This window comes from Phyllobates terribilis, unplaced genomic scaffold (assembly GCF_046119375.1).
Source record: "Phyllobates terribilis strain yellow unplaced genomic scaffold, ASM4611937v1 Scaffold_5__5_contigs__length_657084704, whole genome shotgun sequence".
Lineage (NCBI taxonomy): Eukaryota > Metazoa > Chordata > Amphibia > Anura > Dendrobatidae > Phyllobates > Phyllobates terribilis.
Window position 1 is genome coordinate 132,006,426 of NW_027362765.1, and position 72,089 is coordinate 132,078,514.

The window sequence follows — 72,089 nt, forward strand, 5'->3', positions numbered from 1 at the left end:
CCAGCTTTTGACTGATGTGGTCATTTCGGAGATGGAGGCTAAAGAGGAGGAGGAGGCTAAGGAGGATGAGGTGCAGGAGCTGTAGACTGTGGGGGCAACCCTGATTGACCTAAGACCTACAATCCTTGGCGTCGGGAGGACGTGTTCCGTCCCAAGGTCCGACTGGGTCCCGGCTTCCACTATGTTAACCCAGTGTGCCGTCAGCGAGATGTACCATCCCTGTCCACAAGCACTTGTCCACGTGTCCGTGGTTAGGTGGACTTTCCCGGTAACTGCGTTGTTGAGGGCATGGCTAATGTTTTGGGACACCTGTTTGTGGAATGCGGGGAGAAATAGTGGCGGCTGGGGACAGAATACCGATGGACGGCAGCAGCCATCAGGTTGCGGAATGCTTCCGTCTCCACGAGCCTAAAAGGCAACATTCCAAGCGCAAGCAGTCGTGAAATGTGGGAATTTAGCAGTGTGGCCTGTGGGGTGTTGGCTGCGTATTTGCACTTGCTTTCCAAGGACTGGGGTATGGACAACAGAACGCTGCACTGGGACAAAGACGTGGACGTGTTTCCTGATGCTGCTACTTGAGAGTGTGCAGCGACAGGTGCAGGGCAGGAGGCATCTTTGCATGCACCATGAACAGGGGATTGGCTTGCATGCACAACAACGGAAGAAGCAGTGGTGCCACCCGCAGACACTGTTCCTGGACCCTGGGGTTTGGCCCACAAAGTCGGGTGCTTTGCTGCCATGTGGCTGATCATGCTGGTGGTGGTCAGGCTGGTCGTTTTGCCACCCCTGCTGATGCTGGCCTGGCAGGTGGTGCAAATGGCCTTTTTGGGGTTATCGGCAGAGTCTTTAAAAAACAACCAGACTCGGGAAGACCTAACAGTTGTACTGGCAACTTCCTTCGTGTTGGTGTTACAGGGAACGGTTGCCTGCCTACTGTCTGCGGCCACCACACTGCTTCTTCCTGCCTGTTGGGATGCTCTGCCTCCCTCCCCCTGTGTGCTGCTGTCCTCGCTCTGCATGTCCTCCTGCCAGGTTGGGTCAGTTACTATATCATCCACCACCTCGTCTTCCACTTCCGCACCCTGGTGAAAAGTGAACAGCTCTTCGGAGTGTCCAAGTGTGGGATCAGTTATCTCCGGGCACTCGGCATGGTGGGAGGAAGGAGGATCAGGGTGAGGAATATGCAGTGCAGAATCACGGCTACTGAGACTTGACCGTGTGGAAGACAGGGTGGTGGTGGTGGCTAAGTGACTGGAAGCATTATCTGCTATCCAACCAATAACCTTTGCACACTGCTCTGTGTTCAATAGTGGTGTTCTGCGGTCCCCTATTAATTGGGACAGGAAGGTCGAGCGAGAAGATGTGGGTGTTTGTTGTGGCAAAATTTCAGCTTGCCCGTGGCCTCGGCCTCTGCATGCACCATCACCATCATGTCCAGTTCCCCATCCCTTGCCACGTACCTTGCCCATTTTAAATGGAGGACAATATTTTCCACGCTCACTACAAATGCCTAAATTTGGAGTGAAGTTATATGTAATCCGTGTGACGGAGAAACCACAGTTTTCAATACCTGGCCTGTAAGTAACTATTTTGAACAGCAAACCGGTGTCAAAAACTTTGCTGACACAGTGAAAAAATTTGAATGGAGGCCAGAAATGGCAGTATTTTCAGCGCAATTATATGTGATCCGTGTGACGGACAAACCACAGTTTTAAATAGCTGGATTGTTAGCGCTGTAACATGGAAAGGACCTCGCTATATTCTGCAGTGCCAACAAGCAAATGGCGCAGAAAAACGGTGTTCTCTGGATTGCCTTTTAAGCAAATAATGAGGATTAAGATCCCAAAAAAGTATTCCTGGCCCCTGAGACCTGGGCCTTTGTCTAGAAATGTCTAACAGCAGCAGAAGGCAGAACTGGAATGGAGCCTCTTGTGCTATATGCACTGCAGTCTGCTATATACACTGACTCACTGCCTGCCTATATACACTGCTTGCCTGATATCTCTGCAGATGGATTATTCCCCAGAAGTACTGTTTGTTGAGATGGATATGTGTAATGTACTTGTTTTCTCCCTACACTACCTAATACACAACCAAATTTCTCCATAGCTCAGCAGCACCTCTCCCTACACTGCCTGATTCCGTGGTAGACTGACGAGCATGGCGGCGCAAGGTCTGATATAGACCTGATGAAGCTGTGCGGCCAGCCAATCACTGTAATGCCACAACCAACATGGCTGCGTCATTACAGTGAGTGGCAGGCAATCTCTGTATATTGATTGGCGCTCTAAAGAGCGCCAAACATGCAGGGAGGGGACCCGAGCATATGCCCGAGCATCTCGCAAGTACTCGGTGCGCGCCGAGCATCTCAAGCACTGAGATGCTCGGGCGAGTACCGAGTACTTGTGAGTATGCTCGCTCATCACTAATAACCAGTCATAGCTAGCATTATTAATTTCCAGGTCATATCATGGCTACAATTAATGATGAGACCAGTAAGTAGAAGGATTTTTTTTATATAAAATATATCCAATAACCTATACTTTCTTCAAACTAATGTTTTTATCTCAATAATAAAATACTATGCTTCCTCTAGTGGTGGCTGCAGGCAGCTAGAATTTTATCATTTAACATACTATATATGCCATGGGAGAAAACAAAGCTTTTATCACCATTAGGCCATTTTTCGGTTATTAATCACTAAAGAATTGTGGACCCGAAAAAGACACCTTGTCACTTTGTGATCTGTCAGACATAATTTTCAGCAGTATCAGCTGAAGAGGGCACCAAAACATTATCAACTGTGTTTTGGTGCCCACCCAATGGGGATAATGAAAAAAATGATGCTCAACAGGGTACTAGATGCTATAGTATATAGTTAATTATTAGCTTTTTTAAATGTGGTTTATGTCAGGATTTGAACTCACAACCTATAGTACGACAGTCTGGAGCGTTAGCTATGAGGTATGGGCTGCAATGTTAAGTATAGAAGAATTTTTTTCTGTCCAAAGACCTAAATGGTATTCTTCTTCTTTACAGGCATATTGTACTGGTAAATAAAGATACATCTCTGTCTACCAATATATCTGTATTTTAGGGGTAAAATAAGAGTCAAAAGATTTTTTGCTAAAATATAATCAAAAATAATTATGATAATCACATTTTGAATACACATTTCGAAATACCGTAAGTGTCGCAAGCCAGTAAATAGCATGGACATATTTCAGACCCTGTAATTTTAACAACCTGTATAATATAGTGAACAGTATATATATGATGATTATTAAATACTAAATAGTGTAAAAAATGGCATGATTGTTTTTTTCCCATTACATCTATATATTACATACATAAAAATGTTAATATAATTGTAACTGTTATCTACGTGCTCCACAAAATGTCACGTAATAAAATTACAGCCAGCATTGCAAAAAAGCAAGACCTCATATACTGAAGCTTACAGTAGAAAAAAAAACAGTATGACTATGAATGAATTTAAAAAAAGTTGTCTTGTCATCTGAACAAGTGCATCAGAAAAATGTCACTGTGTATATGCATGTGTTACATATATATGCCGATCTAATGTATGCTTGTGTGCATGTTTCTACTATGTATAAATACAGTATATGCATGTGTAATGTATACATGTACGTGTATGATATATATACGTATTTTATTATATTGAACTTGATAATGAATATGCATGTAAATGTGAGTGTGTTTATATGGGTGGGACCTGACGAATTGGGAGTAGGCACAGACACAAGTTCTGCACAGCGGCACTTCACTTGCAGCAAAGTGAAGAGCAATCCCATATTAATGCCTAAAGATATATAAAGGGAGGTCATAAAACCTTCTTTACATTTAATGTATAGCTTTAATGAGATCCTTTTATCCTTTTAAATGTCTCTAATTATCAATCTATCTACACATACTGTACATACAAACACTATGCAAAAGTAGTACTCTGCAATTAAAGGGGTTGACTCACTTCAGGATATCTTGTTTCCAAGGCACAGTTTGCTATACAGTATATATAAAAGAAAAAAAATCAAACTATGCTTTACTCACTATCCAGAGCTGAGTGTCTGCCGCTGCTCATGGTGTCTGGTACTGGCTGTAGTTCTGACGTTGCATCTACAGCGCTACAGTCAATCAGTGAGCTCAGCATTTCTGCCCTTGTAGATGTAACACCACTGCTATGCTGTCAATGTGAAATCAGTGCAGCAGACATTAATGGACACTTTGAACAGAATTAGAGAAGCAGCACTGGATTTGGGAACAGGTTTTTTTTTTATAACAAACCTTAAGAAACAGTTAAAGCACCACTCCAACGTTTTTTTTTTAAGTTTAGTGTTGGAGTGGTGCCACTAACGTAAGGTCCCTGACCCTAGTATTATACTTACCAACCACTGCCTTCAGCTGTTCCCGACGACGCTCTGGTCCCAATCCACCATTATATGACTACAACTACTGACTGACCGTAAATCAGAGGTAATGGTCGTTCTGGCTCTCATAGACTGACATTGAGTTGTGACTTCTGCATCACCAAGCAAACACTGGAGCAATCCGGCAGGTCACAAACTGCTGGAGACTAAAAGGAGCAACGCCAATAACAGATAAAGATGGCGCTTGAGTATATTACTAGGGGCAGGCAACCTAGATTAGTGGCACCACTCCAGTGGAAAAAAAAAATCTGGAGTGGAGCTTTAACATTTATTTTTTATTAGAAAATGTATAAACTGTCCACCAGCGACAAGGAGATCTCGCATTAGGTGGACCCTAACACCACTGACTCTCCTTTTCTACACTGCTCAAAAAAATAAAGGGAACAGTCAAATGACACATCCTAGATCTGAATGAATGAAATATTCTCACTGAATCCTTTGTTCTGTACAAAGTTGAATGTGCTGACAACAAAATCACACAAAAATCATCAATAGAAATCAAATTTATTAACCAATGGAGGCCTGGATTTGGAGTCACCCCCAAAATTAAAGTGGAAAAACACACTACAGGCTGATCCAACTTTGATGTAAATGTCCTTAAAACAAGTCAAAATGAGGCTCAGTATTGTGTGTGGCCTCCACGTGCCTGTATGACCTCCCTACAATGCCTGGGCATGCTCCTGATGAGGTTGTGGATGGTCTCCTGTGGGATATCCTCCCAGACCTGGACTAAAGCATCCGCCAACTCCTGGACAGTCTGTGGTGCAACGAGACGTTGGTGGATGGAGCACGACATGATATCCCAGATGTGCTCAATCGGATTCAGGTCTGAGGAACGGGCGGGCCAGTCCATAGCTTCAATGCCTTCATCTTGCAGGAACAGCTGACACACTCCAGCCACATGAGGTCTGGCATTGTCCTGCATTATGAGGAACCCAGGGCCAACCGCACCAGCATATGGTCTCACAAGGGGTCTGAGGATCTCATCTCGGTACCTAATGGCAGTCAGGAGGCTACCTATGGCGAGCACATGGAGGGCTGTGCAGCCCTACAAAGAAATGCCACCCCACACCATTACTGACCCACTGCCAAATCGGTCATGCAGGCAGCAGATCGCTCTCCGTGGCGTCTCCAGACTCTTGTCACGTTTGTCACATGTGCTCTGTGTGAACCTGCTTTCATCTGTGAAGAGCAAAGGGTGCCAGTGGTGACTTTGCCAATCCTGGTGTTCTGTGGCAAATACCAAGCATCCTGCACGGTGTTGGGCTGTGAGCACAACCCCCATCTGTGGACATCAGGCCCTCATACCACCCTCATGGAGTCATTTTCTAACTGTTTATGCAGACACATGCACATTTGTGGCTTGATGAAGGTCATTTTGCAGGGCTCTGGCAGTGCTCCTCCTGTTCCTCCTTGCACAAAGGCAGAGGTAGCGGTCCTGATGCTGGGTTGTTGCCCTCTTACAGCCCCCTCCACGTCTCCTGGTGTACTGGTTTGTCTCCTGGTAGCGCCTCCAGCCTCTGGACACTACGCTGACAGACACAGCAATCCTTCTTGTCACAGCTTGCATTGATGTGCCATCCTGGATGAGCTGCACTACCTGAGCAACTTCTGTGGGTTGTAGAGTCTGTCTCATGCTACCACGAGTGTGAAAGCACAACCAACAATCAAAAGTGACCAAAACATCAGCCAGAAAGCATTGGTACTGAGATGTGGTCTGTGGTCCCCACCTGCAGTACCACTCCTTTATTGAGTGTGTCTTGATAATTGCCAATAATTTCCATCTATTGTCTATTCCGTTTGCACAACAGCATGTGAAATTGATTGTCAATCAGTGTTGCTTCCTAAGTAAACAGTTTGATTTCACAGAAGTTTGATTTACTTGGAGTTATATTCTGTTGTTTAAGTGTTCCCTTTATTTTTTTGAGCAGTGTATATGACGCGCCCCTGGGCCTGTGTCGCGCTGCGTTGCGCACGCGGGAGCTTACCCGGAGCCGGATCTCTTGAGGGTTGTAGTCTCGTGGCGGTGATCCGGTCCGTGCCCAGGGAGTCAGACTAAGTGGCGCTGGATTAGCGGTAGATGTTGTACGACTACGCCACCCGTTGAATGCAGCTAAGGAGCTGCTGCTGCAGGGCAGACCGCTGAGGCCGGTGGTAGGATTGTGCAGCGTGATAGTATCACCCCCAACGGGAGGGGTATGGCCTCAGGGCAGCCGACGTGGATGATGGGGGTAGCAGGAACCACTCGGAGACGGTACGGTGTAGTTCAGGGTCTTTACTGGTGACAAAGATAGACCCTCCCGGAGTACTGGCTAGCGATTGGGGCCTGGTCAGTCCTTGAGCAGATGGGATCTCCCCTGGCCAGGCGGAGTTGTAGGCCTCCCAAACTAACTGTACTCTTCTGGCTACCTTGCTAGAGGCGGGTATAAGTAGCCCACGTCCCTGAGTGTACCGTGTGGTGCTCACCCGTATGGCCGGTGACTCGGGGCCTTCTAGTAGCTTCCGCTCCACGACGGCGGTGCTGGTCCCATGCGTGTGACCGTGCCTTCGGGTTTCTTGGCCAGAGGACCTGGAATCCCCTGCCTGACGGATTCTGCTGCTGGGTAGGAGTTAGTCCCCACAGCCTCGGACTCCGGGTCCGGTAAGAAATCTTCTCAGTCAGGGCGAGCTCTGCAGCTGCCAGCCCCTGACTCCTTGTAACACTGCTCCCACAGAGCTCCTGTTGTTTCTTCCCATAGCTGCTTCTCTTCTCTGTCTCTACTTCTGGCATGGCCCAGGAGCTGGGCCCAGCCGGAGCCACAGCTCCCTGTCAGCCCTCCTAGCTGAACTCTCCCTCTGAACTCCCTAACCCTGCCTCAGCCCCAGGTTTATATAGGGGAAGTTCTTCCCCTCCCAGGACTGGGCAGGAGGTGTGGCATGCATAGGATTCCTGACCAAGAGACCTCCCACCTGCTCTCAGACATAACATTGCTGTTACTGTGGAAACCAGACCCCTGGGGTGCCACATTCCCCCCTAGTGAAATTTACTACTCCGGGACTAAACATATTTTTAGAAAAACATAACAAGGTATAAACAATAATAATACAATAAGAAAAACACATAAAGATGGTTACGGCGTGTCCGCAACCAGGTGCAGTTTTTGAAGAAAAGCAAGGTGTCCATTTCACCAAAACAGGGAGACGTAACCAGGTAGGGGTCTGTCCTGCCCCGAGTCCTTAACAGTCTTTAGTCCATTCCTAGGTTACGCTCCAACCATGTACAAGGATTCCCGGTAAATCCACCAAAGACTCCCATAAATTACTAGAAACACATAATTATTTACAGGATATGGCCGCTCTCAGTCCTCGGCCAGTGGGGATAAGGAATGGCTGCTCACAGTCCTCAGCCTGGTTTAAGATAGGGGCACATGGGGAACAATTCACTAATCCCAACGGGGACCATATTTTAATTAGCAGCAGTCCTTGTACCCTTACGGGTAACTATTTACAGCTCTTTATTCACGCTACTTCCCTTCAGTAGCTATGTCCTCTTTGTGCTCCCTCCTGAGGGTAGTCCTCAGACCCGTCCGGGTCCTCTTGGCTTTCCTCGTATTGGTAGTACTGCAGCTCCTCCTCGGTTAGCTGGGTTAGTATCTCTGCGACAGTCCTCCTCCCAGGTGGCCAGGACTTTACCTCCCTTTGGGCTGCCCCGGTTAATTGGGCCACCAGGATGCTCACTTTTTGCTCCTCTGTGAGGGGGTACACCTGGAAGAGGCTATCCAGCTTTTCTCTAAAGTCATGCAGGGTATGTGACTCCCCTGAGTACTGGGGTAGCCAGGCTGCCCCCGGGATATAGGGCATGGTGAAAGGCATGACCGCAACAGCGGTGGCGCTGGCGGGGGTTGAAGCGGTGAAGCTCTCCTCCGTATCCGACATCCTTCTCCCCCCTAGTGGACCGTGGCCTACCTTGCGATGATCCTCTTCCGTAGGCCGCGGCTCCGCAGTGGATCGTCAGGGTTGAGGACCTTCCGTCGCGCTCCTGTGACGTCGGCGTCTGCTGGGCTCCTTCCAGGACCTTACGCAACGTCCGGACGTGAGGCGGGGCTTCAGTCCTCGCGCGCTTTCAGAGTCCACGCCCCTCTTCTTCCCGCGCGGCGTCTTCAAGATGGCGTCCAACGGCGGGAAAACTCCACGGATGGCGGGAAGAAGGCCGAAGATGGCGCCGGATGGCGGGAAAACTCCACCGATGGCGGGAAGGAAGCGGAAGATGGCGCCGGATGGCGGGAATCTTCACCACAGGTAAGTTTGAACAGTCTTTTTCAGGCACGCAGTACCCGGTGGTTGCGGGCACGAAATCCTGCCGACTACGCCAAAAGTTGACGCGCCCCTGGGCCTGTGTCGCGCTGCGTTGCGCACGCGGGAGCTTACCCGGAGCCGGATCTCTTGAGGGTTGTAGTCTCGTGGCGGTGATCCGGTCCGTGCCCAGGGAGTCAGACTAAGTGGCGCTGGATTAGCGGTAGATGTTGTACGACTACGCCACCCGTTGAATGCAGCTAAGGAGCTGCTGCTTCAGGGCAGACCGCTGAGGCCGGTGGTAGGATTGTGCAGCGTGATAGTATCACCCCCAACGGGAGGGGTATGGCCTCAGGGCAGCCGACGTGGATGATGGGGGTAGCAGGAACCACTCGGAGACGGTACGGTGTAGTTCAGGGTCTTTACTGGTGACAAAGATAGACCCTCCCGGAGTACTGGCTAGCGATTGGGGCCTGGTCAGTCCTTGAGCAGATGGGATCTCCCCTGGCCAGGCGGAGTTGTAGGCCTCCCAAACTAACTGTACTCTTCTGGCTACCTTGCTAGAGGCGGGTATAAGTAGCCCACGTCCCTGAGTGTACCGTGTGGTGCTCACCCGTATGGCCGGTGACTCGGGGCCTTCTAGTAGCTTCCGCTCCACGACAGCGGTGCTGGTCCCATGCGTGTGACCGTGCCTTCGGGTTTCTTGGCCAGAGGACCTGGAATCCCCTGCCTGACGGATTCTGCTGCTGGGTAGGAGTTAGTCCCCACAGCCTCGGACTCCGGGTCCGGTAAGAAATCTTCTCAGTCAGGGCGAGCTCTGCAGCTGCCAGCCCCTGACTCCTTGTAACACTGCTCCCACAGAGCTCCTGTTGTTTCTTCCCATAGCTGCTTCTCTTCTCTGTCTCTACTTCTGGCATGGCCCAGGAGCTGGGCCCAGCCGGAGCCACAGCTCCCTGTCAGCCCTCCTAGCTGAACTCTCCCTCTGAACTCCCTAACCCTGCCTCAGCCCCAGGTTTATATAGGGGAAGTTCTTCCCCTCCCAGGACTGGGCAGAAGGTGTGGCATGCATAGGATTCCTGACCAAGAGACCTCCCACCTGCTCTCAGACATAACATTGCTGTTACTGTGGAAACCAGACCCCTGGGGTGCCACATATATGTTTGACCAGACCTCAAAAATACTGAGGAAGAGATAGAATCCAGCTTAACTCTAATTAAAATCCGTTTGCAGAAGATGGGTGGATGATGGTGATTGAATATTCTTTTTCTTTACCACCAGTAATTCCACCTTTCTACCTCCTTCATCACCATAAGTTATCGTGCCAACTCTCCCAATATGACAATATAACTAGCAAATCACACAAAATATCTACTTACACCCCCCCAATTATTCGCCTCCTTCCATTCTGAAGAATAGTGTCGAGAAAGTGTAAAGTGGCAAGGGGCGGTAGCTAAGGGCAAGGCATTTGTCTCCAGTGTCCCAGCACGTTATATGAAAGTAGAGGTCCTGGCTGGGTGTGTGAACTTGTGCTTTCAGGGCATTACGCCCATGCAAGCCGCATGCAACCGATGTTGCTGGTTTGCCAGGACCAGATTTTTCACAGCTCAATGAGGGAGGCCACCATTCAAAAATAAACTTGTTACTGAACTTCAACATGATAAGGGTTATATATAGAGATGGGCGAACCCGAACAGTAAAGTTTGGGGTCCGTACCGAACATCTACTGTTTGGGCACGGACCCCGAACATGGACTTCACCAGGAAATCCGTGTTACTGTTCAGGTTTAACACCCCGAACACCGGGTGTTCCTCGCTCTGTCATCTGCTTGACAGCGCAAGAAACCCCGGCGGCTCTGATCGGTGGTAAGATTAATACCACCAGTCAGAGCACTGCGGTTCCTACGCTGTCATCTTTCAGCTGATATTTTTAGCCTTGAAGGGGGCCAGCATCAAAGGCCCCTTCCTTGGCTATTAATATCAGTTCACTGCTGTCTGCCTAGGCTTTTCTGGTTAGATTTTATAGGGGGACCATACGTCAATTTTTTTCTGGGGTCCCCCTGTAACCTAGCCAGTAAACGCTAAGCAAACAGCTGTGGGCTGTTATTAATAGCCAGGGAACATTTTTTCATCTGACAGCGTGGGAACCGCAGCGCTCTGACCGGTGGTATTAATCTTACCATCGATCAGAGGCAATGTTTGCCACGCTGTCATGCAGATGACAGAGTGGCAAACACCAAATGTTCATGTGAATGGGGGTCCATGTTCGGGTACTGTTCTGGTACCTGAACCCGAAAATTTAATAAACTGTTCGGCGTTCGGCTGAACCCGCTGATGTTAGAACCCTTCTGTTAGTTTTTTTCTATTTTTTGGTCACGTGACCTGCTGTCTATTTATTCCAGCTCCGCCCTTCTGGCTTTGCTGGACTTCAGTGTTACTTTGACTCTTAATCTAGCCAGGTGCTTTGTACCTATCTCTGTAGTTTGCTTGGTCCTTGGACCTCTAAGTATTTTTGTCTGTTTGTCTTTTTGCTCTGCTACAATTTCTGCTAGGAGGTGTCCAATTTTGTCCCAGTCCTTAGTACTTTTAGGGACCCCTCCCTTATATCTATAGGTCTGCGTTCAGACTAGCTGAGGACGTAGGCGAGTCTGTTCACAAGGAACAGGTTGCCAGCTGCATCGTAGGGAATCAGCTTAGTCCTATTATAGGGACAGTTTTCCTATCTTTCCTTAGTTCTTGTAGCAGATCATAACAGTAAGTCCAGCCCAAAATCAAAAGAAAAAAAAAATCCTAAGGAATGAGATCCGGAGATCAGCATGGTGTCTGTTCAGGAATTGGCTCAACGCCTGCAGGGATTGTCTCTTGAGGTGGCCGAGCTCCAGCAACACGTGAGTAGCTGTCCTGGAGCGCATTTTGTTGAACCGAAGGTAGGACTGCCTGATTTTTTTTATGGTAAACAACAAGATTTTTTTTCCTTTAAAAATGCTTGTTTATTATATTTTCGTTTGACACCCAGGTCCTCTGGGAATGAATCACAGCGCATTGGGTTTATCATGTCACTTTTGCGCAAGGATCCACAGGGATGGGCCTTTTCTCTCCAACCTAATGATCCGTGTTTTAGATCAGTGGAAGATTTTTTTTCTGCTATGGGGTTGTTGTATGACGATCCTGATCGAGTCTCTTCTGCTGAGACACAACTGAGACATTTAAAGCAGGGGTCAGGTGATGTTGAAAATTATTGTACACACTTCAGAAGGTGGGCTTCTGAAGTGAGATGGAATGATTCGGCGTTAAAATGTTTGTTTCTTGCTGGTCTAAGTGGAAGGGTTACGGATCTGCTGATTGCTTTCCCTGCACCTGGAAACTTGCAAGAAGCCATGCAATTAGCTATACGGGTGGACAGGAGACTGCGTGCCAGGGTTAATGAGGAGAAAACTCCTGCTGTGGCAGCTACTAGTCATCAGAGGGTCTGCTCGGACGACAGAGAACCGATGGAGATTGGGGAGATGCCACTCCGCTCTCAGGAAAAAGACCGCAGGTTTTCCAAGGGATTGTGTTTTTACTGTGGTAAATCTGACCATTTTGTGAAGAACTGTGAGCTTCTGTTAAACAAGTTACTCCCGTATTGCTTGTTTAAACTCTAAGGGAGTATTTCTTTCAGGGAGTACCTCATTGCAGGAGGAGTTGATTGAATTTCAGGTTTTTGTGGATTGTGGTTCTACACTGAATGTGATTGATAAGGGATTTTTGGAAAAACTTAAATTGGAACCTAAACCTTTGTCATCTCCTATTTCTGTGGTTGCTGTTGATAACACTCCTTTGAAATGTGTTACTCACAAGGTTTTTGAATTTCCCCTCACTATTAATGGTATTCACCAAGAGAATTTGGATTTAGTGGTATTAAATAATTTACCTTCTCCAGTAGTGTTAGGTTTGCCTTGGTTAAAACTGCACAATTCTTTACTGGACTGGTCTACTAATGAGATTAAATATTGGAGTCCTAAGTGTTATGATAAATGTTGTAACGGTCGCATTGCTGCTGTGGAAAGAGGGGAATTACCTGTACCTATTCAGGATTTTTGGAAGGTTTTTTCAGAGGAGGAGTCGCAAATTCTACCTCCTCATAGGGACTATGATTGCACCATTGAGTTTGTTCCTGGAGCTACTCTTCCCAAGAGTCGCTTATTTAATCTTACTATCCCTGAAAGAAAAGCCTTGGAAGAATACATATAGACGAGCTTGGCTGCTGGTCACATTAGACCTTCTAAGTCACCTGTGGCTGTTGGATTTTTTTTTGTAAAAAAAAAAAGACGGCGGTTTACGACCATGTCTGGACTTTCGCGATTCCTACCCACTGCCGTTAATTCCTGACTTGTTTAACCAGTTAGTGGGGGCCAAGTGGTTCTCTAAAATTGATCTCCAGGGGGGAAACAATTTGTTGCGAATGAAGGAGGGTGATGAATGGAAGACTGCTTTTAACACTCCGGTGGGTCATTTTGAGAATCTGGTTATGCCTTTTGGTCTTACCAATGCACCAGCGATTTTTCAGAACTTTATTAATGACATCCTGAGATCTTTGATTGGTAAGAATGTGGTGATGTATTTGGATGACATTTTGATTTATTCGCCAGATCTGGAGTCTCATTGGCAGAGCGTACGTGAGGTATTGCAGTTATTAAGTGACAATTCACTTTTTGCTAAGCTGGAGAAATGCGAGTTCGCTGTGCAGAGAATTAGTTTTTTGGGCTACATTATCTCCAGCGAGGGCTTTGAGATGGACCTGGTGAAGGTTCAGGCTGTGCAGGAATAGCCTAGGCCTATTGGTTTAAAATCGATACAGAGATTTTTGGGTTTCGCCAATTATTACAGAAAATTCATTAAGAATTTTTCTATAATTGTTAAGACGCTGACCGATCTCACCAGGAAAGGTGCGAATACGGTCCAGTGGACTACTGAGGCCATTGAAGCTTTTGTGTATATCAAGGAGAGGTTCAGTTCTGCCCCCATCCTTATGCAGCCTGATGAGACCAAGCCTTTTTTGGTCGAGGTTGATGCTTCTTCGGTGGGAGTCGGTGCGGTTTTGTCTCAGGAGAACAAGGATGGGGTTCATCCCTGTGCTTTTTTTTGAAAAAATTTTCTGAAACCGAACTTAATTACGATGTTGGTAATCGGGAATTGCTGGCTATCAAACTCGCATTTGAACATTGGCGTCATTTCTTGGAAGGTGCTAAATTTCCCATTCAGGTTTTCACTGATCATAAGAATCTGATCTATCTAGATGCTGCCAAGCGCTTGAATGCCTGTCAGGCTAGGTGGGCACTTTTTTTTTCGCGGTTTAATTTCTCTGTTACTTACATCCCGGGTACTAAGAATGTTAATGCTGATGCTTTATCTCGCAGCTTTTCTCCCATGGTTGGTACCGAGGAGGAGGAGAGCATTTTACAGGAAGGAGTTTGTGATAGCAGCATTGGACTCCGTTTTGGAAGATGGGATTCTGAAAGCCCAGGAGGATGCCCCATCTAACACTCCCCATGGGAGGTTGTTTGTACCTAGAACCTTTAGGAGAGAGTTGTTTGTGGAGTATCATGAGTCTCGGTTGGCAGGTCATCCAGGAATTTCTGAGACTAAGAGACTGGTAAGTGTGCTAGATCAAAGGCTTCACATGCTTCTGCTGTGGGGTTGCTTTGCCCTCTGGAGGTTCCTAGTGCACCTTGGACGCATCTTGCAATGGATTTTATTACTGACCTTCCTGTGTCCGAGGGTTTCACTGTCATCTGGGTGGTCGTGGTCCGTTTAAGCAAGATGTGTCACTTGGTTCCTTTCATTAAACTACCCTGCGCTAAGACACTCGCTAAGGCTTTTGTCAAGGAAATTTTCAGACTCCATGGCGTTCTGATAGGGGACCTCAGTTTGTGGCTCGTTTTTGGCGTGCCTTTTGTGACAGGTTGGGAGTCCATTTGTCATTTTCATCTGGGTATCATCCTGAGTCTAATGGACAGACAGAAAGAAAGAACCAGGATGTAGAACAGTTTTTGCGTTGTTTTGTGGCAGACAATCAAGAGGGGTGGTCTGAGTTTCTGCCACTTGCTGAATTTGCTCTTAACAACCATACATCCTCTTCTGCTGGGTGTTCTCCGTTTTTTTGTTGTACTGGGAGACATCCGTCGTTTGGTTTGTTCTCCAAATTGGTGTCGGCTGTGCCGGAGGAGGAGAATTTTTCTGGTGATTTGGAGAGAGTTTGGACTGATGTACGTTGTAACTAGTGTTGAGCCACCCCCGTAGTGTTCGAGTTCGGTTCGGTTCGTCGAACACCCGTGTGTTCGCCGAACTGTTCGTCGAACTGTTCGTCGAACACCTTCGAACACCGTTAAAACCAATGGCAGGCAAACAAAAACACATAGAAACACATAGAAAACACCTTCAAAGGTGTCCAAAAGCTGACAAACTGCTCAGAAGACACAACTAACACATGGAAAAGTGACAAGTACATATAGTCATGCGAAAAGAAAAGAGGTGGAGGAGTAAAAGGAGGGGGAGACACAGATATAGGCATGTCATGCCCTTCTAAAATCCAAAAAGTGAGAAGCCGAGACGGCCAGTCCGCTCCTGCCCGTGCCACCTCCGTGTCGCCGGGTTTGTGCCAGAGCCGCGGTGAACCCTGACGGCCAGCCCCCCTCTCCCAATACTGGTGCCTGTCCGCTGGTGGGTCGAGAGAGCCCCCCTGTGGTGGAGGCAGCTCTAAGCTTTTTAATTTAAATTGTCCCTCTAATTTGAATGAATACACTTTAAATCCATTTACAAGGATCTATTGGAGGGCAAGTCTCATGCCAGCAGCCGCGTAATTCCAGCTCCAGTAGCGTCCACTAAAGCTGCTGCAGTTAAAAAGCTTTTATAAGGATCGAGCTCGGCTGTCCACCGCAAGGCATCCTAGTGCCAGTCCCAGCCCCTATGCCTTGGGGTGCCTCCTGATGCTCTTCACTAAGTATCCCGTGGTCCCGAAGCATTTCCTTTGAAAAAATTAAGTGTCCAAACTACAGGTGGTGTAGCTTGCTTAACAGCCGGGATAATCCGCTGACTAGCAGACACTGCTACTAGGCACAAAGTATTTCCTGGGCTAGATGCAGTTAAAAATTTGTAAGTAGATACTCTCGTTGGATGCTGAGAAAGCATTCCATAGAGTCTCCTGGCACGCCATATATGATTCTCTTAAAAAGCTTGGGGTAGGGGTCTAGGGGACCCTTTTATAGCCAAAATCACGGCCCTGTATCACAATACGTCACCTAGGCTGAAGATAAATGGAACTGTAGCACCGAGGGCTCGGTTGCTACAGACGTATTGCACCTCACCCAGAGGTGTGATATCTCACTCTCAGATAAGGATGGAGTGTGGATCAGGACCCGACACCTGCATGCATTACACCACATTGCCGTGGGGCAGGGCGACCAATATGCCCCTGAGATGGGCACGACAGTCCCTGTCCCTGGCTGGAGTGGGGGGAGGGAACACTGAGGAAGGGGAACCCTGCAGTGCAGGAGCAGGGAGGAAGCATTTCCTGGGTGCATTGAGAAGGGAGTATAAAAGGTGGGCACCATCTTAGTTCAGTGCAGAGAAGTCTGAGCAGAAGTGGCAGGGAGCAGGGGCTCTGCATGAGCTCTGCTCCGGAGGCGGGCCTAGTAACAGAGGCCCAGGCCTGCAAGAGGGAGAAGGAAGGAAGAGGAGCGGAGAAGGCTCCAGGAACGAGGAATGAAGGGATCCCAGGGGTGCGGACGGGCGAGTCGCCACCGCACGCCCGAATCCACCTGCGTGGAGGGGTCAGGCCAAAGGGGGAGACCGGTCCCCGAACTAGTGGAGGCAGGAAACGACCCTCAGCTAGAAACCGGAGGCTCTGACATTTTATGTGGCGCAGCCCCTTGCTCCACCCGCTAGGAAGGCACCACATAGGGTCAGGGAAACTGGCGCCAAGTTTACCAAGAGGAGGCCCGAGGCAGCCGGACAGAAGTGTTGGTAAGAAAGGCCAGACAAAGGACACACAAAGGGGGTCCTGTGAAGCGCTCCAAAGTTATCTGGGAGTTGTCTGAGCCCCTCACCTGGTGAGCACAGTACGACGTGGGCAGCCGTTACCTGCAGACGTGGTCTGGATAATAAGAACTGTGAGTAAAGGCCCTGAACTGCATCACTGACTCCGTGTCGTTACTGCTGCTGCCCTGCACCATCACCCCCATCCTCCGCATACACTGCCCTGAGGCTATACTCCTCCCGTGGGGAGTTATGCTACGCTCTGCTGCACCCACAACACCAGCCTTAGCGGTCTGCCCTGTAGCTGCGGTTCACTCTGACCGCAATCCACGGGTGGCGTAGTCGGACATTTAAACATCAAAACCACATAAATAGTTCCGCCACTGGTTTGACCGCCCTGAGCCACGGAACCGGATCGCCGCCACGAAGACTACAACCACCAGCATCCACCAAAAAGGGTCCGGCTCCGGGTGTCCCAAGGCCCAGGGGGTGCGTCAGAACATTTTCATCACCTTTCACAATCACCAATGGGACAAGGCAGGGATGTCCTCTGTCCCCTCTCTTATACATCCTAGTGACGGAGCACCTGCTCTCATCAATTCGCCATAACCCCAATATTAGGTGGATTGAGGTGGGAGGCACCGAGTACAAGTGCTCTCCATTTGCTGATGATGTCCTAGTATATATCACTCAATCACATATATCCATCCCTGCTGTTATGGCTGAAATAGATCACTTTGTTACATGGTAAAATTTTAAAATCAATGCAGCGAAGTCTGAGGCCCTCGATGTCTCCCTCCCTAAATCCATATAGGATTCCATCCAGTCCAACTTTCCCTTTGCCTGGCCCTCACAGGGTATCAAATACTTAGGAATTCCTATTCATAGAGACCTCTCCCATCTATGTTATCTTAATTTTGGGCCCTTTATTGAACAATTCCATACAGACCACGGTTGGCAAGTTGGAACTGTGAGATTCACTACGTGCACCACTGGTATTTTGTGGAAAAGCACATGTAAGATTCTGCAACAGTCTCTGCTGATACTCCTGCATGCGTGCATCCCTTTCTATGGCAGGAATAATTTCTGCAAATTTACTTTTGTACCGGGGATCTAACAGTGTGGCAACCCAGTAGTCAGGATTATTTCTAATTCTCACAATTTGAGGGTCATGTTGCAGGTAGTGCAGCAAGAAGGCACTCATGTGTGTTGCGCATCCAGGAGCACCAAGTCCCTGTTGTGTTGGTGGCGAGGTAACAATCATGCTTCCTTCCTCTGTCCTCTCCCCCCAACCTCGCACAACAGAAATGTGATCAAGGTCTCCCTCATCTGATGAGTCTTCCATCAGTTCGTCCTCCACTTCTTCCTGGGCTCCTGCACCTTCCTCACTAGTTTGGCTGCTACCATGCGCCCTGGTAAAATCATCTCCCCCACCCTCACATGCCTGCCGCCCTGGTGCTGCCGACCGTCTGGACCTTGCAGATGTTAGCCCTTCCGCATACAACTCCTCCTCCTCTACTTCCTCCACCTCCTCTTGTGCCACCACCTGACTCCGAATTCTGTTTAACATGTGCTCCAGCATGTAAATCACCGGAATAGTCATGCTGATAATGGCATCGTCAGCACTAAACATCTTCGTCGCCATTTCAAAACTGTGCAGAAGGGTGCATAGGTCCCTGATCTGAGACCACTCCTCCAGCGTGATTTGCCCCACCTCTGAATCTCGTTGGCCCAGGCTATACGTCAGAACGTATTGCACCAGGGCTTGTCGGTGCTGCCACAGTCGCTGCAACATGTGCAGAGTTGAATTCCACCGGGTAGGCACATCGCATTTTAGCCGGTGAAGTGGCAGGCCCAACGACTTCTGTAGAGATGTAAGTCGCTGAGCTGCGGGATGCGAACGGCGGAAGTGAGCACACAGCGACCGTGCCCTCTGCAGAAGGCCATCTAGTCTGGGATAGTGGGCTAAAAATTGCTGGACAACCAGGTTCAACACGTGAGCCATACAAGGCACGTGTGTGACATTGCCCCGGCGAAGGGCCGCACCCAGGTTTGCAGCATTGTCGCACACGGCCTTCCCTGGTTTCAGGTCCAGTGGAGACAACCATTCATGAAATTGGTTCTCCAGAGCTGACCACAACTCCTCAGCTGTGTGACTCACATTTCCCAGACATTTCAATGTAAAAACCGCCTGATGACGTTGAGCCCTACTGCCAGCATAGTAAGGAGGTGTGCAGGATCCCTTCTGCGCAGTTAGAAAGCTTGTGGCATGACCAGACAGGCTTTGGGTGCAGGTGGAAGACCGAGAGGAGGTTGAGGAGGCAGAAGCAGTGGAGGAAAAATGACATAAAGAGGATTGACGCACAACTCGTGGGGACGGCAAGACTTGGACAGCAGCCCCTTGTCCTGCTGTCACCATAGTTACCCAGTGCCCAGTCAGCGACATGTAACGCCCCTGTCCATGCCTACTCGTCCAAGTGTCTGTGGTGAAATGCACCCTGTCACACACAGAGTTTCTCAAAGAAGCGGTGATGTTGTGTGCGACATGCTGGTGGAGCGCAGGCACACCTTTCTTTGAGAAGTAGTGCCGACTGGGCATCTGGTACTGGGGCACTGCGACGGACATAAGGTCTCGAAAATCCTCTGTGTCCACCAGGCGGAAAGGCAGCATTTCTGTAGCCAAGAGCTTGCAGATGGTGAAATTCAACCTCTTAGCTTTCTCATGGCTAGGAGGAAATGGTCTTTTACTTGTCCACATCTGAGGGACCGAGGGCTGGCTATTGTGCTTAGACGGGGTTGATAAGGGTGTCCCCGGCAAACTGCCGGTCTGTGAGGAAGATGCAGGCGGACATGTTAGGTTGCCTTGATCCAAAGGTGGTGCTATCGATGTCGGACAGCGCTCAAGACCAGCTGGTGTTACCACCTCCAAAGAAAATGATGACCTGCCAATCACGCTGGCTGTTGCGGGTAAAGAGGTGGCAGGTCTGCGCCCCAAAACAGGTGTGACTGCTGTCCCCCCAGTCACAGAGGATGAAGAGGCCGCGGATGCACAAGATATGGCAGACGGTGGTTGGCCCGGCCGGCTAGACCGCATTGTAGCACACTGAGCTTCCCACTGCAACTTATGCTTCATGTCCATGTGCCGGTTCATGCATGAAGTACTCAAACTATGTATTTTTTGGCCTCTACTTAGCTTTTGCTGACAAATGTTACAGATAACACGAGTTGGGTCATCTTTATCGATCTGAAAAAATGCCCAGGCTATGCAAGGCTTAGCACCCATGCGACCTGAAGAGCCACCACGACTTGTGGTGAGAGGCAGAGTTGTGTTTGAGGATGCAGTTGTTGACGTGCTTCCAGTACTACGTCTCTGTCCAGGAAGGCGCAACCTGACCTCGTCGTCACTAGCATCTTCCTCCACCTCCTCTGCTGACCTCATCTCTTGGCTGACTGTGGGTTGACAGTAAGTGGGATCTCCGACCTCATCATCATCACCCTGTGCGTTATCACACCCATCGTCCTCAGAGCCAACCTGTTCCTGCCCTGACAAAAAACTAAAGTTGTCGCTCCAATCAGGTATTTGAGTCTTATCATCGTCTTCCTCATTGTCTCCACCAACAGGAGTTACAGTTTGGGAATGAGGGTCTACATTATGGTCAGAACCTTCTGCGTCTGGTCCTGGATCCGACTCATAAAGATTCTGGGCATCAGTGCAGATCATTTCCTCGTCTGGATTCACAGAAGCGCTGGAGTCGACCTCTGATTCCCAGGCTATAGTATGAGTAAACAGCTCTGCAGACTCAACCATCTGTTCTACCTCATACTCAGACGGGCAGCTGGAGATTTGGGAGCTGTGAGGAAGCAAGTGCGATTTGGGTGACACCTTTGAGGACTGGAGTATTTGTGATGTTGAAGTTGATGTGGAGGAGAGCCCACTTAAAGGAGCACTTGCTATCCGTTGAAGCACCTGCTGTTTTTGTGCCTCATCTGGAATTTGTAGCGATTGGCGTGGCCGTAAGAAAGGGATCTTATCACATTGTCCGCTAAAAGAAGTAGACATTTTAGTTTGGCTGGAAGATGGTCTTTCTTCTGCACCTACCCCACGGACACAACCTTTTTTCCCCTTCCCAACACGCCTATTCCCCTTTCCACCAGCAGCAGGCCTTTTTCCACTCATTTTGGTGGTTAACTAATTCACAACTCTGGAGTTGTTTGCACAAAAAAACAATGGATGGTAACCGAGCAGAGCTGAGTGGCCAAACTGTGGTATTAGGCCAAAACTATTGGCTGGGTTAGATGCAGAAAAAAATTATTTTTAATTTGCAACCTGATGGAGGTCAGTATAGATGGACTAATAGACCAAGTCCCACACACCGCTAGAAGCCCAAATATTTTTTCAGAGCTAGATGCAGAAATTTTTTTTATTCAATTTGCAACCTGATGGAGGTCAGTATAGATGGACTAATAGACCAAGTCCCACACACTGCTAGAAGCCCAAATATTTTTTCAGAGCTAGATGCAGAAAAAAATTATTTTTAATTTGCAACCTGATGGAGGTCAGTATAGATGGACTAATAGACCAAGTCCCACACACCGCTAGAAGCCCAAATATTTTTTCAGAGCTAGATGCAGAAATTTTTTTTATTCAATTTGCAACCTGATGGAGGTCAGTATAGATGGACTAATAGACCAAGTCCCACACACTGCTAGAAGCCCAAATATTTTTTCAGAGCTAGATGCAGAAAAAAATTATTTTTAATTTGCAACCTGATGGAGGTCAGTATAGATGGACTAATAGACCAAGTCCCACACACTGCTAGAAGCCCAAATATTTTTTCAGAGCTAGATGCAGAAAAAAATTATTTTTAATTTGCAACCTGATGGAGGTCAGTATAGATGGACTAATAGAACAAGTCCCACACACTGCTAGAAGCCCAAATATTTTTTCAGAGATAAATGAAGAAAAAAATTATTTTTAATTTGCAACCTGATGGAGGTCAGTATAGATGGACTAATAGACCAAGTCCCACACACTGCTAGAAGCCCAAATATTTTTTCAGAGCTAGATGCAGAAAAAAATTATTTTTAATTTGCAACCTGATGGAGGTCAGTATAGATGGACTAATAGACCAAGTCCCACACACCGCTAGAAGCCCAAATATTTTTTCAGAGCTAGATGCAGAAAAAAATTATATTCAATTTGCAACCTGCTGGAGGTCAGTATAGATGGACTAATAGAACAAGTCCCACACACTGCTAGAAGCCCAAATATTTTTTCAGAGCTAAATGAAGAAAAAAATTATTTTTAATTTCCAACCTGATGGAGGTCAGTATAGATGGACTAATAGACCAAGTCCCACACACTGCTAGAAGCCCAAATATTTTTTCAGAGCTAGATGCAGAAAAAAATTATATTCAGTTTGCAACCTGATGGAGGTCAGTATAGATGGACTAATAGAATTATGCTATGCCCAAAAGATTTTACTTCACTAGGTGCAGTAAAAAAATTGGTATTCTATACACAGGTGGTATATCTTGCAACACAGATAGGCTACTCCACTGACTAACACACTCTGCAATAGGCCAAAAAGGATTAGCTTTGCTAGATTCAGCCAAATGCTGTGAAAAAAACTTGCACAGCACTGGCACAGACCTGCCTGGCAAAAACTGATAGGAACTCATGTAACCTAGTCCTGAAAAGGACTCCAATTACAATTAGTCTTTACTCCCACAATCTATCTATTTAAGAGCACAGACCTGCCTGATAAAAGTCGTAGGAAATGCTGTAACCTAGTCCTTAAAAGGACTGCAATCACAACTATTCCCTACTCCCAAGCTATCTGTATATTTGTGCGAAAATTGGCTTGAAATTAACAAGGTATAGCGCACACAGCAACAGCGGTGCCGTCTAACACGCAGCTGCAGCAGTGAGAAAATGGTGGCGACGGGGAAAATGGCTTGGTCTTATAGGGCAAGGACATGTGACATACACTGCCAATCACACATGCCCTTGCTTGTGTGAAAAAAAGCACTTCGCTCCGTGTGTGCGCTGCTGATAGGCTGACAGATTGCACCTCCCCACTGCAAATGCGGGAAAGAGAAAAAAAAATGGAGATCTTCATTGTTCCTGCAGAGATCCATCCCCTGCCCCTCCCCCTGCCCCGCTGTACACTCAAACTGCGTATTAACATTAATTTTCATCATTACTGAGAAAACATCCAGTTATGATTTTGGTGCACGAACAGTTATCGAACATAACCTCGAACAGCCGAATTTTTCTCAAATTGTTCGTGTTCGCCGACCGGCTCGAACACCGCCCAAAACAGCTCGAATTTGAGATTGGCGAACAGTTCGAGTAGAACAACGCTCATCTCTAGTTGTAACCTTCAAGAGGCTAACAAAAAGTCTAAGAAGTATTTTAACAGGAAACGTCAAGAGGTTTTGTTTACGGTTGGTGACATGGTTTGGTGGTCCTCAAAGAATCTGCGGTTGAGGATTCCTTCTAAGAAATTGGGTCCGAAGTTTGTGGGACCATTTAAGGTGCTTCAAGTGGTTAACCAGTCTGCTGTTAGGTTGGAGGTTCCCTCCTCCTGGAAGATTAATCCGGTGTTTCATGTTTCCTTGTTGAAAAAAGCTGATGTATCGGATAGGGATGCCACTGTCACAGTTCCTCTGGTGGTGGAAGACGGTGAATATGAGATTTCTCGTATCCTGAATTCCAGAAGGCATAGAGGGAGATTGCAGTATCTCGTCGCTTGGAAAGGTTTCGGTCCTGAGGATAACTCCTGGGTAAGGGCAGATGATGTCTCTGCTCCTAGACTTATCAGAGCGTTTCACAGGAGGTTTCCTGATAGGCCTGGGCCTGGAGGATCCGGAGGATCCTCATAGAAGAGGGGGTACTGTTAGAACCCTCCTGTTAGTTTTTTTCCATTTTTTGGTCACGTGACCTGCTGCCTATTTATTCCAGCTCTGCCCTTCTGGCTTTGCTGCACTTCAGTGTTACTTTGACTCTTAATCTAGCCAGGTGCTTTGTACCTATCTCTATAGTTTGCTTGGTCCTTGGACCTCTAAGTATTTTTGTCTGTCTTTTTGCTCCGCTACAACTTCTGCTAGGAGGTGTCCAATTTTGTCCCAGTCCTTAGTACTTTTAGGGACCCCTCCCTTATATCTATAGGTCTGCGTTCAGACTAGCTGAGGACGTAGGCGGGTCTGTTCACAAGGAACAGGTTGCCCGCTGCATCGTAGGGAATCAGCTTAGTCCTATTGTAGGGACAGTTTTCCTATCTTTCCTTAGTTCTTGTATCAGATCATAACAGCTGAACCCAAACAGTCAGGGGTTCGTCCATCACTAGTTATATTCAAGGGATAGCAGTTACAAAGTCTTATGAACATTTCTTTTGCAACTCGATGCATTTTCCACACAGTAACCTTCCTTAGTATTTTACACTAGGGCTTTCTAGGCACACTGTTTCTCCCTACTTCAGAACAACCCAGCTTTAACGCTACAGTCCTGATCCACAAGTGTCCTTTACTTGCTCTGTGGTTCCACATCCTCTTTCCACTACTGGTACTCTGGACCTCTCACTCGGGACCCATCACTAGTCCCAGTTACTCAGTCCTGTTTAGGCCCATTACCTTCCATTGTTACAAACTCGGGGTCTCGTGGCAAGGCATCCTCTCCAAGAATGCATATCTTGAAGGCCACTCTGTCTCTCTGTCACTTATGCTCAGGATATCGCTTCCCCTCCTCTTCGGTCTCCTCTCATTTAGAGTCAACCTCGAATGCGGTACTGTCCACCTTTGACCTCTTTGTACGCTCACTCAGCACTCCAGGCTCTATCCGTCTTCCTAGCAGTAAACAGTCACTTTTCCTTACAATAGTTCCCCCCACTGTGGGCTAGTCCCATCTTTTAACTATCCTTATAGTCAACTGCACACATTACCAACATCACTAACATATTCAATGCATTACACTATTCACACTACATCACAATATCGCAGTACACATTGCACCACATAACATATTACAACACGATTCACATTACAAAGTATTTACAAATGGATGCAGGACACAATTCACATAACACTACAATAACGTGATTGGTGTTTTCAGGGAAGGGAATGTAACAGCAACAGTCCACCTCCTTACAAAAGTATAGGAACTGAGAGAGTTGTGTATCCAAAGTCTTTCATTCCTGGAAATGTGAGTCCGATAAAATTACTCTGGGCTGTTCATAGACGTAATGATACTTGTTAACAACTCTCCATATATTTTTGATGCCAAAAACTCATTTGTCACTTTATGGAACATTTGCTTATTGTGAATGTCTGGTCTGGTGTAGCGGACAGGGGGTGGTTCTGTCTAAATATAGGGGTCTAGTCTGAGGACTGTATACAAGCTTGTCTGATGATTGTGTAAAGTCACTTGATCTATATCTTCATTTCAAGGGTGTAGTGTGTTGCCTCATTTAACAGGCTCATATGTACTTTTTCCAATGGGTGCGGAATAAAGAAGAACAAATCTGCACAGTGAGCTACTAGTGTGCCATTTTTTATTTTACAGTCATTACAATTTCTCTAATGTCCCCTCTGAAAAATGAGCAATTATGACATTGATACACAGTAATATACGCGTGCACATACAGTACAGACCAAAAGTTTGGACACACCTTCTCATTTAAAGATTTTTCTGTATTTTCATGACTATAAAAATTGTACATTCACACTGATGGCATCAAAACTATGAATTAACACATGTGAAATTATATACTTAACAAAAAAGTGTGAAACAACTGAAAATATGTCTTTTATTCTAGGTTATTCAAAGTAGCCACCTTTTACTTTGATGACTACTTTGCACACTCTTGGCATTCTCTTGATGAGCTTCAAGAGGTAGTCACCGGAAATGGTTTTCACTTCACAGGTGTGCCCTGTCAGGTTTAATAAGTGGGATTTCTTATCTTATAAATGGGGTTGGGACCATCAGTTGTGTTGTGCAGAAGTCTGGTGGATACACAGCCGATAGTTCTACTGAATAGACTGTTAGAATTTGTATTATGGCAAGAAAAAAGCAGCTAAGTAAAGAAAAACGAGTGGCCATCATTACTTTAAGAAATGAAGGTCAGTCAGTGCAAAAAATTGGGAAAACTTTGAATGTGTCCCCAAGTGCAGTTGCAAAAACCATCAAGCGCTACAAAGAAACTGGCTCACATGAGGACCGCCCCAGAAAAGGAAGACCAAGAGTCACCTCTGCTTCTGAGGATAAGTTTATCCGAGTCACCGGCCTCAGAAATCACAGGTTAACAGCAACTCAGATTAGAGACCAGGTCAATGCCACACAGAGTTCTAGCAGCAGACACATCTCTTCAACAACTGTTAAGAGGAGACTTTGTGCAGCAGCCCTTCATGGTAAAATAGCTGCTAGGAAACTACTGCTAAGGACAGGCAACAAGCTGAAGAGACTTGTTTGGGCTAAAGAACACAAGGAATGGACATTAGACCAGTGGAAATCTGTGCTTTGGTCTGATGAGTCCAAATTTGAAATCTTTGGTTCCATCCACCGTGTCTTTGTGCGACGCAGAAAAGGTGAACGGATGGACTCTACATGCCTGGTTCCCACGGTGAAGCATGGAGGAGGAGATGTAATGGTGTGGGGGTGCTTTGCTGGTGACACTGTTGGGGATTTATTCAAAATTTAAGGCATACTGAACCAACATGGCTACCACAGCATCTTGCCGCGGCATGCTATTCCATCCAGTTTGCGTTAAGTGGGACCATCATTTATTTTTGAACGGGACAATGACCCCAAACTCACCTCCAGGCTGTGTAAGGGCTATTTGACCAAGAAGGAGAGTGATGGGGTGCTACGCCAGATGACCTGGCCTCCACGGTCACCAGACCTGAACCCAATCGAGATGGTTTGGGGTGAGCTGGACCGCAGAGTGAAGGCAAAAGGGCCAACAAGTGCTAAGCATCTCTGAGAACTCCTTCAAGATTGTTGGAAGACCATTTCCGGTGACTACCTCTTGAAGCTCATCAAGAGAATGCCAAGAGTTTGCAAAGCAGTCATCAAAGCAAAAGGTAGCTGCTTTGAAGAACCTAGAATATGACATATTTTCAGTTGTTTCACACTTTTTTGTTAAGTATATAATTCCACATGTGTTAATTCATAGTTTTGATGCCTTCAGTGTGAATGTACAATTTTCATAGTCAAGAAAATACAGAAAAATCTTTAAATGAGAAGGTGTGTCCAAACTTTTGGTCTGTACTGTATTCTGTATACCTGCACCCACATCCATATTTATATCGCCCTGCATTATTCCTCATTCTGCTCAGTTTAATTTCTGACCTGATGCTCAGACCCCTGCATTTTTATACGTACAGAAAAAGACTTTAGTCACACTGCGGCTGACAGACGGGTGCACATTGTAAATACAGGAGTCCAAGCACATTACTCGCTCCTCGGTGACAACTTGTGTGGTGACATTGAGTGACAGGATCCCGCACCAGAGTCACTTTACATAATATCCTCTTTACAGTAAAATGACACGACAGTCAAATAAAAAATGTGGAAGTTTGCTAATGCTTGAAAATATTCGCTGTGATTCTAAAGGCATGAACATAGGTATAAGCATTACATATTTTATGTGGGGACAATCTCTTTCTCTCTTTCACATCTTGGGTCAAGGATAAGGAAAAAACCTGATGACCTCCTTCCTGCAATTCAAGTTCAATGGCCGATAGCCAAGTACAAATTAAAAAACATTTTTCAATTGACAGAACTTTGTGATATTCATGTGGTAACTTATTTTACCTCTTAGATAAACATGAATCATAGAGGTAGCTCATGTTGCTGCAATGGGCCCGACTGAGGGAGGGGGCCAAGGCATGGCTGCTATAACCGACAAGTTTGTAGGGAATAAGACTGGAGGTTGGATGGAACCAATAAAAATGGGAATCTTTCCTGGATCTGAGAAGGGCAGGCAAGGCTCAAATTCCTTCATGAATCTATGGATAAAGCTATCAGTGACTTCTCCGTCCATTCTTCCTGAAAATGCTGAAATGAGATTTGTTTATTAGTACACTATCGGAAGGGCATTTTTAGAGTGGCACTGGCACTGTTCATTAGCACACTGTCTGATTAAGCTTGTATTTATTTTGGCTGTGAAACTGTTAATAAGGGCACTGGATTTCTGGCACACTCCCAAACTGAAATGCTGTTTTGGGGGGGCACTCTCCCACACCAATGATGTAAAGTACCCGTCCACTCCCCCGTACATGTCTACAACACCTCTCGTTGCTCTCTTAATGACGTCACCAAAACATGTTGCAACCCCAGAGAGACACACCAGAACTGCAGCTGGAGCTTTACTGGTGGCACCTAAACCCACAGTGCAGGTGCTGGGTACCAAGAAGGGCCAAGCCAAAAAGGCTGCGATCAGGAAACAGGTGGAGGACAGCAAGGAGGGCGACGATCACTTCTCACTGCTAGACCTGAGGACACAGAAGGATTGCCGGTTCAACTTCATCAAACAGCACCAAGGACTCAGCTAACCTTCTGCTGGACTACTTGTATGTAGACAAGATATATCCTATGTGCTTGCACTGTACAGATAGCTGCAGCTGACGATCAGATGTCATTGCTATCACATGTACAGGTAGTGCCCACTTACACCACATCCAATACATGTTTGTGGCAGAACATGGCACTGTAGGATATTACATGACTGCCAGCACACTGGCCATTGTGATCAACAGCCTCTGAAAACATGGCAACTGATCAGACAAGGGTCTCTTTCTTTTTGGTTAGGGGATCTCACATGTCTTTATCCTGATGGTGATCCTGTGATTAGCAATCCCCTGATCTCATCCCTGTACATGGTTACATTCTTATATATTATTGTATCAGGATTACTGTATTTTTCGGACTATAAGACGCACCCCAAAAAAGATTTTTATAAGATGGGGGCTGGTCTTATAGTCCAAATTTAAGGTATCTTACCTGAGGGGTGCTGGCTTCCTGAGGAAGGGACCCTGCTCTACAACCACTGCAACCCCCCAGTAAGCCTGCATTCGGACTATAAGACGCACCCCCCATTTTCCTCCCAAATTTTGGGGGGAAAAAGTAGGTCTTATAGTCCAAAAAATACGGTACATTGTTCACATTTACAGCACATTTCTATATGAATCCATTCTTTACATTTATTGCACATTTATTTATATAGAATTTACTTATTAATTGTATATCATCATATAGATCTATTAATTAAAATGTGCTTTGTTTGTGGGACAGACACTTTAAGTTTATTTCCATATGAAAAGGTTTATCGTTATATTTGATAAGGAAAAACTTCCTCAATTGTAGATGATTTTTTAACATAAATATCAAGGTTGACCCGCTAGCTGGCCCATGACTTTGTCCAAGTTTTTAATTTTGTCCCACTGAGTATTTGAGTTTGACATCCCTGAGTCCTATACCATTCGGAGTGCATCTATAAACTGGATGATTTGAAGACACTGTTGATGTTGCTACTGTCTGGCTTGCACTTTAAAGAGAGGCAATCTCTGTTTAGTGGTGTTATGGAAAAGCCCTAATACTTTTTAGAGAAGATCTTTGGCGCTATTAGTGGGAGCAATTTGGATCTGTGTATGGAGTACTCTGCTTTATGTGAAAGGAAATCTGTAAGTGCAAAATGACCATCCAAGCCACGTACACCCTTGGTGTGGCCAAACAATTCCATGCACCTTCCCACCTACTTGTTCTGTCTCTGCCTCTGTATTTCTTGATGGACTGTTCTTGGTTTACTGATGCCAGTGAATCTTCAGATATGGATAAATAACAAGCACTGTAAAAGGAAGGTGCACTGAACTGTTTGACCATGCCAAGGGTGCACAGAGCACATGTGTTTGGTTTGAACAGTCATTTTTTTGATGATTTACTCCCTATGAAGTGGTTTTCTTGACTTATCTTCGGGAGCTCACTGCCCTCCTGCCTCAAAGCTTCCTGCATGTAGTTGGTGCTTAATTGCTTCTTCTTGTCTGACAGTTTAAACGCGCCGCTTACACAAACTGTGCATTAACCAATGCTGCAGGCGGAGGTAGCGTTGCATGAGCAGCAATGGAAGAACGCGTTGGCACTGAAGCTGGCCCTAATAGATGATCCAGCCAGCTTCAGAGCTTTGAATACAAGCTTTATAGTAAAGAATCTGTAAGAACTGTGCTCTATTCCATGGAGACCGGCCACTGCTGATAGAATGCAGCAGTGGCCTATAACCTAGGCAATGAGCAGTAAAAAATAAAACTAAAAATCTTACTAGTTCTTGAAAATGGACACACTTAAGATGATGAGACAACCCATTTTTTTTTTCTAGGTAAGAAATACATTTATGCACAAACATCATAAAGTATAGTTCTAAAGTTTTCCAGTCAATATTTATGGACAATATCTAGCAAGATGATCATAAAAAACCTTGATAGCATTTCTGCCAAACTAAAAAAAAATCTACAGCCCTATAATGAGGCTAGCCGCACCATGAGTTTTTATCCACATTTGTCCATAAGGTTTTGACAAATGACCCTAATATCCTAATAAATCTCCATTTCATAGCAGAGGCTTGTTTTGAACCATTTTCCTCAGTGCACTATGATAATAATAGCCATTATCAGTGTTGGATCTTCAGATTATTGGAGGCAGAGCAGCAGTAAGAGGGGAGTGTTCGGCTATGTTCCATCTCATTATAGGAAAGCTCATATTCTATGGGATGTCTATTTTCTATTTTCTTGAACATGAAATGCTGCTTTAAGCTTCAATCAGGACCCCATTAGAATGTAATAAGGCCTGAGGTGCTAGGAAGTTAACGCGCTTTGTGCTATAATTCAAGTCACATCCCTGTTTCAATCATAGCGATAGAGTTGTTCATGTATTCATTAGAGAAACAACCCATATCTCCGGTTCCTTACAATCAAGTTTAAGATGATTTAGCTCAACACTTTCATGACTGCGGAAAACGAGGGATTGAATCCCACTAAATTGAATAAATGTTTATTGAAAACATTTAGGTGTCTGACAAATCCGTGGATCTTTCTTTGCCTTTCTCAGCCCTGATTCAGTCTTGATTTTTTTCTTTTTTTTTATTAAATAGACCTCACAGAAAAGGCAGCAAATAAAAAGTCTGTCTATAGGTATTGAAGAAAAACTTCACTTTCTATGTGATTGTTCCTGGGTAGAAAGAAGTGGAGGAAAAAGGGAAAGAGAGCTCTACCTGAGCGTAGTAAGTAGAGACTGGAAATTTTAAAAGAATATAAAATCTTTTATGCTCACGTGCTGATAGGCACAACTCTATTTGAGGAATTTGTCCGTTATTAGGGTTCTCAGACCACGGTTTGCAGCTCTTCCATAGACGGTGGGGGTATATTTGTCCTACCCGACTGACAGCCACCACGTGAACAAATTGAGACAAATGGATTCTGGAGGCGCTCCCGTGGAAGAAAAGTAACCAAAAAATTGTTGAATCTTCCAATTGTGGTGCAATCACATGGAGGATATTCCACCAGGGATTAATATTTGTAGGTTTATTAAAAAATCATAAAACCATGAATACACATAAGGGACATGAATGTACAAAAGGGGAAGGGAGAAGGGAGTCTTTAAAAAGGATCACACAACGCGTTTCTGCTCATAGAGCCTTCATCAGCGCAGTTGGAAAAGAGGAGGCCAAGTACTTGGGCTATGTCGTCGGGAGAGGCGAAATAAAGCCGCAAGTTAATAAAGTGGAGGCAATCCAGAACTGGCCGAAACTGCTCTCCAAGAAGCAAGTGAGAGCATTCCTGGGAATGGTGGGATATTACCGGCGGTTTATCCCAAATTTTGCCATGATGGCCGCGCCACTGACAGATCTCTTAAAAGGCATCAGATCAACCATGGTGAAGTGGACGGAGGAAACAGAGGCTGCGTTTCAACTGTTAAAGTCAGCACTGTGTAAACATCCGGTCCTGGTCGCACCAGACTTCAAGAAAGAGTTTGTGGTCCAGACAGCCGCTTCAGAAGTTGGTCTAGGAGCCATACTCTCTCAAGAGATAAATGGGGAAGAACATCCCATTCTCTATCTGAGACGGACGCTTTCATCCTGCGAGAAAAACTACGCAATAGTAGAAAAAGAGTGTTTAGCCATAAAGTGGGCCGTGGATACACTAAAATACTACCTACTAGGCTGGAAGTTTAAGTTGGTGTCAGACCATGCCCCGTTGAGATGGTTGAGGGAAAAGAGGGGTAAAAATGGCAGGGTAACTAGATGGTTCCTAGCGCTTCAGGACTTCAACTGTCACGTAGAGCATAGGCCCGGGAAGTTACACGGGAATGCTGATGCCCTTTGTAGAATTGCTTGTCTGGTATCTGAAAGTGCCCAAACCCTCGGCTTTGTGCAGAGGGGGGGAATATGTGACAGAGTCACTGGTATGATATATGAGTGGAGGTATGTGTCACACAGGTTGCTAGCGTGTGTGAACTGAAACCAATAAAATTTCTGCCAGCATGTTATATGCTGGGGGTTAACTCACTTAAAGGGTGTGGTTTTATGGGAATGACATAGAGATGGGAGGGAAGTCATTCCCCTACTTCCCCTCAGGGTGTGGCTGAGCAAGGTTTAAATGCTCAGTCACCATTTTTTTTCTGTTGTTGAGTTTGGAGTGGCTAAGGCTCCAGACTGGAAGGCCACAGCTCAGAGAGGAGCTGGAAGCTGGGACTACAACGTGTGTGGGCGAACTCCACACTGCTATAGACTGTGCTATAGTTTATCTTTTGTTTTGTTTATTTTGTTGGAGCTGCAGGACTTTATGCCACATAATAAAGCCTGCAGAAAAAACACGGTTCCTGAGACTACTTCTGGAAGCGGGCGAGTGAGGCGTCTTACCACACTAGGTTAAGTCAGAATTAAGCTGTGTGATAATTTTTGTTGTGAGTTTTTGCATATTTTTTGCTGTGTCAAAAATGCAATGTCTTACAGTTCCAGCAAAGTGGATGAGATTTATAGAAATCTCATGCCCACTGGGCTTCTGTTTTACTTGGCGTAAACTGAGCTGCGGTGCGTGTTTCAAATACGCAGCATGTCAATTTCTCTTGCTGGTATGCTGAATTTTAAGTGCATAATTTTCCCATGGAATTGCATTAGATGCAAAAAAAATCCACAGGTAAACGCATGTGCGTTTCTGCTGCAGAAACGCACTAATAACACATCTAATCATAACATGACTGTATGAATATAGTTTTTTCAAAGCCAAATACCAGGAAGTATGAAAAACAAAGCAGCTTTATTTAAAGCATGACACACCAAAAAGAGGCAAAAAGCGCAGCATTAAAAACGAATGTAAAAAGTGCACACAAAAAAGCAATGAAAAAAAATGCAACTAACCTAATTTACTTAAAAGTTGCAGAAATGCTGCAGAAATTCTGCGACATCAAAAACTCATCAAATGCTCATTGTGGGAACATAGCCTTACATGGAATGGGTCATCAGAAGATGACTTGTTGTTTAAATAATTTTTTTGTGTTATTTATTTGTATTTTACATTTTTTTTTGGCTTAGCTTGTGTTTTTCTCTTTATAAAACATGTTATTTATTGAAGTTTTAGATTATAATCAACAAAAGAAAAACAATCTGGCAACCCAAGGCTGAAATGTTCAGGGAATTGCATAAAATGTTTGTACAATAAATACTAAATGTACATAGACAATATAAAACTAATGTAAATTATTATTTTCTAAATGTAAACAGATAAGTAATCAAACAAATAAAAAGAGGAAGAGGAAAACGCAACAGCGGGGTGGGGGAGAAATAATGGGGGGATTGGTCTGTGGCTCCTTTCATGCTCCAGTATTTCAAGGCGGTAAGTTGTATGGTCAGGCCTTCAAGTCTTCAAGTATCTCCATTTCTAGGTACCAGGTTGTGTTGCAGAAATGTGTCTTGATTAGTGATGGGCGAGCACTAGAATGCTCGGGTGCTCGATGCTCGGGTGGAGTAAATTGGGATGCTCGGTTGCTCGACCCGAGCAACGAGCCCAATGTAAGTCTATGGGAAACTCGAGCATTTTTCAGGTGGCTCCTCCCGGAGGTCTGCAGAGGCCTAAAAATTTCCCAAATCAATGGTAACAGTGCTCAAATGACATGGGAACAGCATGGGGAAGACCCCTGGAAGCATTTCTGATTCCCAGGTCACTGCTGTCAACAATGTTGTCAGAGATATTACGCCACTTTTACAGACTCACAATAAAACATACAAAAATGAAACCAAAATGAATTTTCCTGGGAAATATGTTAAGGAACATTCTTTCCAGGGTAATGACTTGTATATAAGGCAAAATAAATAACCAAAAACAAAAGTACTCCTCCACACTTTGGGCTTTGTTCACACGTAGCGTTTTTGATGCGTTTTTGCACTTTTGCATTGCTTTCAACCGTGACAAATGCATTCACCTGGAAATGTAATTTTAACATTTTACAACCTTATCTGGCCATGTGATGTGTGAAACATGATCAGACACATCCTGTTTCATTTATGAAGGAGGGACTCTGAAAGTCACAAAGCCTATTTTTATAGTGTCATCAGGCGGCCTTTACTATTCTTAAAGGGCCAGCAGTTGGCCCTCGGTATTCTTAAGAGAGTCATCAGCCAGCTATGCTTTGTTGTTCCCATTACTAAAGAGTGGGTCTCCTATACTGTTATTGCGTATGCAGTGAGTGGCAGGTCTGCCCAAAATTTGGAAGCACCCAATACCCCTTTGAAAATTTGGACGCACCCCAATACCCCTTTGAAGTGACTTAGAGGAGGGTCTCCTGAAAACAATGTTCCCATTATTATGAAGTGGGTCTCCCATACTGTTTGCATATGCAGTGAATGCAAGGGCTGGCAAAAATTTGGACCTATTCCAATGCCCCTTGGAAGAGACGTAGAAGAGGGACTCCTGAAAAAAATGTTCCCATTATTAGGAAGTGAGTCTCCCATAGTGTTGGCCTATGCAGTGAATGCAAGGGTTGCCAAAAATTTGGAGGCACTCCAATGCCCCTTGGAAGAGACGTGGAGGTCAGAGGGCCTCCTGAAAGCAATGTTCCCATTATTAGGAAGTGGGTCTCCCATTGTGTTTGCCTATGCAGTGAATGCAAGGGTTTCCAAAAATTTGGACGCACTCCAATGCCCCTTGGAAGAGACATGGAGGTCAGAGGGCCTCCTTAAAACAATGTTTCCATTATTAGGAAGTGGGTCTCCCATAGTGTTGGCCTATGCAGTGAATGCAAGGGCTGCCAAAAATTGGGAGGCACTCCAATGCCCCTTGGAAGAGATGTTGCCAGCTTCATGAAAAAATGTTCCTGTAGTGTCGGCGTCTCTGCCTCCTGCCGGGCAGAGACGCTGATCCCCTCACCGCTGCGGTCCCAGTCTGGCATCTTCCGGCTCCCCTGCTGCATCTGCCCAGGGTGCACCACGCGCAGTTCCCCGGGCACTGTACTTAGGGCGCACAACGCGTGCACTCCCTCCCTCTTAAAGGTGCCATGCGAGTCGTCCTAAAGAGTCCCCGGCCAATGGCCGGAGGACTGCCCTTATATAAGGCACCTCTTCCAAAATGGAGGTGCCTGTGCGAGGTTGTTGTTTGTGTGCTAATACTCTCTCCAGCCCTCAGGTTCCAATGCCCGCCTGCCTGTCTATCAGCTGTGTCCACCTGCTTGTCTAGCAGCCGTGCCCGCCTGCTTGTCGACCCGCATCACCTGCATGTCTACCAGCCGTGCTCATCTGCTGTGCCTGTCGGCTTTGGCAATCAGTCCCGTGGGAGTCGCCTGCTCTCACACAAGGTCGGTCCCAGAGTGGCAGCTGGTTCACCATCCCCATCCTTCCTTGGTTCACGGAGTCGACTAAGCCGCCGTGTGGCCGGGGTCGGTCCGGGTAGGCACTTAGTTACGCCCCTCTGGTCCCTCTTTGTATCACAGCACAGAGGTTCCACCACCCGGATCCGTAACAGTTCCCATTATTAGGAAGTGGGTCTCCCATAGTGTTGGCCTATGCAGTGAATGCAAGGGCTGCCAAAAATTGGGAGGCTCTCAAATGCACCATGGGAAAGATGTGGAGGAGGGCCTCATAAAAAAATGTTCCCATTAGAAAGGAGCGGGTCTCCTATACTTGTAATAACCATGCACTAAGTGTATGGGCTGACAAACATTTACCCCCGGGGGGTATACATGAACATGCTGTATAAATTTTTTTTTACGGACATCATAAACACCCTTTAAAAAAATTATGTGGGTGTTGCATCATGGACCACGGTCACCCTGGTGATATGGTGGTGAAGGATGAGGATGAGGAGAAGGAAGAGGACAAGAGCAAATAGCCAAAATCTGGAAGCGTATACCCATGTGTGGGTGTGAAAAAGGTGCATGAGAATACACCTCCCAAAAAAAGACACTGGATTTGAGTTTATGTTACGCTGCTATCATTCGGTGATGTTGAGAAGTCTCACCCAATCCAACCCTTGTTCATTTTTATAAAAGTCAGCCTGTCAGAATTTTCAGTTGACAGGCGGATGCGCTTATCAGTTATAATTCCACCAGCGGCACTAAAAACCCCTCTATGATAAAACGCTAGCGGCAGGGCAGGCCAGGACCTCCAAGGCGTAGAGAGACAGTTCATTCCATGTGTCCAGCTTGGATACTCAATAATTATAAGGCACAGAGGAATCACGGAGGACGTTGGTAAGGTCGGCAAGGTACTCCCTCAGCATCTTCCCAAACTTTGCACTCCTTGTGAGAGTACCTCAGGGTCTGTGCGATGGGAGAGGCTGAGAAAACTCTCCCAGAACTTTGACAGTGTTCCCCTGCCTCTGCTGGAAGGGAGTTGTATCTCTCTCTGCTGTACTCCTTGGTTGTCCAACGAACTGTAATCTCTGCCGCTAGCGTTTTCAGATGGGATTTTTTTTAATAGTTCCGCAACAAGGGTCTTCTGGTACTGCCCCATTTTTGTAGACCTGTCCGCCTCAGGAATAAGAGATATAAAGTTCTCCTTGTAGCGTGGGTCTAGAAGTGTCACCAACCAGTAATGACTGTCACCCAAAATTTTGAGAACGCGAGGGTCACGGGAAAGGCGGCGTAAAATAAACTCAGCCATGCTTGCCAGACTGCTAACAGGCAAATCTTCCGTGTCCTCACCAAGAGGACGACTGACCATGCTCTCCTCCTCCTCCTCATCCCTGTCCTCAGGCCATCCACGCTGAACGAACGGTATGACAGTTGTGCAGGTAGTATCATCTATAGCGCATGAAACTAGCTCCTGTTCTTCCTCCTCCTCCTCTTCCTCATTGTCACCCATTCCACATTGGGATGAGATGAGGCTGGGTTGTGTGTAATCACCCTGAACGTTTCCTTGCTCCATCTCATTGTGCTCTGCCTGCAATGCATCCTCTTTGATTGTGAGCAGAGAGCGTTTCAGAAGACAGAGAAGTGGGATGGTGAAGCTAATTATGGCGTCATCACCGCTTACCATCTTGGTGGAGTCCTCAAAGTTATGGAGGATGGTACAGATGTCTGACATCCATGCCCACTCCTGAGGTCTTATGAGTGGAGTCTGAACTGAATACCGACGGCCTTGTTGATGCTGGTAGTCAACAACTGCCCTCTTCTGCTCACAAATCTTTCCCAACATCTGCAGTGTAGAGTTCCAACGTGTGGCGACATCACACACCAGTCAGTGAACCGAAAGCTGCAAACGCTACTGAAGCACGACAAGGATGGTGGAAGCTGTAGCTGACTTTCTAAAATGGGCACGCAGGCGACGTACTTAGACTAGCAGATCCGCCAGCTCCCGGTAGCTTTTGAGAAACCTCTGAACAACGAGGTTAAGCACATGGGCCACGCATGGTACATGTGTGAGCTCTCCTCACCTCAGAGACGCCACCAGGTTCCAACCATTGTCACACACGACCATGCCTGGCTGTAGGTTCAGCAGTGTCAGACACAGATCTGCCTGCTCATTCAGAGCTGTCCACAACTCTTCAGCATTGTGCGGTTTGTCACCTAAGCATAATAGCTTCAGCTCAGCCTGTTGCCGCTTGGCCGAGGCAGTGCTGCAGTGCTTCCAGCTTGAGACTGATGTGGTCATTTCGGAGATGGAGGCTAAAGAGAAAAAGGAGGCTAGAGGAGGCTGAGGAGGATGAGGTGCAGGAGCTGTAGACTGTGGGGGCAACCCTGATTGACCTAGGGCCCGCAATTCTCTTCGTTGGAGGGATGTGTTCTGTCCCAAGGTTCGACTGGGTCCCGGCTTCCACTACATTAAACCAATGTGCCGTCAGCGAGATGTACCATCCTTGCCCACAAGCACTTGTTCACGTGTCCGTGGTTAGGTGGACTTTCCCAGTAACTGCATTGTTGAGGGCACGGCTAATGTTGTGGGACACGTGCTTGTGTAATGCGGGGACGGCACACCGGGAGAAATTTTGGCGGCTGAGGACCGAGTACCAAGGGATGGCCGCCACCATCAGGTTGTGGAAAGCTTCCATCTCCATGCGCCTAAAATTCAATATTTCGAGCGCAAGCAGTCGCAAAATGTGTGAATTTAGTAGTGTGGCCTGTGGGGCGTTGGCTGCGTATTTGTGCTTGCATTCCAAAGACTGGGGTATAGACAACTGAATGCTGCGCTGGGACAAGTACGTGCTTGCTGATGGTGCTAGTTGAGAGTGTGCAACAACAGGTGCAGGGCAAGAGGCATCTTTGCATGCACTATGGACAGGGGATTGGCTTGCACGCACAACAGCGGAAGAAGCAGTGGTGTCACCCGCAGACACTATTCCTGGACCCTTTGGTTCGGCCCACAAAGTCGGGTGCTTTGCTGCCATGTGCCTGGTGGTGATCAGGCTGGTAGTTTTGCTACCCCTGCTGATGCTGACCTGGCAGGTGGTGCAAGTGGCCTTTTTGGGGTTATCGGCAGAGTCTTTAAAAAACAACCAGACTTGGGAAGACCTAACAGTTGTACTGGCAACTTCTGTCATATTGGTGTTACGGGGAACGGTTGCCCACCTTCTGTCTGCGGCCACCACATGCTTCTTCCTGCCTGTTGGGGTGCTCTGCCTCCCTCCCCCTGTGTGCTGCTGTCCTCGCTCTGCATGTCCTCCTGCCAGGTTGGGTCAGTTGCTATATCATCCACCACCTCGTCTTCCACTTCCGCACCCTTGTACTCCTCCTAACTTTCTGGCAATTGTGTCTCACCATCAGCCACCTCTCGTTACACTTTCCCACCGTCTCCTTCGTATGACCTTGGCTGCTCAAATATTTGGGCATTGCTACATGTGGTCTCCTCTTGCCCCACTTCAAGTGGACCAGACGAGAGGCCCGAATCTATAAATGGAAAAGTGAACAGCTCTTCAGAGTGTCCAAGTGTGGGATCAGTTGTCTCTGGGCACTTGGCATGGTGGGAGGAAGGAGGATCAGAATGAGGAATATGCAGTCCAGACTCACGGCTACTGAGACTTGACAGTGTGGAAGACAGGGTGGTGGTGGTGGCTAAGTGACTGGAAGCATTATCTGCTATCTAGCTAGTAACCTTTTCACACTGCTCTGTGTTCAATAGTGGTGTTCTGCAGCCCCCTATTAATTTGGACAGGAACAATTTCAGCTTGCCCACGGCCTCGGCCTCTGCATGCACCATCACCATCACGTTCAGTTCCCCGTCCCTTGCCACGTGCCTTGCCCATTTTAAATGGAGGACAATATATTCCACGCTCATTACAAATGGCTGAACTTGGAGCGAACTTATATGTGATCCGTGTAACGTACAAACCACAGTTTTAAATAGCTGGCCTGTAGGTAACTATTTTTAACAGCGCCAACCTCGTGTCAATCAGTTCACTGACACACTGCAACAAAATTTAAATGGAGGCCAGAAATGGCAATATTTTCAGCGCAATAATATATGATCCGTGTGTCGGACAAACCACAGTTTTAAATAGCTGGCCTGTAGGTAACTATTTTTAACATCAAACTGGTGTCAATAACTTCATTGACACACTGAAACAAAATTTCAATGGAGGCCAGAAATGGCAATATTTTCAGCGCAATTATATGTGATCCGTGTGACGGACAAACCACAGTTTGAAATAGCTGGCCTGTTGGTAACTATTTTTAACAGTGCCGACCTTGTGTCAATCAGTTCAATGACACACTGCAACAAAATTTCAATGGAGGCCAGAAATGGCAATATTTTCAGCGCAATTATATTTGATCCGTATGTCGGACAAACCACACTTTTAATTAGCTGGCCTGTAGGTAACTATTTTTAACAGCAAACTGGTGTCAATAGCTTCACTGACACACTGCAACAAAATTTCAATGGAGGCCAGAAATGGCAATATTTTCAGCTCAATTATATGTGATCCATGTGACGGACAAACCACAGTTTTAAATAGCTGGATTTTTAGCGCTGTAATATGGAAAGGACCTGCCTGTATTCTGCAGTGCCAACAATCAAATGGTGCAGATAAACGGTGTTCTCTGGATTGCTTTTTAAGCAAATAATCAGGATTAAGATGAAAAAAAAAAATTACTGGCCCCTGATACCTGGGCCTATTTTTACAAATATCTGTAAAAGCACCAGCAGACAGAACTGGAATGGACACTCTTGCTATGTGCACTGCAGTCTGCTATATACCCTGCCTGCCTGCCTAGCACTGATATCTCTGCTGCTGGATTAGTCCTCAGAAGGACTGTTAGTTGAGATGGATATGTGTCTCTAATATAGTCTGGTATACCTACACTAACTAGAAACAAGCAAATCTCTCCCTAGCTCAGCAGCAGCTCTCCCTACACGGTCTGATTCCAGAGTGACTATGACGAGCATGGCGGTGCTAGGTCTGATATAGACCTGATGACGCTGTGCGGCCAGCCAATCACTGTATTGCCACAACTAACATGGCTGCGGCATTACAGTGTGTGGCAGACAATCCCTGAAAGTTAATCGGCGCTCTAAAGAGCGCCAAACATGCAGGGAGGGGACCCGAGTTCCCGCCGAGCAACCCCGGAAATACTCGGCGAGCGCCAAGCATCTCGAGCTGTGAGATGCTCGGGCGAGCACCGAGCAGTAGCGAGCATGCTCGCTCATCACTAGTCTTGATTTTATTTTGGATGTTAGAGGCCAAAATAGCTATGAAACTTTCCTATATATTAAAAAAACATTTTACTCTTTTTTACTCTTGGTTCTTTAAGGATAGGTGCTTCTACCCAAACTGCACAAAATAGAAAGGTCAATTTTTCAAGTTTGGATGATCATTTTTTTTGCAGCCGCTGATACTAAATGTAGAAGTTTTTTAGAGCTTTTGTCAAATCCATATTTATTGGGAACTACCCAGCCAAGCAAGCCCCAGAATATATCGAAGGGCAATGATCCTCATCAAATTTTCACTAATTACCTTACACGACCACAAGCACTGCGTAATATCTTGATACATTTGAAGCATGTATCAACTAGCAAGCTTTGTTTTTGTGCATACCTGTATTTTTTCACATGGCCACTGAAGCTATTTTAGGCTCATACTTTCTGTCCTCTCAGGGAGAGTTTTCAATAGTTTCCTTATCAGCAGAGGCAGGATTACAGTGACATGTCACACCTCTATACACAACTGATACCACAAGAGCCCTTAATAACAATAGGCAATGTCACAGCTGACCCTGCTCCTCCTCCCTTTAAAATGACCTTTGCACATGCTCATTAGATACTTCAATACAAAAGTTAGGGTCTGAGACCGTCTATTGCTGCTAATGTACATGTGTATAAACAGTCATGGCTGAAAGTGTTGACAACTTTGAAGTTGTTCCAGAAAATGAAGTATTTCTCCCAGAAAATTATCGAAATTACCCATGTTTTGTTATACACATTTATTTCCATTGTGCGTATTGGAGCATAACAAAAAAAATCAGAGAGAAAAGGCAAATTGGACATAATTTTACACAAAACCTTAAAAATGAGCCAGACAACATTGTTGGCACCCTTCTGCTCATTCAAACTTATCTGTGGTAAGTAACAGGTGTGGGCAATATGAAAATCACACCTGAAACCAGATAAAAAGGGGAGATATTGACTCAATCTCTGCATTGTGTGTCTGTGTGTGCCACACTAAGCCTAGAGAACAGAAAGAGGAGAAGAGAATTGTTTGAAGACTTGAGAACCAAAATTGTTGAATAATAAAAACAATCTCAAGGTTACAAGTCCATCTTCAGAGATGTTGATGTTCCTTTTTCCATGGTGCGCAACATAATCAAGAAGTTTGGCACTGTAGCTAATCTCTCTGGATGTGGACGCAGAGAAAAATGGATGAAATGTTGCAACTCAGGATAGTGCGGATGGTGGATAAGCAGCCCCAATCAAATTCCAAAGAAATTCAAGCTGTCCTGCAGGCTCAGGGTGCATCAGTGTCTGCGCGAACTATCCGTCGACCTTAGAATGAAAAGAAACGCTATGGCAGGACACCCAAGAGGACCACACTGCTGACACAGAGACATATAAAAGCTAGACTGCAGTTTGCCAAAATGCAATTAAGTAAGCAAAAATACTTCTGGGTGTTACGCTCACACCCGGACTGTTTGGAGTGAGCGTGGTTAGTGGTCCCACTGGGCCATGAACCGAGAAGTGCCTGGAGGGGCGTGACTAGGGGCCTCGCCAGATCCGACCACGGACGCACGGCGGTTTAATTGACTCCATGGTCTGAGGAGGGATGAGGGAGGTGGCCCAGGTGCTACTCCAGGTCAGACCCCGGTCACACAGCTGTTGACCCACACCTGGGAATGCAGGAACGGGCAGGTTTGGCTGGTATGCAGACTGGCGGGTACTGACAGGCACGGCTGGTATACAGACGGGTGGGTACTGGCAGGCACGGCTGGTATACAGATGGGCGGGTACTGGCAGGCACGGCTGGTATACAGATGGGCGGGTACTGGCAGGTAGGTAAACAGGATGGTTAGGGACCAGTACAAACTGGGATACAGGAACAGAGCCGCAGATGCGGAGGACAAGCGGAGCAGAGCAGAGCCGCAGGTGTGGAGGACAAGCGGAGAAGAGCAGAGCCGCAGGTGCGGAGGACAAGTGGAGCAGAGCCGCAGGTGCGGAGGAAAAGCAGAGCAGAGCCATGGGTGCGGAGGACAAGCGGAGAAGAGCAGAGCCGCAGGTGTTGAGGACAAGCGGAGCAGAGCAGAGCCGCAGGTGCGGAGGACAAGCGGAACAGTGCAGAGCAGAGCCGCAGGTGAGGAGGACAAGCGGAGCAGAGCCACAGGTGCGGAGGAAAAGCGGAGCAGAGCAGAGACACAGGTGCAGAGGACAAGCGGAGCAGAGCAGAGCCGCAGGTGCGGAGAACAAGTAGAGCAGAGCCGCAGGTGCGGAGAACAAGCGGAGCAGAGCCGTAGGTGCAGAGGACAAGTGGAGTAGAGCAGAGCCACAGGTGCGGAGGACAAGCAGAGCAGAGCCACAGGTGTGGAAGACAAGCGGAGCAGGGCAGAGCAGAGCCACAGGTGCGGAGGACAAGCGTAGTAGAGCAGAGCGGAGCAAAGCCGCAGGTGCGGGCATCTAGGACAGGGCTCTGTTCACATGGAAAAGACTGGGAAACACAGGAGGTAGATATGGAGGCAGGGAAATGGGAGAAGCAGAACGAGATACACACAAGGTACTTGCAATGAAGTAGTGAGTGGACACAAAACTCACAAACAGAAGTACAGAGACAACAAGTAGGAGTTAGGTACTGGTTCAGACACTGCAGGAAAAGGGAAGGATCGGACATAGAGACAAACAGGTAGCAGGCTAGGACACAGTTCAGACAGGAACTGATACAAGAATGAGATACAGGAACGAGCCTGGGCATTCAGCCCCCAGGGTGGCGGAAATAGACTAGCAATCACAGATACAGGTAACGGGCCTGGGTACTCAGCCCCCAGGGTGGCGGAAACAGACAAGATACAGGACAGGACCTGGCAACTCAGTTGCACAGAACACACTGAAAGAAAGTGTTGCTCAGGCACCTCCCACTGGGTGGAGGAGGTTTAAGTATCCAGTGACTCACAGCAATAGGCTGGGAACGCATTATGACTGCGCACACTGTAACTTTAAGAATCAGGAAGTGCCAGCGCCGCCGCCCTAAGCAATCAGACAAGAGACATGCACACAGCAGGTAGACGAGCATAGTGTGCCGCCTGGACTGGTAGGTAAGTTGGCGGTCTTGCATGGTGGGAGATGGTAAGCCATGCCAGCACGCCGCCAGGGATGTTACACTGGGAAAGCATCTTGTGGACAAATGAGACCAAGATAGAGCTTTTTGATTAAGCACATCATTCTACTGTTTACCGAAAATGGCATGGGGCTTACTGCCTCTGGCATTGAGTGCCTTGACTGTGCACCTTGACAATAAACCTGCATCTCACCTATAATAGTGAATTGTCATTACTCTAGTAAGCCCATAAAAACTTCCATTTTCCCGTTATTTAATTCTTGGCAATTTGTGGAAGCTAAGGGGTCTCTGCCTTGCAGAGAAAAGAGACGGCCACAAAAGTACATTGGGAATATAACAAAATATACCTTTATTGATAATTGATAAACCACATCAAAACTGACTTCATATATTTACACAAGCAGTCCACAGTGTAGGAACATGATGCTGGGGACCAAGATTAAAATATACAACATATAAAAACATGTGACACAGCGGCAACAAATAGCTAGCCTATTCCTCAATGTATAGAGAATCGAGAGACTAGTGGCAATGGGTATCTGAATTCATATTTTAAATATCACACAATGCATGGATATAGTATTTAACATATTGTCATTAGCTCTCACATATAGATAAAGTCCTATCAAATAATGCATGGATATAATGTTAACATTTTGCCATTAACTCTCACATCTAAATAAAGTCCTGACATCCAGGGTACTCATAAGTTTCCAATTAAATGTACCGATATTTGAGAGATATACCGCAAATTGTGTGCAATGTATTCCTGTGTACATTACCTGGATAGCCACTGGCCGCTAGAGCTCCGCTGTATACGTCACCCCGACGCACGTTTTGGTAAAACCTTTATCAAGGGGTATAGCTGCATATTGACCATCCACCTTTATATACCATGTGTTAATAAGGAGACACCCCAGAGTGCACGCACGCCACAACACCACACCGGAAGTGCCTCTTGATGCGCTCAAGCATATCACCTGACCATCGGCCTGGATGGCGTGCCCTAGTTACTATGGAAAGGCGTAACACTGTCAGTTGGTCACATGACCGGAAGTGTCAAATCCCCCGTTGTTATGGACGCCACCAGCGCTGCATGCCTAACCCCTATGTGACGCGGCCACACCGCCGCAACCGAGGCGCACAGCGGCGTCGGTATCAGGGAGATGCCAAGAGCCGATGGACGCATCGGGACAACGGAGCAACAGCGTACTGGCAAGGCAGCAGCGGTATATATAAGGAGGTCTCTGGATATGTAACCAATTGGTCACCCCCATCCAAATGTGGCACCTTCAAAGGACACATGACAAATAATGGATCATATGTATAGCTAGTAAAGCATTTATCTATATTTAACCGCATCCAGTGAATATTTTACGACATCGAGTGAATCATATATAATCATAGCCAACAAATGACCACATGATTGCCATCGTAGATAGATATATCGCAAGGTGCCACACAGAAATAGATGATATTAATATTAGCCGACCAATCCATATTCAGGATAAATAAGTATACTCCAATATCACAAAACAATAGCAATACATTACATTGATCACCTAACATTGCAATATTCATACACAGATACAATTGGCATGACAAACAGACATTTGACAGGCAATGTGCATATAGGTATTTTTACTCAATTCTTTGTGCCTTCTCTCAGGTAGTTCCTATGGTTGCTCCGCCCATGGGACTTCAAAGCCCATGGTAAATCATTTCTTGATAATAGTTATTGAAACAGTCCAGAAGATGGGTTCACTGTAAACCGATACTGCATCAGTAAGCAGCAATACTAATCTAGTGAAGAGCCAATATGCACAAAATTTGAACTTAAAAATATGCATATAAAAACACACTTAATACCCAAAATAAAATATTCAAAATGATTATGGTCCAGATGTCCAGAGGCCCAACAGCAGAACGGAGACTACAGAAATGGGACAAAGCTGATATTCTCATTGAGCCCCTTAGGGTGCAAAGTCTTTAACGCCCATATCCACCTAGATTCAAGTTGGGCCAATTTTTGTGAAACCGGGCCACCTCGAATCCCTACCTCTATACTGTCTATACCCTTTACTCTTAGTGTAGTAGAGTCACAATTGTGATGTGGCTTGAAGTGGCGTGGGATGGTCTTCAGCGTGGATATATCCACATGGCCAAGTGCCGCCTCAATCCCCAACACATGCTCTCTTACCCATGTCTTCAACTGCCGCGTGGTCATACCAATGTAGATAAGTCCACACGGACAGGAAGCATGATATATAACGTATCGTGTCTGGCATGTGATATATTTATTGATCTCAAAAGTTGTAGTACCACCAGAATCACAAAAGTAAGTACTACGATCTATGTTGGGGCAGGCGACACAATGACCACATGAGCTACACCCACACCTCCTACCACCCACTCGATCGAGAAAGGTACGTCCAGGTTTTCCCTCATAATGATTACGCACCAGATGATCACGGAGATTTTTAGCACGTCGAAAGGTAATTGTTGGCTTCTCAGAAATATATCTAGTCAAAATGGGATCGGTCCTAAGGACTGGCCAAGCCATTTCAAGTGCCCTCCTCATTGCCGGGACCTGGGTATGATATTTAGTAATAAATTTTACCATCTCATTATTTCTATTGTCCCTGGAACCATATAGGAGGTTATGGCGTGTAGAGTGCATGGCTCTATTATATGCCTTTTTGACAGATCTGCGGCTATAGCCACGTTCATAGAACCTCTCCTTTAAATCCCGAGATTGAGTTTCAAAGTCACTATCTGTGGAACAGACTCTCCTTAGGCGCAAAAATTGCCCCACTGGAACTGAATGTATCATATGTTGTGGATGAGAGGACAATGTATGTAATAGAGTATTAGTGGATGTGGGCTTTCTAAAAATATTTGTCTTAATGCCGTTATCCGCCTCTCTACTAAGAGTCACATCCAAAAACTCAGCTTTATTGGGTTCACACTAATACGTTACATGGATATTCATAGTGTTCTCATTAAGCTTGTCCATAAATTCTACCAGACAATGATGGGGTCCCTGCCAGATCAGGAAGATGTTGTCGATGTAACGTGCCCACAAGAGGACACGATACATCGACAACCTCCGATCAGACAAGGAGAGGTCTCTCTCATGGTCCACAGCATCATGTTCCTACACTGTGGACTGCTTGTGTAAATATATGAAGTCAGTTTTGATGTGGTTTATCAATTATCAATAAAGGTATATTTTGTTATATTCCCAATGGACTTTTGTGGCCGTCTCTTTTCTCTGCGAGGCAGAGACCCCTTAGCATTATATATATGATGGTCTGTCTATATATTAGGTCATCTAACATGTAACATGGATCCATTTGGATCTCATTTAGTTGTACATTGTTTACTGCTCTGTTTTCTCAGTCATTTATAATTTGTGGAAGCTGCAGCATCTGGATTATAGGCTCTTTAGTAGTGTTGAGCCACCCCCGTAGTGTTCGAGTTCGGTTCGGTTCGTCGAACACCCGTGTGTTCGCCGAACTGTTCGTCGAACTGTTCGTCGAACACCTTCGAACACCGTTAAAACCAATGGCAGGCAAACAAAAACACATAGAAACACATAGAAAACACCTTCAAAGGTGTCCAAAAGCTGACAAACTGCTCAGAAGACACAACTAACACATGGAAAAGTGACAAGTACATATAGTCATGCGAAAAGAAAAGAGGTGGAGGAATAAAAGGAGGGGGAGACACAGATATAGGCATGTCATGCCCTTCTAAAATCAAAAAAGTGAGAAGCCGACACGTTCAGTCCGCTCCTGCCCGTGCCACCTCCGTGTCGCCGGGTTTGTGCCAGAGCCGCGGTGAACCCTGACGGCCAGCCCCCCTCTCCCAATACTGGTGCCTGTCCGCTGGTGGGTCGAGCGAGCCCCCCTGTGGTGGAGGCAGCTCTAAGCTTTTTAATTTAAATTGTCTCTCTAATTTGAATGAATACACTTTAAAACCATTTACAAGGATCTATTGGAGGGCAAGTCTCATGCCAGCAGACGCGTAATTCCAGCTCCAGTAGCGTCCACTAAAGCTGCTGCAGTTAAAAAGCTTTTATAAGGATCGAGCTCGGCTGTCCACCGCAAGGCATCCTACTGCCAGTCCCAGCCCCTATGCCTTGGGGTGCCTCCTGATGCTCTTCACTGAGTATCCCGTGGTCCCGAAGCATTTCCTTTGAAAAAATTAAGTGTCCAAACTACAGGTGGTGTAGCTTGCTTAACAGCCGGGATAATCCGCTGACTAGCAGACACTGCTACTAGGCACAAAGTATTTCCTGGGCTAGATGCAGTTAAAAATTTGTAATTAGATACTCTCGTTGGATGCTGAGAAAGCATTCCATAGAGTCTCCTGGCACGCCATATATGATTCTCTTAAAAAGCTTGGGGTAGGGGTCTAGGGGACCCTTTTATAGCCAAAATCATGGCCCTGTATCACAATACGTCACCTAGGCTGAAGATAAATGGAACTGTAGCACCCTGAGGGCTCGGTTGCTACAGAGGTATTGCACCTCACCCAGAGGTGTGATATCTCACTCTCAGGTAAGGATGGAGTGTGGATCAGGACCCGACACCTGCATGCATTACACCACATTGCCGTGGGGCAGGGCGACCAATATGCCTCTGAGATGGGCACGACAGTCCCTGTCCCTGGCTGGAGTGGGGGGAGGGAACACTGAGGAAGGGGAACCCTGTAGTGCAGGAGCAGGGAGGAAGCAGTTCCTGGGTGCATTGAGAAGGGAGTATAAAAGGTGGGCACCATCTTAGTTCAGTGCAGAGAAGTCTGAGCAGAAGTGGCAGGGAGCAGGGGCTCTGCATGAGCTCTGCTCCGGAGGCGGGCCTAGTAACAGAGGCCCAGGCCTGGAAGAGGGAGAAGGAAGGAAGAGGAGCGGAGAAGGCTCCAGGAACGAGGAATGAAGGGATCCCAGGGGTGCGGACGGGCGAGTCGCCACCGCACGCCCGAATCCACCTGCGTGGAGGGGTCAAGCCAAAGGGGGAGACCGGTCCCCGAAACTAGTGGAGGCAGGAAATGACCCTCAGCTAGAAACCGGAGGCTGTGACATTTTATGTGGCGCAGCCCCTCGCTACACCCGCTAGGAAGGCACCACATAGGGTCAGGGAAACTGGCGCCAAGTTTACCAAGAGGAGGCCCGAGGCAGCCGGACAGAAGGGTTGGTAAGAAAGGCCAGACAAAGGACACACAAAGGGGGTCCTGTGAAGCGCTCCAAAGTTATCTGGGAGTTGTCTGAGCCCCTCACCTGGTGAGCACAGTACGACGTGGGCAGCCGTTACCTGCAGACGTGGTCTGGATAATAAGAACTGTGAGTAAAGGCCCTGGACTGCATCACTGACTCCGTGTCGTTACTGCTGCTGCCCTGCACCATCACCCCCATCCTCCGCATACACTGCCCTGAGGCTATACTCCTCCCGTGGGGAGTTATGCTACGCTCTGCTGCACCCACAACACCAGCCTCAGTGGTCTGCCCTGCAGCGGCGGTTCACTCTGACCGCAATCCACGGGTGGCATAGTCGGACATTTAAACATCAAAACCACATAAATAGTTCCGCCACTGGTTTGACCACCCTGAGCCACGGAACCGGGTCGCCGCCACAAAGACTACAACCACCGGCATCCACCAAAAAGGGTCCGGCTCCGGGTGTCCCAAGGACCAGGGGGTGCATCAGAACATTTTCATCGCCTTTCACAATCACCAATGGGACAAGGCAGGGATGTCCTCTGTCCCCTCTCTTATACATCCTAGTGACGGAGCACCTGCTCTCATCAATTCGCCATAACCCCAATATTAGGTGGATTGAGGTGGGAGGCACCGAGTACAAGTGCTCTCTATTTGCTGATGATGTCCTAGTATATATCACTCAATCACATATATCCATCCATGCTGTTATGGCTGAAATAGATCACTTTGTTACATGGTCAAATTTTAAAATCAATGCAGCGAAGTCTGAGGCCCTCGATGTCTCCCTCCCCAAATCCATATAGGATTCCATCCAGTCCAACTTTCCCTTTGCCTGGCCCTCACAGGGTATCAAATACTTAGGAATTCCTATTCATAGAGACCTCTCCCATCTATGTTATCTTAATTTTGGGCCCTTTATTGAACAACTCCATACAGACCACGGTTGGCAAGTTAGAACTGTAAGATTCACTATGTGAACCACTGGTGTTTTGTGGAAAAGCACATGTACACTGTGTTCCAAATTATTATGCAAAAAGTGTTTAGGAGTGATAAGGGAAGAATTTGTTTGTTTGTCAGTTAAACTCATTGATGGTGATGTGTGTCAGGGCTCTTTATATCACTGTAAGCAATTGCAGACACCTGTGCTAATTAGTTTGGCAGGTGTGTCCAATGAAAGGCAAGACTACTTAAGAAGGCTGTCTCACATTATTAAGCAGCCTACATTTTCTGCCAAAATGGGAAAGAAAAAGGATGTGTCGGCTGCTGAGAAGCAACAAATTGTGGAGTGTTTAGGTCAAGGCATGACTACAATCAACATTGTGCGATGATCAGGATGAAGTGTCTTGGCAATCAAGAAGTATGTAGCTGATTCACAGTACACACGTGTGCGTGCTGATAAGGGCAAATTGAGGACTCTTTCCTACAGGCAATTACGTCAGGTTAAAAGAGCAGCGGCAAAAAAGCCTTGTCATAGCAGCAGACAAGTTTTTGAAGCTGCTGGTGCCTCCAACGTCCCCCGAACAACAAGATGCAGGGTCCTTCAGAGGTTTGCAGCTGTGCATACGCCATCCTGTCGACCTCCTCTATCCACTTCACACAAGCAGAAACGGCTCCAGTGGGCTAAACATTACATGAAGACTGATTTCAAAACTGTTTTGTTCACGGATGAGTGCCGTGCAGCGCTCGATGGTCCAGATGGATGGAGTGGAGGATGGCTGGTTGATGGACACCCCACGCAAACACGGCTACAGCGCCAACAAGGAGGAGGTGGAGTAATGTTTTGGGCTGGAATCATGGGGAGAGAGATTGTCGGCCCCTTTAGGATCCCTGAAGGCGCTAAAGATGATCTCCATAATGTATGTGGATTTTCTCAAACAGCACTTCCTGCCATGGTTCAAGAAGAAGAACCGTGTATTTCACAGCAAGATCATTTTTTTGCATGATAATGCACCATCTCATGCTGCACATAAAACATCTGCATCTCTGGCTGATATGGGCATAAAAGGGGACAAACTTATGGTGTGACCCCTATGCTCCCCTGACCTCTACCCCATTCAGAACCTCTGGAGCATCATCAAAAGGAGTGTCTATGATGGCGGGAGGCAGTTCACATCTAAGCAACAGCTCTGGGAGGGTATTCTGTCCTCATGCAAAACAATTGAAGCAGAAACCATCCAAAACCTGACAAATTCAATGGACGAGAGAGTTCAGAAGCTCCTTTCGAACAAGGGGTCCTATGTGAAAATGTAACATCACCTAGAATAAAGTTTTGAGTTGAAAACTGTTTGATTTCAGTTTCTAATAACCTGCTAATGCTTATAATTTCAAAAATGACAATTTTTTTGGTCTTTATTAAAATGAAAAGGTTGATCGAAAAGTTTGGGGGATCTAAGAGTGTGGCAACCCAGTAGTCATGATTACTTCGAATTCTGACAATATGAGGGTCATGTTGCAGGTAGTGCAGCAAGAAGGCACTTATGTGTCTTGCGCATCTCGGAGCCCCAAAATTATTTTCCGGGCTAGATGCAGCTAAAAATTATTATTAATTTTAAATCCTGTGGAGCTTAGTATAGATGGCCTAATAGGATCAGTGCTGCACACTGCTACAAAGCCCAAATTATTTTCCAGCCAAGATACAGATAAACATGATTAGTAATTTTAAATCTGGTGGAGCTTATTATAGATGGCCTAATAGAATCAGTGCTGCACACTGCTACAAAGCCCAAATTATTTTCCAGCCAAGATACAGATAAACATGATTAGTAATTTGAAAGCTTAAAACGGTTGGTAGGGTGATTTTAACCAATCATCAAGCTTTTACTCTCCCCAGGATGACACAGGGGTAGAAAAGTCGTTTCGGATCCATGATTTGTTCATCTTTATGAACGTGAGTCTGTCTACATTATCAGTGGAGAGCCGCGTGCGCTTATCTGTCAGCACACCACCAGCAGCGCTGAACACACGTTCAGACAGCACGCTGGCTGCGGGGCATGACAAGATCTCCAAGGCGTAAGTGGCTAGCTCCGGCCATTTATCCAGATTGGAAGCCCAAAAAGAGCAAGGGTCCAGTGACACAGTCATGGCTTCAATGTTTACTTGGAGATACTCCTGTACCATCGTCTCTAGGCGTTGACTATGTGTCAGACTTCTTGTCTCCTGTGGCCTTGCAAAGGATGGGCTAAAAAAGTGGTGAAATGATTCCGCAAAATTGATGTTACCAGCAGATACTGTGGTTCTGTTACGGTTTGAGTGCTGAACACTTGACGGTCCCACGGTTGGCAAGTTGGAACTGTGAGATTCACTACGTGCACCACTGGTGTTTTGTGGAAAAGCACATGTAAGATTCTGCAACAGTCTCTGCTGATACTCCTGCATGCGTGCATCCCTTTCTATGGCAGGAATAATTTCGGCAAATTTACTTTTGTACTGGGGATCTAACAGTGTGGCAACCCAGTAGTCGGGATTATTTCTAATTCTCACAATTTGAGGGTCATGATGCAGGTAGTGCAGCAAGAAGGCACTCATGTGTGTTGCGCATCCAGGAGCACCAAGTCCCTGTTGTGTTGGTGGCGAGGTAACAATCATGCTTCCTTCCTCTGTCCTCTCCCCCCAACCTCGCACAACAGAAATGTGATCAAGGTCTCCCTCATCTGATGAGTCTTCCATCAGTTCGTCCTCCACTTCTTCCTGGGCTCCTGCACCTTCCTCACTAGTTTGGCTGCTACCATGCGCCCTGGTAAAACCATCTCCCCCACCCTCACATGCCTGCCGCCTTGGTGCTGCCGACCGTCTGGACCTTGCAGATGTTAGCCCTTCCGCATACAACTCCTCCTCCTCTACTTCCTCCACCTCCTCCTGTGCCACCACCTGACTCCGAATTCTGTTTAACATGTGCTCCAGCATGTAAATCACCGGAATAGTCATGCTGATAATGGCATCGTCAGCACTAAACATCTTCGTCGCCATTTCAAAACTGTGCAGAAGGGTGCATAGGTCCCTGATCTGAGACCACTCCTCCAGCGTGATTTGCCCCACATCTGGATCTCATTGGCCCAGGCTATACGTCAGAACGTATTGCACCAGGGCTTGTCGGTGCTGCCACAGTCGCTGCAACATGTGCAGAGTTGAATTCCACCGGGTAGGCACATCGCATTTTAGCCGGTGAAGTGGCAGGCCCAACGACTTCTGTAGAGATGTAAGTCGCTGAGCTGCGGGATGCGAACGGCGGAAGTGAGCACACAGCGACCGTGCCCTCTGCAGAAGGCCATCTAGTCTGGGATAGTGGGCTAAAAATTGCTGGACAACCAGGTTCAACACGTGAGCCATACAAGGCACGTGTGTGACATTGCCCCGGCGAAGGGCCGCACCCAGGTTTGCAGCATTGTCGCACACGGCCTTCCCTGGTTTCAGGTCCAGTGGAGACAACCATTCATGAAATTGGTTCTCCAGAGCTGACCACAACTCCTCAGCTGTGTGACTCACATTTCCCAGACATTTCAAAGTAAAAACCGCCTGATGACGTTGAGCCCTACTGCCAGCATAGTAAGGAGGTGTGCAGGATCCCTTCTGCGCAGTTAGAAAGCTTGTGGCATGACCAGACAGGCTTTGGGTGCAGGTGGAAGACCGAGAGGAGGTTGAGGAGACAGAAGCAGTGGAGGAACTTTGACATAAAGAGGATTGACGCACAACTCGTGGGGACGGCAAGACTTGGACAGCAGCCCCTTGTCCTGCTGTCACCATAGTTACCCAGTGCCCAGTCAGCGACATGTAACGCCCCTGTCCATGCCTACTCGTCCAAGTGTCTGTGGTGAAATGCACCCTGTCACACACAGAGTTTCTCAAAGAAGCGGTGATGTTGTGTGCGACATGCTGGTGGAGCGCAGGCACACCTTTCTTTGAGAAGTAGTGCCGACTGGGCATCTGGTACTGGGGCACTGCGACGGACATAAGGTCTCGAAAATCCTCTGTGTCCACCAGGCGGAAAGGCAGCATTTCTGTAGCCAAGAGCTTGCAGATGGTGAAATTCAACCTCTTAGCTTTCTCATGGCTAGGAGGAAATGGTCTTTTACTTGTCCACATCTGAGGGACCGAGGGCTGGCTATTGTGCTTAGACGGGGTTGATAAGGGTGTCCCCGGCAAACTGCCGGTCTGTGAGGAAGATGCAGGCGGACATGTTAGGTTGCCTTGATCCAAAGGTGGTGCTATCGATGTCGGACAGCGCTCAACACCAGCTGGTGTTACCACCTCCAAAGAAAATGATGACCTGCCAATCACGCTGGCTGTTGCGGGTAAAGAGGTGGCAGGTCTGCGCCCCAAAACAGGTGTGACGGCTGTCCCCCCAGTCACAGAGGATGAAGAGGCCGCGGATGCACAAGATATGGCAGACGGTGGTTGGCCCGGCCGGCTAGGCCGCATTGTAGCACACTGAGCTTCCCACTGCAACTTATGCTTCATGTCCATGTGCCGGTTCATGCATGAAGTACTCAAACTATGTATTTTTTGGCCTCTACTTAGCTTTTGCTGACAAATGTTACAGATAACACGAGTTGGGTCATCTTTATCGATCTGAAAAAATGCCCAGGCTATGCAAGGCTTAGCACCCATGCGACCTGAAGAGCCACCACGACTTGTGGTGAGAGGCAGAGTTGTGTTTGAGGATGCAGTTGTTGACGTGCTTCCAGTACTACGTCTCTGTCCAGGAAGGCGCAACCTGACCTCGTCGTCACTAGCATCTTCCTCCACCTCCTCTGCTGACCTCATCTCTTGGCTGACTGTGGGTTGACAGTAAGTGGGATCTCCAACCTCATCATCATCACCCTGTGCGTTATCACACCCGTCGTCCTCAGAGCCAACCTGTTCCTGCCCTGACAAAAAACTAAAGTTGTCGCTCCAATCAGGTATTTGAGTCTCATCATCGTCTTCCTCATTGTCTCCACCAACAGGAGTTACAGTTTGGGAATGAGGGTCTACATTATGGTCAGAACCTTCTGCGTCTGGTCCTGGATCCGACTCATAAAGATTCTGGGCATCAGTGCAGATCATTTCCTCGTCTGGATTCACAGAAGCGCTGGTGTCGACCTCTGATTCCCAGGCTATAGTATGAGTAAACAGCTCTGCAGACTCAACCATCTGTTCTACCTCATACTCAGACGGGCAGCTGGAGATTTGGGAGCTGTGAGGAAGTAAGTGCGATTGGGGTGACACCTTTGAGGACTGGAGTATTTGTGATGTTGAAGTTGATGTGGAGGAGAGCCCACTTAAAGGAGCACTTGATATCCGTTGAAGCACCTGCTGTTTTTGTGCCTCATCTGGAATTTGTAGCGATTGGCGTGGCCGTAAGAAAGGGATCTTATCACATTGTCCGCTAAAAGAAGTAGACATTTTAGTTTGGCTGGAAGATGGTCTTTCTTCTGCAGATGTTACTGTTGCTTTAACACCTACCCCACGGACACAACCTTTTTTTCCCCTTCCCAACACGCCTATTCCCCTTTCCACCAGCAGCAGGCCTTTTTCCACTCATTTTGGTGGTTAACTAATTCACAACTCTGGAGTTGTTTGCACAAAAAAACAATGGATGGGAACCGAGCAGAGCTGAGTGGCCAAACTGTGGTATTAGGCCAAAACTATTGGCTGGGTTAGATGCAGAAAAAAATTATATTCGATTTGCAACCTGATGGAGGTCAGTATAGATGGACTAATAGAACACGTCCCACACACAGCTAGAAGCCCAAATATTTTTTCAGAGGTAGATGCAGAAAAAAAATATATTCAGTTTGCAACCTGATGGAGATCAGTATAGATGGACTAATAGTGAAAGTCCCACACACTGCTAGAAGGCCAAATATTTTTTCAGAGCTAGATGCAGACAAAAAATTATTTTGAATTTGCAACCTGATGGAGGTCAGTATAGGTGGACTAATAGAACAAGTCCCACACACTACTAGAAGGCCAAATATTTTTTCAGAGCTAGATGCAGAAAAAAATTATATTCAGTTTGCAACCTGATGGAGGTCTGTATAGATGGATTAATAGAACAAGTCCCACACACAGCTAGAAGCCCAAATATTTTTTCAGAGGTAGATGCAGATAAAAATTATTTTTAATTTGCAACCTGATGGAGGTCAGTATAGATGGACTAATAGAGAAAGTCCCACACACTGCTAGAAGGCCAAATATTTTTTCAGAGCTAGATGCAGATAAAAATTATTTTTAATTTGCAACTTGATGGAGGTCAGTATAGATGGACTAATAGAGAAAGTCCCACACACTGCTAGAAGGCCAAATATTTTTTCAGAGCTAGATGCAGAAAAAAATTATATTCAGTTTGCAACCTGATGGAGGTCAGTATAGATGGACTAATAGAACAAGTCCCACACACAGCTAGAAGCCCAAATATTTTTTCAGAGGTAGATGCAGATAAAAATTATTTTTAATTTGCAACCTGATGGAGGTCAGTATAGATGGACTAATAGAGAAAGTCCCACACACTGCTAGAAGGCCAAATATTTTTTCAGAGCTAGATGCAGATAAAAATTATTTTTAATTTGCAACCTGATGGAGGTCAGTATAGATGGACTAATAGAGAAAGTCCCACACACTGCTAGAAGGCCAAATATTTTTTCAGAGCTAGATGCAGAAAAAAATTATATTCAGTTTGCAACCTGATGGAGGTCTGTATAGATGGACTAACAGAACAAGTCCCACACACAGCTAGAAGCCCAATATTTTTTCAGAGGTAGATGCAGAAAAAAAATATATTCAGTTTGCAACCTGATGGAGGTCTGTATAGATGGATTAACAGAACAAGTCCCACACACAGCTAGAAGCCCAATATTTTTTTAGAGGTAGATGCAGAAAAAAAATATATTCAGTTTGCAACCTGATGGAGGTCAGTATAGATGGACTAATAGAGAAAGTCCCACACACTGCTAGAAGGCCAAATATTTTTTCAGAGCTAGATGCAGAAAAAAATTATATTCAGTTTGCAACCTGATGGAGGTCAGTATAGATGGACTAATAGAACAAGTCCCACACACAGCTAGAAGCCCAAATATTTTTTCAGAGGTAGATGCAGATAAAAATTATTTTTAATTTGCAACCTGATGGAGGTCAGTATAGATGGACTAATAGAGAAAGTCCCACACACTGCTAGAAGGCCAAATATTTTTTCAGAGCTAAATGCAGATAAAAATTATTTTTAATTTGCAACCTGATGGAGGTCAGTATAGATGGACTAATAGAGAAAGTCCCACACACTGCTAGAAGCCCAAATATTTTTTCAGAGCTAGATGCAGAAAAAAATTATATTCAGCTTGCAACCTGATGGAGGTCAGTATAGATGGACTAATAGAACAAGTCCCACACACAGCTAGAAGCCCAAATATTTTTTCAGAGGTAGATGCAGATAAAAATTATTTTTAATTTGCAACCTGATGGAGGTCAGTATAGATGGACTAAAAGAGATAGTCCCACACACTGCTAGAAGGCCAAATATTTTTTCAGAGCTAGATGCAGAAAAAAATTATATTCAGTTTGCAACCTGATGGAGGTCAGTATAGATGGACTAATAGAACAAGTCCCACACACTGCTAGAAGCCCAAATATTTTTTCAGAGCTAGATGCAGAAAAAAATTATATTCAATTTGCAACCTGATGGAGGTCAGTATAGATGGACTAATAGAATGATGCTATACCCAAAAGATTTTACTTCACTAGGTGCAGTAAAAAAATTGGTATTCTCTACACAGGTGGTATATCTTGCAACACAGATAGGCTACTCCACTGACTAACACACTCTGCAATAGGCCAAAAAGGATTAGCTTTGCTAGATTCAGCCAAATGCTGTGAAAAAAACTTGCACAGCACTGGCACAGACCTGCCTGGCAAAAACTGATAGGAACTCATGTAACCTAGTCCTGAAAAGGACTGCAATTACAATTAGTCTTTACTCCCACAATCTATCTATTTAAGAGCACAGACCTGCCTGATAAAAGTCGTAGGAAATGCTGTAACCTAGTCCTTAAAAGGACTGCAATCACAACTATTCCCTACTCCCAAGCTATCTGTAGATTTGTGCGAAAATTGGTTTGAAATTAACAAGGTATAGCGCACACAGCAACAGCGGTGCCGTCTAACACGCAGCTGCAGCAGTGAGAAAATGGTGGCTACGGGGAAAATGGCTTGGTCTTATAGGGCAAGGACATGTGACATACACTGCCAATGACACATGCCCTTGCTTGTGTGAAAAACAGCAGTTCGCTCCGTGTGTGCGCTGCTGATAGGCTGACAGACTGCACCTCCCCACTGCAAATGCGGGAAAGAGAAAAAAAAATGGAGATCTTCATTATTCCTGCAGAGATCCATCCCCTGCCCCTTCCCCCACCCCGCTGTACACTCAAACTGCGTATTAACATTAATTTTCATCATTACTGAGAAAAAATCCAGTTATGATTTTGGTGCACGAACAGTTATCGAACATAACCTCGAACAGCCGAATTTTTCTCAAATCGTTCATGTTCGCCGAACGGCTCGAACACCGCCCAAAACAGCTCGAATTTGAGATTGGCGAACAGTTCGAGTAGAACAACGCTCATCTCTACTCTTTAGGTGTGTCTCACACAGCCCTATAAGGTGAACTGCCCTGCCCTTTCCTATGAATCTATCTATTGCGCTTTTTCATTTTTTTTCTTGACTGTGTGCAAGGCATCATGAAATCTGAAGATTACCAAAGGATTTTGGGTCTCAATGTAGTGCCCAGTGTCAGAAAGCTTGGTTTGCGTCCTAGGTCATGGGTCTTCCAGCAGAAACAAAGAGCTGGAGAGTTCTGAAGTGGCCAGCAATGAGTCCAGATCTAAATCCCATTGAACATTTGTGGAGAGATCGTAAAATTGCTGTTGGGAGAAGGCACCCTTCAAGTATCAGAGACCTGGACAAATTTGCAAAAGAAGAGTGTTCCAAAATTCCAGTTGAGAGGTGTGAGAAGCTTGTTGATGGTTATAGTAAGTGATTGATAGTTATTTTTTCCAAAGAGTGTGCAACCAAATATTAAGTTCATTGTGCCAACAACTTTGTCTGGCCCATTTTTGGTGTTTTGTGTAAAGTTATGTCCCATTTGTCTTTATTTCTCTGTTTTTTTTATTTTGTGTTGTTCCACACACAAAGGTAATAAACATCTGTATAACAAAACTTGTGTAATTGCAATAATTTTCTGGGAGAAATACTTCAGTTTCTGGAATAACTTCAAGGCTGCCAACGCTTTCGGAAATGACTGTATATATATGTATAGTATAACTGGAGATGCCTGTCTCTGTCTGAAGCCTTTATAGACTGCGCAAGCGCGACACGCCTGCGCAGTCTGGCTCCAGACAGAAGACCGCATGGAGCCGTTACAGGTAAGAAGAGTGTATGGCGCCGGAGATCGCGGTATGCATAGACACTGAACGCATACCGCCATACTTGCATACTTACCTGACTGGGAGGAGCATTGCCGTGGCGCCTCTGTTCGGTCCGGAGGCCGGGGGAGGAGTGAGGCGTCAGAATCGGCTCATGCGCATAGCGCTATCCAGCGCCATTTTACTGAAGACATTTGCAGTGTGTCTTCAGCAAAATGGCGCCAAACAGCGCGGTATGTGCACGCACATACTCTGGCGCCACACTCCTCCCCCGGCCTCTGACAGAACAGGACACAGCAGCGCTGGAGCACAGGGAAGGAAGGTGAGTATAAGTGTTTATTTTTTTGTATGTGTGTGCAGCGTGTGCCATACATACCAGGATTGGGGGGTGAGGGGGCCACACATACCAGGATTGGGGGATGAGGGGACCATGCATACCAGGATTGGGGGGTGAGGGAACCATGCATACCAGGATTGTGGGGTGAGGGGATCATGCATACCAGGATGAGAGGTACCACACATACCAGGATTGGGGGGTGAGGGGACCATGCATACCAGGATTGGGGGGTGAGGGGACCATGCATACCAGGATTGGGGATGAGGGGTACCACACATGCCAGGATTGGGGGGTGAGGGGACCATGCATACCAGGATGAGGGGTACCACACATACCATTATTGGGGGATGAGGGGACCATGCATACCATTATTGGGGGGTGAGGGGACCATGCATACCAGGATTGGGGGATGAGGGGACCATGCATACCAGGATTGGGGGGTGAGGGGACCATGCATACCAGGATTGGAGGGTGAGGGGTACCACACATACCAGGATTGGGGGGTGAGGGGACCATGCATACCAGGATGACAGGTTGCCACACAAACCAGGATTGCGGGGTGAGGGGACCATGCATACCAGGATTGGGGGCTGTAGGGTACCACACATACCAGGATTGGGTGTGAGGCAACCATGCATACCAGGATGAGGGGTTACCACACATACCAGGCTTGGGGGGTGAGGGTACCATGCATACCGGGATTGGGGGGTGAGGGGACCATGCATACCAGGATTGGGGGTGAGGGGACCATGCATACCAGGATGAGGGGTACCACACATACCATTATTGGGGGTAAGGGGACCATGCATACCAGGATTGGGGGATGAGGGGACCATGCATACCAGGATTGGGGGGTGAAGGGTACCACACATACCAGGATTGGGGGTGAGGGGACCATGCATACCAGAATGAGGGGTGAGGGGTACCACACACACCAGGATTGGGTGGTGAGGGGACCATGCATACCAGGATGAGAGGTTGCCACACATACCAGGATTGGGGGGTGAGGGGACCATGCATACCAGGATGGGGGGTGAAGGATACCACACATACCAGGATTGGGGTGAGTAGACCATGCATACCAGGATGATGTGTTACCACACATACCAGGATTGGGGGGTGAGGGGTCCATGCATACCAGGATTGGGGGGGTGAGGGGACCATGTATACCAGGATTGGGGGGTGAGGGGACCATGCATACCAGGATTAGGGCTGAGGGGTGCCATGCATACCAGGATAGGAATGTGGGGTACCATGCATACCAGGATAAGGATGTGGGGGGCAATGCATACCAGGATTCGGATGAAGGGCCGTGCATACCAGGATAGGGATGAGGGGTACCATGCATACCAGGATGAGGTATGGGGTGCCATACATAACAGGTAGGGATGAGGAGTGCCATGCATACCAGGATGGGGGTGAGGGGACCATGCATTCCAGGATTAGGGAGTGAGGGGATCATGTATACCAGGATTGGGGATGAGGGGGCCATACATTCCAGGATAGGGATGAGGGGTGCCATGCATACCAAGATAGGGATGTGGGGGGCCATGCAGATCAGTATTCGGATGAGGGGCCATGCATACCAGGATAGGAATGAGGGGTACCATGCATACCAATATAAGGATGTGGGGGGGCCATGCATACCAGGATTCGGATGAGGGGCCGTGCATACCAGGATAGGGATGAGGGGTACCATGCATACCAGGATGAGGTATGGGGCGCCATACGTACAAGGATAGGGATGAGGAGTGCCATGCATACCAGGATGGGGGTGAGGAGACCATGCATACCAGGATTGGGGGGTGAAGGGTACCACACATACCAGGATTGGGGGATGAGGGGACCATGCATACCAGGATGAGGCGTTACCACACATACCAGGATTGGGGGGTGTGGGGTCCATGTATACCAGAATTGGGGGGTGAGGGGACCATGCATACCAGGATTGGGGGGTGAGGGGACCATGCATACCAGGATTGGGGATGAGGGGTGCCATGCATAACAGGATTGGCGATGAGGGGTGCCATGCATACCAGGATTTGGGATCAGGGGTGCCATGCATACCAGGATTGGGGATGAGGGGTGCCATGCATACCAGGATGGGGGATGAGGGGGCCATGCATACCAGAATAGGGATGTGGGGGGCCATGCATACCAGGATTCGGATGAGGGGTCATGCATATGAGGATAGGGATGAGGGGTACCATTTATACCAGGATGGGGATGAGGGGCCCATGCATACCAGGATAGAGATGAGGAGTGCCATGCATACCAGGATAGGGATGAGGAGTGCCATGCATACCAGGATGGGGGTGAGGGAGCCATGCATACCAGGATTCCGATGAGGGGCCATGCATACCAGGATAGGGATGAGGGGTACCATGTATACCACGATGGGGATGAGGGGCCCATGCATACCAGGATAGGGATGAGGAGTGCCATGCATACCAGGATAGGGATGAGGAGTGCCATGCATGCCAGGATTGGGGATGAAGGAGCCATGCATACCAAGATTGGGGATGAGGGAGCCATGCATACCAGGATTGGGGACGAGGGAGCCATGCATACCAGGATTGGGGATGAGGGGTGCCATGCATACCAGGATAGGGATGTGGGGGGGCCATGCATACCAGGATTGGGGGGTGAGAGGACCATGCATTCCAGAATTAGGGGGTGAGGGGACCATGCATACCAGGATTGGGGATGAGGGGGCCATGCATACCAGGATAGGGATGAGGGGTGCCATGCATACCAGGATAGGGATGTGGGAGGCCATGCATGCCAGGATAGGAATGAGGGGTACCATGCATACCAGGATTGGGATGTGGGGGGGTATACTTGGAAGAGGCTATCAAGTCTTTCCCTAAAGTCACTCAGGGTATGTGACTTCCCTGAGTACTGGGGTAGCCAGGTTGCCCCCGGGATATAGGTCATGGTGAATGGCATGACCGCTGCAGCGGTTGCGCTGGCGGTGGCTGTGGCGGTGGAGCTCCCCTCGGTATCCAACATCCTCCTTGCCCCCTAGTGGACCGTGGCCTACCTTGCGATGCTCTCCTTCCGTAGGCCGCGGCTCCGCAGTCAATCGTCGGGGTAGAGGACCTGGCGTTGCGCTCCGATGACGTCAGCGTCGCTCTTTCTCCCTTCCAGGACCTTGCGCAGCGTCAGAGCGTGGGGCGGAGCTTGGGATCTTGCGCGCTTTCGGCGTCCACGCCCCTCCTCTTCCCGTGCGGCGTCCCGAAGATGGCGTCTGAAGGCGGGAAGCAGCTGCGGATGGCGGGAAGACGGCAGAAGACGGCGGGAAATGGTCCAATATGGCGTCCGATGGCGGGAAACGGCTCCGGACGGCGGGAAACTTCACCACAGGTAAGTATAAAAGTCTTTTTCTTCAGGCACGCAGTACCCGGTGGTTGCGGGCACGAAATCCTGCCGACTACGCCAAAGTTGACGCACCCCCTGGGCCTGTGCTGAGCAGGGGGATACCCGGAGCCGGATCGCTGGGGGTTGTAGTTCTCCGTGGCGGTGACCCGGTCCGTGCCCAGGGCGGTCAAACCAGTGGCAGTCTTAAGTAATAACAATGTCCGACTACGCCACCCGTGGATTGCGGTCAGTGGGGATCGCCGCTGCGCTGCAGACCGCTGAGGCTGATGTAATTTGCGCAGCCGAGTATGGAATAACTCCCCACGGGAGAAGTATTGCCTCAGGGTAGCTAGTGTGGAAGATGGGAGTGATGGTGTGAGCGTCCCAGTAGTAATGGTGCTGGCGCGGCGATGAAACACAGAGACGTGTGGTGCAGTTCAGGGTCTTTACTGATGGTATAAAGCAGACCCTCCCGGTAGTACTGGTTAGCAGTAGCGGTCTGGTCAGTCTGTGAGCAAGCAGGATCTCCCCTGGCCAGGTGGAGTTGTAGGCCTCCCCGACTATCTGCACTCTTTCCTGGCTACCTTGCTCTATGCGGGTAGAAGTAGCCCACGTCCCTGAGTATACCGTGTGGTGCTCACCCGTATGGCCGGTGACTTGGGGCCTTCCGTTAGCCTCCGCTTCACGATGGCGGTGCTGGTCCCTTGCTTGTGACCGTGCCTTCGGGTTTCTAAGGCCATAGGACATGGAATCCCCTGCCGGTTGGATTCTGCTGCTGGACCTGGATGTCCCCACAGCCTCGGACTCCGTGTCCGATATTAGTATCTTCAACCAGGGCGAACTCTGCTCAGCTCCAGCCCCTGGTATTCAGCTACTGTTCCTACAGAGCTCCTGGGTCTTACTTTCCCTCTCCAGGCTCTGACTGCTCTGCTTGTTCTGCAGGCTCTGTCTCTGTCTTCACTCTCTAATCCGGCCCCAGACCCAGTTTATAAGGGCAGATTCCTCCCCTCCCAGGTCTGGGTGGGCTGTGTTGCATGCTTAGGGCTCCTGACCAGAGAAACCTCCCACTTGCTCTCAGACATAATATCTCTATTACTGTGGTAACCAGACCCCTGGGGTGCCACACATGCATACCAGGATAGGGATGAGGGGTACCATGCATACTAGGATGAGGTATGGGGTGCCATACATACCTGGATAGAGATGAGGAGTGCCATGCATACCAGGATGGGGGTGAGGGGTGCCATGCATACCAGGATGTGGGTGAGGGGCCCATGCATACCAGGATGAGGGATACCATACATATCAGGATAGGGATGAGGTACCATGCATATCAGGATAGGGATGAGGGATGGGGTTCCATGCATACCAGGATAGGGATGAGGAGTGCCACGCATATCAGCATTGGGGATGAGGGGTGCCACGCATACCAGGATTGGGGGTGAGGGGTGCCATGCATACCAGGATTGGGGATGAGGGGTGCCATGCATACCAGGATTGGGGGTGAGGGGTGCCATGTATACTAGGATTGGGGTGAGGGGTGCCATGCATACCAGGATTGGGGCTGAGGGGTGCCATGCATACCAGGATTGGGGGTGAGGGATGCCATGCATACCAGGATTGGGGGTGAGGGATGCCATGCATACCAGGATTGGGGGTGAGGGATGCCATGCATACCAGGATGTGGGTGAGGGGCCCATGCATACCAGGATGAGGGATACCATACATATCAGGATAGGGATGAGGTACCATGCATATCAGGATAGGGATGAGGGATGGGGTTCCATGCATACCAGGATAGGGATGAGGAGTGCCACGCATATCAGGATTGGGGATGAGGGGTGCCACGCATACCAGGATTGGGGGTGAGGGGTGCCATGCATACCAGGATTGGGGATGAGGGGTGCCATGCATACCAGGATTGGGGGTGAGGGGTGCCATGCATAACAGAATTGGGGGTGAGGGATGCCATGCATACCAGGAATGGGGGTGAGGGATGCCATGCATACCAAGATTGGGGGTGAGGGATGCCATGCATGCCAGGATTGGGGGTGAGGGAATCCATGCATACCAGGATTTGGGATGAGGGATGCCATGCATACCAGGATTGGGGGTGAGGGATGCCATGCATACCAGGATTTTGGGTGAGGGGTGCCATGCATACTAGGATTGGGGTGAGGGGTGCCATGCATACCAGGATTGTGGCTGGGGGGTGCCATGCATACCAGGATTGGGGGTGAGGGATGCCATGCATAACAGAATTGGGGGTGAAGGATGCCATGCATACCAGGATTGGGGTGAGGGATGCCATGCATACCAGGATTGGGGGTGAGGGATGCCATGCATACCAGGATTGGGGGTGAGGGAAGCCATGCATACCAGGATTGGGGGTGAGGGGTGCCATGCATACCAGGATTGGGGGTGAGGGGTGCCATGCATTCCAGGATTTGGGGTGAAGGGTGCCATGCATTCCATGATTGGGGATGAGGGGTGCCATGCATACCAGGATTGGGGGTGAGGGGTGCCATGCATTACAGGATAGGGATGAGGGGTGCTATGCATTCCAGGATAGGGATGAGGGGTGCCATGCATTACAGGATAGGGATAAGGGGTGCCATGCATTCCAGGATAGGGATGAGGGGTGCCATGCATGCCAAGATAGGGATGAGGGGTGCCATGCATACCAGGATGGGGATGAGGGGTGCAATGCATACCTGAATAGGATGGTGGGGACAGGATGGGGCAGCATAAGTACCAGGAGGGGAGCAGCACATACAAGCATGGGAGACCATATACCAATAAAAATGCTCGCCACCCGGGCGTAGAACGGGTTCAATAGCTAGTATATATATATTGTCATAGAAATATTACACTCTCTGAAACACCTTTCACTCCTCTCCCTCCTCCCCTCTCTCAGTTGCAGTAGGAGACAAGAGCTGACAGTCTTAATCCCCTTTATATGAGTTACACAGTTTAACACATGAGAAATGAGTAACACTGGGATGTATAGCTTGGAGACAAAGAGAAGTGACAATCCTAATTAAAATGCAGGAGGTCCTTTTGAAGCCCAGAGGACTGAAAGAATGTGTATTTTGTAAGAAAGACTGAGATTTACAATAGACAGGTAATTGAGACAGGAGAAGTCGTTTCAAAGAGTTGAGCAACAAAAGGTACATGTGTTTATACATAAAAAGAGCAATGGAAACCCCTTTGTCCACAGGAGACCATTGTTGGATTCAAGTAACTCTGTGTGTTCCTGCAGGGAAAATGTTACAATAAGCCAGCCCAGATGGGATGTCTCTGAAAGAAAATATTGAATATTAAAATTTGTATAAATCCTATATTGAGGAGACATACATTTTCAGCACCAGGTCTAATAGGGGAAAAATATGCATATTTTTTCATTTATGTGACCCCTGCCTATAAGCCACAAACAAGTAGTAACCAGATAAATAACAATAGCCATGTCATGTTTGGTCTCTGGGTCACTATAAAATAGCAATAAAAAATATGGCGGCAATCTTGAACTTCTGCGATCATCCGGAGAGGAGTTATCGCATAAGTGGGATTTTCATAAAATCATGAAGGGCTGAGGACACCCCACAACCCAGCCCACGTGAAGTCATCACAGGAGTGGAGGTGGGGATTTAATTTAGGTGCTCAAAAAGATCAAGCCAAATTATGACCTGTGCTCATGTAGGGAGATGCACATCGTGTATGCAATAATCCCATTTACTGAAAGGCCCCAAGCGAAGTGCTCTCCTTTGGCTAAGTTGACTCGCCTGCGAGCAGCGTAGTAAGTTTCTTTTGTTAATCCCTTTTATTTTCTGCAACTCTGCTGTATTGTTTTATCCCCTTTGTAAAATCTTTTGTATATTTTTCATAAACACTGCCTCATTTTGGATTAAATATAAAATTCAATAGCTCTGTTCCTTTTGTTTTGTAAAACACGCCCCAAAGCCATCCACTACCAGAACCAGAACCAGGCCTCCAGTCAGCCTGTATAAAATACGACTGGTGGTGGCAGCTAAATATTTCTGGGATTATCATGGAGTTAACAGTGATCGTATGGGGATGTATACATTTATTCCATGCGTTGGAATCTGGAGGTGTATATACCGTATGCTCACTGTTAATTTCTGATAACCGGTGCTGGAGGGGAGGTATGTTTCACTTAGGCTATTAGCTTAAGTCACCTGAAACCCAGATAATTTTCTCCAGCACACTAAGTGGTGGAAGGGGTTAAGCAGCCATTGTAAAAGGGCTGGATTTTTTGTGAACGACCATAGAGCGGGTGGGAGGTTGTTCACCATAACTCCTCCCCAGGGTGTGGTCTGGGGTTTAAATAGGTGGGCTGCTGAGGCATTCAGTGTTCAGTAGGGCTGGAGAGAGGAGCTCCAATGCTGTGTGTCCTGACAAGGAAAAGCTGAACCGAGTGTGTCTAGATAACCCTGAGTGGGCGGATTCCCACAGGCCTATGGACTATACTACCTTATTTTCTTTTGTTTACCCATTAGGCCAAGAAAGGCTTGTTTGTTTTGATGGACTTGATAGTGGTTAATGCCATGTTTTTAATAAACCACTCAGGAATTTAAAGAAGCATCGTTCCTCTGTCTACCTCCGTATGCAGCTGAGTGAGCCAACCTACCACACGGCCTATTAGTGGAGACAGCCTGTGGCCTCCTTCTTTAATCATCGGTCAATCGTGTAATTGTCCGGACAATAGGGTGCAGCAGAGAGCTGTTAGGCCACGGTCACACATTCAGTATTTGGTCAGTTTTTTACCTCAGTATTTGTAAGCCAAAACAAGGAGAGGGTGATAAATACAGAAGTGGTGACGTGTTTCTATTATACTTTTCTTCGGATTGTTCCACTCCTGGTTTTGGCTTACAAATACTGAGGTAAAAAATTTACCAAATACTGAACGTGTGAACGTGGCCTTAGACAGACCACAGCGGGTTGTTCTGCGTGACTTTCCTGGGCTGTGATAATTCAGTGACATATATATATATACAGTATATATATATATATATATATATATATATATATATATATATATGCACAGGTGCATGTCACAAAATTAGAATATCATCAGAGTTAATTTATTTCCGCTCTACAATCTAAAAAGTGAAACTCATATATTATATAGAGTCATTACAAATAGAGTGATCTATTTCAAGTGTTTATTTCTGTTAATGTTGATGATTATGGCTTACAGCCAATGAAAACACAAATGTGATTATCTCAGTAAATTAAAATAATTAACAAAAAACACCTGCAAAGGCTTCCTAAGCGTTTAAAAAGGTTCCTTAGTCTGATTAAATAGGCTCCACGATCATGGGGAAGACTGCTGACTTGACAGATGTCCAGAAGGCAGTCATTGACACATTCCACAAGGTCCCAGAGTCCCAATTTTCATTTGGAAATCAAGGTCCCAGAGTCTGGAGGAAGAGTGGAGAGGCACACAATCCAAGCTGCTTGAGGTCTAGTGTGAAGTCTTCACAATCAGTGATGGTTTGGGGAGCCATGTCATCTGCTGGTGTAGGTCCACTGTGTTTTATCAAGACCAAAGTCAGCGCAGCCATCTACCAGGAAATTTTAGAGCACTTCATGCTTCCCTCTGCCAACAAGCTTTTTGGAGATGGAAATTTCATTCTCCAGCAGGACTTGGCACCTGTCCACACTGCCAAAAGTACAAAAATCTGGTTTAAAAACAACAGTATCACTGTGCTTGATTGGCCAGCAAACTCGCCTGACCTTAACCCCATAGAGAATCTATGGGGTATTGTCAAGAGGAAGATGAGAGACCCCAGACCCATCAATGCAGACGAGCTGAAGGCTGCTATCAAAGCAACCCGGGCTTCCATAACACCTCAGCAGTGCCACAGGCTGATCGCTTCCATGCCACGCCGCATTGATGCAGTAATTGATGCAAAAGGAGCCCCGACCAAGTATTGAGTGTATTTACTGAACATACATTTTAGTAGGTCAACATTTCGGATATTAAAAACATTTTTCAAGCTGTTGTTATAAAGTATTCTAATTTACTGAGATAATGACTTGTGTTTTAATTGGCTGTAAGCCATAATCATCAACATTAACAGAAATAAACACTTGAAATAGATCACTCTGATTGTAATGAATCTATATAATATAGGAGTTTCACTTTTTGAATTGAAGAACTGAAATAAATTAACTTTTTGATGATATTCTAATTTTGTGAGATGCACCTGTATATAGATATATACATATATATATATATATATAGATATATACATACATACATTTGAAAAAAAAGACGTAACATAAAAACTATAACATAAAAAACTAATTTTAGATTAGGTCATTTCCTGATACATTCCTTTAAAGGAACACTTTGGAAAGAACTAATACCTTGTGTTATTGCTGTTACACTGCATGACACAGGGATTCAATAGACACAATTGTTTCCAGTCTAGGCAATCTTCTCTAAGATAAACTACCAGATAGATTTGTACAAATGCTGCTTTTGTATTTAGCTCACAGAACATTGCTTAGGCTGGATATAATTGTATCCGGCTGATAGCAAGACTCTCTATGTGCCCGATTTGCAGTCTGTGAATGTAAAAAAAATTCTCATTCACTAACAGTTAGCTCATAACTTGCAGCAAAATATTCTAAGATGCCAAATATCACTATAATATGGGTGTCTGCCCTGTGGAAACCCCACCAATCTTGAAATGAAGGTGCTTCAGAACTCTGCCGCTGTGAGGATTCTTCAGTGTCAGGAGCAGGCGGACATGTGACCTCAAGTATGCGATTTGCATGCTTCCAGCCACATTCTAACTAGACGTATCAAGCTTCACTCAATTCACTTGCAATGAGCGAGGCAGCGCACGTCTAGTAGGCATGTGACCACATGTATGAAAATCACGGTCCCAGCACTGCAGAGTCCTCACAGTGCGCAGTGAAGGTGATATGAGGATTCACAAGCTTGCAGTCACTTAGAGTGACTGCAGACTTGTACCTTAAGGCTGGAAAACCCTTTTAACATTGCATCCCCTTCGAAGTTTTCTAGGTAATATAGATACCCGGTCAGTAGGGAGCTGCAGCATGGCCCCTTCTATACTTGAAAGATGTTCTGCTGCAGTTTACCTGCACAGGGGATGGCCAGGGGCTCAATTTCCAGAATAAACGGAGGTCCGAGAAATAAGGACCCTAGCAAATCTGAAATCCTAATAATATAGCATAATTTTGTAATAAATGAAACCTAAAACTGGAAATCTGCTTTGCTCCTTTGGTGTTACTAATTTTTAAATTAAAGTCACTGTTTAGTCATGATAATCATGAGCTTAAAAATAAAATGTAAGTCAACATCTACAGAAAATGATTGCTCACTATTTATTTTTTGGAGAAATTGCTGCTTGGCTGTTCACTGTATTTCAGCTAATTTGGGAAGTGCTGTGATCTGTGAGTACATCTTAGCTACAGTTTCTATATGAAGTTTGATGTAGTCTGAGACACACCCCCTGTGTCTTCATTGGTTCAGGCTGTTTATCTCTCATCCCTCAACTGCTCTATTGTCTCTGATAGACTGCTGGTATAAAACAGTCCTATCACAGGCTCACCAGTAAATCAATGCATGGAGCTGATTTTTATTATATTGAGAAGCAGAGATTATTGTAATATTGCAGAAGAGCAATTACATCATAGAAACATAGAAAGGTAGTGTTGGAAGGGACTTCGAGAGTCATCTTGTTTCACCCCCTGCTCCATGCAGGATTCACTAAACCCTCTGAGACAGATGTCTGTCCAGCCTCTTTTTGTATTTAAATATTTGTATTAACATTTTATAACATATTAAAGGGTGGGGGTAGGGAATAAAGGGGATACAGGAAGGATTAGGAGAGGGAGAGGATTGAATAGGAAGGGGGAAAGGGATGTGGGGGAGGAAAACTCAAAATTGAATAGAGATTTTTGAACAGTAGAAAACAAGAAATTATGGTGAAAATCAAAGTAGAAAACAAGAAATTACGGTGAAAATCAAAGTGAATTTGTAGAATAACTTGATTATAATACAACAACTACCCACAGAAAAAATATAAGCATATGAATAAATAATATTGAGTAATAATAAAGGATGTACTTCAGGCCAATGTGCCCATTTTTTTAAATATTTGTTGATGTTATTGTTCGAAATTGCAAATTTGTGTTCGTATGACTTATGTAGGGCGAGTCTTTCTTTAATTTCTGAAAAAACAGATACATCTGTTTTTTTCCAGTAGGATGCGATTAGCTTTTTTAACCACTGGGATGGTGTGGATTATGATGGATCTGTCTGAAAGTAGGGCCAGTTGAGGGATAAGGGTAGTTTTGTTGTTTGTTAATTTTTTTAATAAACTCGGACGTTTGGGCCCATAAGACCTGTATTTTTAGGCAGCTCCAGAAAATATGGATGAGATTTCCGTTGAGTCCACAATTCCTCCAAATGAGTGAAGAATTGTTTGGGTTAATATAAGAGAGTCTAGATGGGGTGAAATACCACCTTGATGATAGTTTAAAATATGACTCATGTAGTGCCATGGAGATATTGGAGTTATATGTATATATTAATTCATTTTCCCATTTTTCAGGGTGAGAGGAAACTTTCAAATCAGATTCCCATCTAGTCATACTAGTATTTTTTACTAGTGCAGTATCGTTGTTAAACCAGTTGTAAATATTTCTGCAACTCCAAAATATATTGTAGTTAATATTACACAAAAGGTTGGCGGTTGCCTCTGAGATTAATTGTTTGTTAGATAAAATTTTTTGGATATGGTCTTTTAGAATGGTATA